The following is a 72,089-nucleotide window of genomic DNA, read 5'->3' as shown; positions in this document are numbered from 1 at the left end:
AAGTGAAAAGTTGTGATGATTGTAACATATATCATGATAATCCTATAAAGATACAAAAACCATGGGTTTCGGCAACCAAACCGTTTGAAAGGATACACATAGATTATGCGGGTCCGTTCTTTACAAAAAATTGGTTGATAATAGTCGATGCCTACAGTAAATTTCCAATTATTATTCCTGTTAAAAATATTACGACTGATGTGACTTTAAAAGAAATCTTTAAAACTATTTCGCTATATGGAATACCTGAAACTATAGTTACTGATAATGGTACTAATTTTACGAGTAACGATTTTGAAAAATTTTGCAACAATTTCGGTATCAAACATGTGCTCACATCTGCGTATCACCAGCAATCCAATGGCCAGGTACAACGTATGGTGAGAACGTTTAAAACACATATGAAAAGGAATATTAAAATGGACCTAGATATTGCACTTGGCAAATTTTTATTTAATTACAGAAATACGCGTAATCCTACTACAGGAGTTACACCATCTTAGAGAATGTTTAATCGAGATATTAGAATTAAAGACTTATTAAAACCGTTGGAGGAGAAGGAGAATAAAATAAACGTTACTTTGCCACGTAATAGAACCTTTAACGTAGGAGATTTTGTTTGGTACAAAGTACAAGGTGATGATAAATGGTGCAAAGGTATGATCACATATAAAGAAAGTGATATGATGTTCCAAATTAAGACTGAGAAAGGTATTTTGAGAAGATATTTAGATCAAATAAGAATTAGAAACTGTTTTAAAATTGTTAACTATGACTCTAAGGATTCTTTTAAGGAGGGAAGTGTGGACAAAAATATAAAAATTACTGATAATAACGATATAACACCTATTTCTAGACCTGTGCGAATTAAACAAAAACCTGTTTATCTAAAAGACTACATAACTTAAAATATAAAATAAATACTAAAATGCATAAAGTAAATTAAATATCAAAACGCTTACACTAAAACGCAAAAAATTAAAACGCTGAAAATATTATATAACAATTTTATTGATTTATCATTCTTCGTTTATTCTTATATCCAATATGATGAACTATTATTTCTTATTACTTACTGATGATAATAACAATTTTGAAAATGATAATAATAACAACTGAGTACTACCAAGCAAGCTATATGACAAAATCACGATTTATGAAGACAATATTCGATATGAATATCAAGCTCACGATTTCAAAAAAGAACAAACCAACAATTTGGGCCAACGATTAGTGACTTATGCAACATTGAAAAACCAAAACGATAAACTACTTGAACAACAAACTATCCATTAGATGAAATTATGGGAAGGCCTTTTAGAAGAAGGAAAATGTTACATTTTCAAAATTGATAACTTATTACTTTTTTTTTGTTACATTAAAATGCTCTATCAACAGTCCAACAATCAATTTCTTCCAACGAATGTAAAAAAAATTGTTTATTTGAAGTCTTATTAGTTAAATTGCAATAAGCGAATCATTAAGGTTTCCCGGATTTTAATATGTGATAACACATGAAACCACGAGACCGAGAGGCTAATTCTTTTAAACAATGCCCGGGTATGAACATTGGATATAATAGTGAAGCGAGAAAAAATTAGTAACCTCTAATATTATTTTAGATTTGAGTTATATGAACGTCATCGTCCATTATAATGAGTTTTAGATAGTCCTTTTTAATATAGGGAGTTTATATTAAAATTAAATCTTCCTCCTTATAATTATTATTTCTTATGAGTAATTCCAGTATCTGATTGTAGTATTGAAGGGTTTGGCTTAGTTGTTTTGGGTCATTGACTAAACTTATTTTCAAATATTTTTTTTAGAACCTAACCAATTTTTCTACTCAATTCGTATTTTATAAAATGAGGATTTTATAAAATATAAGAATTTAATTTTTATTAAAAAATTTTTTTTTTACCTGCAGAACAATTATTTTCTAACTTGTCGAACATTCAATTATTTTTTATCTCGATAGTAACAAAATAGTTAAAATTTATTTTGCAATGATAAAATTAAAAATTATATCCCATATCTTTTGACATAGGAAGCATTTATAACGCTTGATTAAATAAGGAATCTAAGTCTAGGACTTGAGTCGATAATATTAAACATATAACTGAATCTCAGGTTAAAATTGGCATAATTTATGTGGGTAAAAAATGTCCAAGGATTCATAGGAAAAAGGGAAAAAATAAAAAATAGAAAAAGGAAAACTTAAGTAAAAATGAAAATTACAAACAAAATAATTATCTTTTTCAAATTTTAATATATCATTTGAATAACTATAATACATTTGTAGGGAAAATCGATAATATTAATAAATATATATCATCGATATTAATTTTTGATTAAATAACATAAAGCATTTATTATAGTTATATATTTAAAATTCATGAAATATCAATGAATTAGAAAGCTTCATTATCATTTGAAATTGAATAATGAGAATCAGATTTATATCCTGAAGATTATTTATTTCACTTTTTTAGTATTTAGCTTTTATCAATTAGTTGGTAAACACTTTCATCACTATCCATTTTTTATTGTTTGGACAAAACATCTCATTTATTATAAGTTTATGTCTACCTCTGTGTAGTTGTTTCCGCGTTAATATTCTTGGCATAGCTGCTTATATAATTCTCATGCCTAAATTAAATATGCGTTTTGAGTAATCATTTAAGGCCTTCTCATTGTAATATTATAACACCTTAATCTATATGCCATGTTCTTTACTTTCATGGATAATACTTTTAGATCCTAATATTTTTATACTTTATATCTTGTCTTCCTATGATGACCGAGATATTATCCTTAACATTCTCTTTCTATCGTTAATACGTTTCTCTAATTCATATGTTTTTGCCGGGATACTGAACATAAATATTTCTTATAATTATTGGAATATTCTTTTATACAAAAATGATTCGTATTTTAATACTTGTATGGTAAAAGTATGTTTTTTTAGAGATTAAATTTCATGTATATAAATTAAAATATTTTCATAAATTTATTTAATTCATTTTAAATATTACAATATGCCTCATTCCAGTCAATTCATAGAAGTCTAACCTCGTGGAAATATTAACTTATATCACGCTTTCCCTATTTTAAACAAAATGGTAAATTTTATCTTAATTTTATTTAGTATTTTTTTTAGGCTTTATCTTTGCACCCTATTCAATTATTGAAAAACGAAGCTGAAGAAGATAGAGGAGAGAATGCACGATTGGTAAAATTTGAATAAGTTTTAATAAAGTTATATAATTCTAGTCAAGTTTTATTGGTGCCATTGCCATTGGGGATTTGGTTAAGAGTACTTTAGGACCAAAAGGAATGGTATGTATTTAAAATAATTTGATATATATTTTAACACTTAAGGACAAAATTATACAATCATCTGGTATGGATGGGCGTGGAATAGGAGATATTCAAATAACTAATGATGGTGCAACAATTTTAAAATCAATAGGGGTTGATAATCCTGCCGCCAAAGTGTTAGTTGGTAATACAAAACAATATTAAAATTTTAATCTTGTTAATTTTGTTTTAGACATAGCAAAAACTCAAGATAATGAAGTAGGAGATGGAACTACATCAGTATGTGTTTTGGCCTGTGAATTGTTAAAGGTATTATTCTCTTTTCCTTTAATTTCTTTGTAAATTTTGTTATAGTCACTTTGTGTTATTAATTATACAAAATATGACTAATGTGATTCATTTATAATAATTATTAATTGTACAATTGCATATATTATTAATGATAGAAGCAACAAAATTTTGATCTAAAAGCTTTCTATAATAAAATAATAGCATATATTTTTTTTTAAATCAAGCTTAATTTGTATTTTTTTATATATTTTTTCAAATTTCCAAAAAAATTTAATGGTAAAAATAAAATTTTACTAGGTTACTATACATTTTATATGTGCAATATCATTTTCTATACTTTCACTTATCTCTTACTAAACAGTCTTGAATCTTGATTTAGCTAATTTAAAAAAAAGTTATATAAAGATTTTATCCAAAGGTAATTTAAAGATTTTGCTCATAGATGACAGAAAAGGCTTGGACATCTATTTGCTAAATTTTTAGGCTTAGGTTATAATATTTTGGCTAAAATCTTTACCATCTTTTAAAATTTCTTATATTTGTAACAATATCTAGATATTCTTTAGAAGGTCTTCTACAACATTTTTGTTCGATTGTTTGTAATTTAAACTGAAAAATCTGAAATACCTGAACATATTTTTAATATTAATTTTAGGATTTTTTTATAGAATTTTAAATAAAATAAATTTTTTAATGAAAATTTGGCTGTTATTTTTGTTTAAAATAAAAATTGTGATATATTTATTGGAAAACAAGTTATTATAGAAATAATATGAAAAAATATATCAATTAGCATTAATTTTTTGATCAAAAGATCAAATTTTTAGCTCCACATTTTACTTATGCTTCAGCATTTTCAATTCCTTTTTTGCCATTCCTTCATTTATTTTAAAAAGAGAATTTATTAAAATATTTAATTTTTATTGATGAATTTTCTCATTATTATATAAGAAAATATGTTTATTACTTTAATTAAATATGCACATTGAGAAATAATTTACAAATATTTTAGGAAAATTTTGATAAAATTAAACCTGAGATAAGTTTATAGGTGACTGATATATGCCAACTAATTACTTGCAAAATCTCAACTTATTCCTAGATTTCTCAAACAATGAGTAAAAAAATTTCTATATAGGACCATATTTTTTATGCTAGCATTATTGTTATAAAACACTTAATTACTTATCATTTGCTGCTTACAAATTAATTTAATTTAAATTTATTAATTACATTCAATTAAAATTAACATTTTGATATGTGCATTGGGTGTGGGCCATGAAATTATGAGTGACACGAAAGAAAGAAGAAGGGGGTCACTGCTCGAATGGGTATAAATTTTAAATTATTAAGCCTGATTGATGGGCCTTCCCAAAATTTTGGTTAGGCCTGAACATAAATTGCCCGTTAATCATGGAAATTTTAATTTTTAAAATTGTTTTTGAATATAATTTACGATTTTATAATTATAATATATATTTTTTTCTAATATTATTTAGTTCTTTTTTATAAACAACATTTATTTTCTGTCTGCTAAAATTTCAATTGAATGAAAAATAATAAATCTATCATTTCTCGTAGAGCAATGGAAATTTGGTTATAAGTTTAATTTAAATGTTTTATTTTCATTTATCTTTATACTAATCATTTGCACTCAAATTATAATCAATCAGAATTTATAGGAAGATTAAATAACTTATTGTTTAAATTTTCCCATATTTACCAACAAATCTAAAATACTCTCATATGTACATATATATAAATATAAATAACAATAATTTTAATATAGTACATTTAAATATTAATTTTCCTTTTCTGTTCCTGTGAATTTTTTAAACTTTTCCATTGCCTCTCTATTGTTCATTAAAGGGTCTTAATATAAAAAAATTTTTTGAATAATTTACTATGTAATGATCATAATAAATATATTTAGTACAATGATTGTAGAGTCTATGCACTTACTTAAATTTTTATCAATATTCAAAGAATGTTCGGATAATCTGAGCACAGATTCTCATCCTCACAATAAAGGAAATTTATCTATGGATACAAAAATTAGTAAAAATTTTGTCAACCTCCTTAAGGTGATACAATAATAATCAAAATCTTAAAAATCATGACAACATTTCTCAATATATGAAAGATTTAGAGCCACTCCATAAGGTGCTTATTCTAGATTCGAAAAAACTGCTAAATTTTTAATAGACGAATAAAAGTAGGATATATATATATATGAAATAATCTAGATGCTAATTGATATAGAATTATATGATATGAAAGTCAATGTCAACTATCATTTATAACTTTTCTTTTTCATCCTATATATTTTAAATGAAACATTTAGAGAATTTTGATAAAGCATTGTTAAAGATGCAAGAAGATTCATCGCTCATAAAACAAATTACAGACAATATTTTGGAATTTTGGAAGTGGGAAAATTCATTTTGATAAAATTAGCTAATAAAATTTTGCCAGCCCTGGCATTTGGCTTCTAGTAAAGGGATATTTTTTATAGCCAATTGCTTATTAGAGGAAAGTTGAATACAATTAAAATAAAATAAAATGTATTTTTTTCTTTTTCTAAATAAACATTTCATTTATATATTGTAATTATTTTGTTAAAAACTTAGTGACTAAATTGGTCTACTAAGTCAATCCATTTATTCGTCTTAGTTGACCAATTTAGTCTATTAAATCAAATTTTTGAGTCGAACTTGCACAACTGTATAGCCAGAGTACGGGTAAAAATATAAATTTTATTGTTTAAAGTAAACAACATGTTAAACTAAATTATAAATGAAACGAGGATGAACCATAGAAATAATTTACAGAATACGTTAAATTCTATTATAGGGACCTATAAATCACGCCTATGTTTTTAGGTCCAACCCAATACAAGAAAAAAAAGAAGTTTTTTTATTAGGAATAAAGGTCTATTTTTATTTATTGAATTGGTTTGCAAAAGTAGGCTCTTTCAACGACAGTTCAAATGATGAAAGTGATGAAGAAAAATATAAAGAAATTATGGTATAAAAAAATTTATGTAAACATTAGGGGAAACAAAATAATTTAATATTTTGTCGGGCTCCGAGTCATGTCATAATTGAAATGTTAAAACCAGGGTCCGGTATATCCCAGAAAATGTGTGGGATCATCACCTCACTTTAGCATGCTTATCTTCCCATGTAACTTCGAATTCTTAAAATAAGTTCCAAACTTTGAAAATGTTAAAAAAAATTTTGTCTTTTAAAAACTTTCCCTTTTTAAGCAGCTAAATTGGTGTCAAACAAGCAAACGAAATATAAGATTTAATTTTGGAGGATATTTTATTTTTCCTAATAAATTTAAACAATATAAGGGGAAAATTGGATAATTTATATTTTTAATTTATATTATTTTAATTTTGAATGATTTTAATGCCCAGCTGGCACCATTAATTTTTTATCATAAAATAAATAACCAATCCCTCCCAAAATAAATTGACCTTTTTTCGTATAAATTTTACAATTATCAATTTAGTTTTTCTCTTTCTCCGTCCCCAATTAATTATATATAATATAGATAGAACCTTATGCTTATATAAGTGATTTATCACTGATTTTAGAAATGTTTACATCTATGAGGCTGAGTATTTCAAACATATTTAAGATGATTCCAACGAGATCTCGTCGGAAATATATCCACTGCAATACACATTATAATGTACTACCTACAGTTTCAACTACATACTTATAATATACGATTATTGTATATATATTTTTAGCAAATTTAAACAGGCATATTACAAAATCACATTTGAGACTGGAAAATATTGACAAAACAACAAATTCGTTATTAGGAGTAAGAAAATTGGTTTCACATGAAAATACTCAACTAAATAAATTGATAATGAGGTTCGTATTAAAAAAATAACATTCCCATTTAACAAAATAGAAATTCCATATTTCGGAGATATCTTCTCCTTCATATTTAAATATGAGAAGATAGGGTGTCGACAAACGGTTGCCCACTATGTAAATGATTTATATCAGAAATCTAGGAATCAACATTATGGAATTTAAACAGGTGAATAGCAAAATCAGTCTGATATCGGACATTATGCTGGGATTAATTCCCTATCTTATTGTTCATTGGTAATATATTACATTGATAAAGTTTGGAAAATCCTAAATATCCTTCTTGATCTCATAGAATTACCTCATCCACATACGGGTGAGGAAATATCAATTAACCTATTATTATCCTCTTCTGAATCTTGCAGGATTCAAGATAAAATAATATCGATGACAATCGATAATGACAAAAAATTTCTTGTCATCTGTGTCTTTTACGAAAAAAATTTTATATCGATAAATAGGGTTCTTGCCTATATGGCAATAGATGTTTGGCACATATACTATATATAACAGTAGGCTCAGGAATGAATGTTTTGAATGAAAAATTGGAAAAATTAAATAAATTTGTTAAAAAGTTCCACGATTCTCCTAAATTTATAATTAAAGACAAAGTTGGATATATCGAGCTGTTTTTAAGTCACCAATCGATTACATTGGTAGTCGCGCTAGCTACTTCCTCTTTTAAATATATACCTATTTCAATCTGCTACATGATGTTGAAACTCGTAAATAGCCCTAATATCTATGTAATCCTATTCGCCTTCTTAGTTTATTATGTGTGTACGCACGGAATAAGACATGGCTTCATTACCGGGCTCATTGGTCGTACATTGACGACCCTGACATTGTACTCATTTCGTGTATAACGTTTAGAGATTTTTAAAAAAATTCAGGATTATTTGTAAATTTAGGCAAAATCTTTTTCCTTGTTTTTCGGTCTAACAAACAACGATATACAGTTTGAAAGAGTATTAATGTGCTCCGTATATATCTCTGACTTTTTAGGAATTTCATCTATAAATAAAACTGCCGACCCAACTGTAGAGTTTGTAGTATCTGAGGAAATTTCTCGGGTAATATTAAATATTCTTCATGATTATAATAATTTGATTATCGGGAAGATAGCCTTTCTTGCCTAAATTATTTACTACATCGATATTCTATAAGATAATACTAAAAAGGGGGTTCTTTGTTAATTGTGGAAATCATTAAAAATTTGGAATTCCATCTTGTGATGACATCTAGTGGTATACGAGTCTCACTTGACAAATCCATCCATTTCTTCATAAATTTGTGAGAATTATGTAACTTTTTAACAAATTTATTTAATTTTTCCAATTTTTCATTCAAAACATTAATTCCTGAGCCCACTATCATATTTAATATATGAGCCAGGCATCTAATGCTAAATAGACAATAACCGTTTTATCCATATATAATTTTGTCATGATAGACACAGAGGAGAGGAAATTCTTTGCATTATCGATTGTAATGGACATTATTTTTTCTTGTATGCCAAAAGATTGGAGAGAGGATAATAGGTTTATTTCATATTTTCTCACTCGTATGTGGATGAGGTAAGTCTACGAGATCAAGGTAGGATATTCACAAATTTCCAATCTTTGTCAATATAATGAATTGTTATTGAACAATAAGATAAGGAATTTATTCCAGTCCAAATGTCCATTGTTAGGCTGATTTTGCCATTTACCTGTTTTAAGGTCTTCAATAATTTTATTTCTAGATTTTTGATATAAATCTTTAACATAGCAGGCCGCCGTTTGTCTGCACCATATCTTCTCATTTTTAAATATAAATGAGAAAATATCTGAAATAAGTAGATATTATTTTGTTAAATGAGACGTTACATTTTATAATATATCTCATAATCAATTTATTTAATTTGAGTGTTTTCATGAGGGACTAATTTTCTTATCCCTACTAATGAATGTGTTTTTTTGTTTTTATTTTCCACTCTCAGGTGTGAATGTGATTTAGTAATGTATCTTTCTAAATTTGCTAAAAATATATACTTGAGGATGTATACTATAATGTGTATTTAGTGAATACATTTCTGACGAAATTTTGCTGGAATCATCTTAAATATCCTAGAAATACTCAACTTCCTAGATGTAGATATTGACGAAATTTGTGACAAATCACTTATATTAGCATCTTGGGTAGTCAAAGGCTTTATTTATATATTATTTATATAATAAAAAATGTATTTTATCTCCTAAAATTGATTCTTTGTTATAATATAAAAAGGTTAATATTTAATTGTTGAGTTTTCAAATTATGGATATAATTACATAGGAATCTGTGTCAAATCAAAGCCTATGATTTCATTCTTCTACATTGTAAAGTCTATCACATTAGGCATATTGATTTTATAGAGCGTTGGGAAAAACTGGATAAGCATTAATTTAAAATTAATATAAATTCCATTATCCTTTTTCTTAACTCGCGAATCTAATTGTACTGCTACTTGATCTTGAGGACGAAGAAAGTGAAAAACTATACTCATTGATAATTGTAAAATTTATTTTTAAAAAGGTAGTTTTTATTTTTAATAGGAGATATTTCAATTTCATTTTAATAATATTGATTGCATCTATTGATCTGGATGCTGCGATGATGTTATTTAAAATCGCTGTCGGTATTTATATTTTCTAGACTTTTTTTTTAAACTTAATGGCATTGATCAAAAAATATAGTGCTTTCCGCCTCGATATTTTGAAATTAAGTTATCCGGGCCAAAAATTTTGGCACATTTATTTTAAAATAGAACGCTTAGATTCTTTGAAATTGAGCACTTATACGTTATATTTTTACGAAAAAAATTAGTTAATTGGTAGGCAGGTGTAATTGCATGAAAACTGGCTTTTATCCTTCAAAAATTAATTATTATGTCTTCTTGCAGGAGATATCGGAATAGTGACTATCTATCTAGCAAATTGAACATTTATTATAAAAACATTAATTTTTACAAATTATCAATAGTTTATAATGATAATAATAAATAAGCCTGCCACCTAAATAATATTTTTCATGATATTAATGCTAATATCTTATAATTACTTATGTTTAAAAATGAAAAATAATTCGAAAAAATTTTTTAAACAAAATGCCTTATTTTATATAAGAGCGCCATCTATTTTTTTAAAAATATCGTGATAACCAAAAATTTCGTGGCTGTCTCCAGTTTAAAATTGTTCTATTATTTCTATTATAAAAATGATTTTTTTTTTCTATAAAAGCAATTTGTTTGAATTGAAAAGAACTGGAAAAATAGGGACAATTGTATATTTTTGTATGATGTTAGAATTGAAAGGGTGTAAAATCGATGATATATAATAATACCTAGATTGACGATACATTCATAATAATGTATCTGAAAGCGTATAATACATATCAGTTGGACCAGCCATTTTGGTAAGCCATATGGTAAATATTCCCTAGTTAAAAACTACTATTAAATCGTTAACTCGCTTCCTTATTATCTCGATGATAAGGCAATTCTTTAATAACGATTCAAAATGGCGACCCCAGCTGTTTTCATTGATGTACACTTTTAATGAATGCATCGTCAGTCTAGGTATTATTGTAAGTTGAATAAAATATGAAAAATGTTATTGCACATTTTATCCTGTCATAAAGTTTGATTTTCTATTCGAAAACAATGGCAAATAAACTTGTATGTAAGTATTTGGATTTGAAGATTTGTAAAATGAGTTCTTTAGCTCACTTCACCTTGGATATTTATTTAATTACAAATACATTATTAATAATTATTAGGAAGGCGAAAAATTGATTCACCAAAAAATACATCCGCAAATTATTGTATCTGGTTGGAGAAAAGCTACAGATGAAGCCCGCCGGGTTTTGAAAGAATCGGCTATCGATAATAGGTTAATACAATATTTTTGAATCTTATTCAACTTTAGAACCCTAAAATCTCACGAAATAGATGTGTTATTAAATGGCAACTCAATATTTTATCCTGAATAATATTGCGCCAGCCTGATGATTTTGCTCGCTCATAGATGGCACAAAGGTCGAGGTATCGATTAGTCAAATCTCGAGAATTAGCCATCATTCTTTTGGCTGAAATATTGAGTTGGCCCTTTTTAAGAATCGGCTCAAAACGAACGAAATAGATGTGTTTTAAATATATACCTATAAGAAAAAAATAATAAATCTATCTCGTGATCTCAATTCTCGTAACATTTATCTAGAATTTTTGAACGTGCTCTTGCCATTCATTTAGTGTTGTTAGATTACCTAACAACGACCATCTCTACTGTGGTTTAATCAAGCTGTTAGCCTAAAAAATTGAATTAAGCTTCTAAGTTGCGTCTCAACTCGAAGATTGATTATAATATTTTGGGATAAAAATATGGCTACGCTGTTTTATAGTTGACTAAAGTTAGGTAGTTTGACAACATTACATTCATTAGCTCGTCAAGGATTACTAACTTTTGGAGAGCTTAATTATTATCATGCGTCCTAAAATTACCTCATTATAAGGTTTATTCCACAACATACAACTACGATAATTGAATAATAAATAACCCTTTGTAAAAATTGAACCAATTTTTATCATCCATTCTTTTAAATGGATTGAATAAATTTATCATTCATAATTTTATATACCGAACCGAATAAGGTAGTAAATTATTTAATTTATTTGAACGATAATTCGTTATTTGATTCATTTATGAAATGAAATACAATTAAGTAATGATTTTTATAGATTTAATTTTTGTTTAAAAAAACAATGTTTCACTACCAAACTCCCATTAAATATCTATCAAAATATTTAATGTTTTTTTTAAAAAAAAACCATAGTTATTGCATTCATACTTTAATATCATTATTTATTTATTTTTTGCATTTAGAAATGACAAAACCAAATTTAATAAGGATTTGATGAACATTGCCAGAACAACTCTTAGTTCCAAAAATTTGGCCCAGCACAAAGATTTTTTTGCCAAATTAGCGGTCTCAGCTGCCATGAGATTGAAAGTTTTTATATATATAATATATATTTATAAGTATATTTTTTTTGGTTATGGTTAAACATATGTGCCCTATGCAAAATTTATTGGCAGCAACGTTTTACCTTAAAAATATGGGCGATTTTTACGCCGCTGTTTATGTCGGTGGCACGTCTAATTTTTCATTACCTCAATAAACTATTTTCGATAAATTTAATCATTCATTTGATTCTTATTTTTGAAAGAAAGTTTATTTTTCCATTACCGATATGAGACGTTTAATTAAATTCATAAAATTATAAGGTCTTGTTTCTCCGATCTATTTAACATAATTGATTGGGGCTTTGTTAGTGCCACTTACACTTTCGAGTATCGTCTGTCATTTATTATACCATTATTATTAATAAATCTGCTTTAAACTGCTCTTGGGTGAAAGGAATTTCATTTGTTAAGATCTATCACCTCAAAACATTTTCTGTTCTTCAAATTATTTAAATTATCCAGATTATAGGTCTTGTATATGATTGTAAATATATTTTCTCTTAGTTTAAATAAGATTTTCAACACTTTCTTAACTCCATCCACTGTTACAAGATCATATAATTCAGTACCAAACATAGGCGATGTCCATATTTACCTAACCGGACACGCCTACATCCATGATCATTGAAATTTTTAGACCTTAAATTGAACACGTATTCAACTTTATCTATTCTTGATGTAATTGTTTCCTCAGTATGTTTTTGGGTTACATGATGGGTTGCCAATGTATAATATCCATTAAACATATCCTCTATTTGGTGCAATGTATTTTTAATAAAACAGATACTTTCTTAATTGCTTAATACATTAAATTAATAAAATAACATTTTTATAAAATTTAATATTAAATTTATAAAGAAATACCTAAATTTATATTGTCTAATAACGATAACATAATTACTTTGCGCTACACTGCCACGTATTTATAAAGTTGGCAATGTTGGTGCGTTGGATATCTTTTTCATCGGCGGCATGGCCCACAGGTCTAGTTATGGCTAGTAGAGATCTGCAAAGTTAGACTCAATCGGGTTTGGGATGGGCCTAATATTTTTAAAAAAAATTCTATATTTTCTAATTTTTATTATGTATTGGGGAAACATTTGTAAGTTCAAATCATTGGATTCAATATTTTCCCACTCGAAAAACACTAATTTTATCTCATAGACATAAATCCCTGTAAAATGTACAAATATAGGAACTATTCTCATAAATTTTATATGTTAATTGTTTAAAATATTATATGATTTCTTTTCTGAAGACTTATAAATTCAGGGAATTCAAAAAACGAATATTATTTATATAATAAGCTTGTGTTTGAACCAGGTTATGATGTAAAATGGAAATAATTTTTATAAAAATAACATTTAATTTGATGGGAAACAAACTCAATTTTTTATATAAGTTAAAAATGGGTTTAAATTAATAAGGTTGATTCTATTTATGTTTCTAATTCATGAAAATTGACAAGAAATCAAAATAAACTTATTTAGCTTGTGGTCTGCATGTACAACAACACTTATTTTTATTTATAAATTGTAAAATTCGAAATTATTATGGATATCTTATTAATAAATGAATTTAGAGATGAATAATTCAAGTATAATTTAACTATATTAAATTATTTATGATTATTTTTTCTTCAGGGCAAGGAAGATTTAAAAGCTATACAAATCATCAAAAAATTGGGAGGCAATCTTATTGATTCTTATCTAGACGATGGTAAAATTTTCTAATACTTTTAGATCATTGTTGATTAACATAGTTGACATACCTTATAATTTGTCATATATTTTTTCAATTAAATTTTTTTTGGCCCATAAAATATTTAAGGGATAATTTTTTTTTCCCTTAAATATCTAACTTAAAGCACATAAAATATTTGTGAATTAAAGTTAATTTATGTATTAAAATTAAATATCATTTTTTGGCTAATCTGCCAAAATTCAAATTTATCAGGCACAGTTTAAAAAAATCGTCGACATAACTACAAAAACATAAGAGAGGTCAATTCTTGGTGTAAATATTCAATTTACATCAAAGTCCATTATAATTTTGAGAACTCCTGAAATTATAGACCTGAAAGAAAGAAAGTACAGGAGAGTATACTAAAAACTTTACAAAAATTTAAAATTAATATTGAACAAATAGACACGATTACTTCTGATCAGGGATGCCAACTAGGAAAAATTTTTGCCCGGGTTACGTTCGGGTTCAGTTTAAGGTAATAAAAAGTTTAGGGTTCGGTTCAGGAGAAAAATTTTTAACCAGGGTTTGGTTACGTACGGGTTTAGCTCGGGTATCTTTGAATTGATAAAAAAAATATTTAAATTTTTAATTTAAAAACTAGACATACATTTGGTGTAACCATTCTGCATATAAATCTATCCAGTGTCTGTTCAAATTGGAATCGTTTGGTTGCGATTTTTAGTGGTTTTAACATTTCAACAATCGTTATTATCCCTTTCCAGTCTTCAGTCGATAAATAATGAGATTGTTCTGAAAAAAATCTTCGATATTGGGTTTGAGTAAAATCAGCCTTTCTAACATATCATGTGTTGAATGCCATCGGTGACAATATAACACGTGCTTAGGGATTTTCTTTTAAATTTAAGCACCTAGCTTTTTCAATAATATCTACAATGGGTGATAATTTTATTGGATCTTGAAGTGTATGAGCCGCACAACGTGCACTATAAATCGGATAAGATAAAATAGTTGATAAAAAAAAGTATTCAGATCGATATCATGTTTATATGCATTCACATCCATATTTTCATCATCTGCTGATTCACTCCTCATATCATAATCAATTTCAGGCTGCTGCAAGAGCTTTTAAGCTTTGATAAAATTTGCACCATTATCAGAAGTAATTGTGTATATTTGTTCAATATTAATTTTAAATTTTTGTGAAGTTTTTAGTGTTTCTCCTGTACTTCTTTCTTTCAGCTCTACAATTCCAAGATGTGATGTGAGGCCATTAGTTATGTTAATTTTATTATTGTCGCAATTTTAGTTATTAATTTATTTACTTTTAAAATGATAGAAAAATAATTGTTTATTATAATTTTTTATTATAAATATCGAAGAATAAATTATTTTATTTTTTTTGTTTTGTGTTTAAATTTTTCAAGAAAAAAAAGTCAAGAATTGAATAGCCGATTTCCTGTTTTCTATCTTGAATAATAACTAGCGATCCCTGTTAAAACTTTATACAAGCTCAAAATTATAATGGACTTTGGTATTGCAAGTTTTGTCCCTAGTTTGCTGTTGCTTTTTTTTTGCATAGAAAATATTGATTTTTTATTTCATCGATTGAAAGATAGATCAAATAAAAGTTTTTCTAAATATCAGGTCGGTATTGGTTATTGGACACGTTTAGTATGAATATCGCAAGATATCAGTTTAGATTGCCCAAAATTTTTTGCTCTTTTTTAAAAAAAAATCGGTTATTTGAATTCCCGGACCGAAATTTTTAAAAAAGTTTTGCCGGCCCGTTAATTTTAATAATTACTCAAAATAGAAGACCTATGTTATATGGGCTTTCTATAAATAAAATAAAATATTTTTATTTTACATGAAAAATTCAATCTAAATTGATAAATTTAGATATATTTAAAAATATTTTCAATACCTAAACCCGGCCCAATTTATTTTTAAATATTAGACCTGGCCCGCACGCGATTTTTTTTAAAAAATTAGGGCCCTAAGACCATACGGGCCGGGCTTATTTTTGCAGATCTCTGATTTGAATAGACCAGATTTATATTTAGAGGATTGATACAATCTTTGTTTTGTTTTTGGTTTATTTCTTGTCACATTGATTATGACTTAACATAGAAATTTTTATTAATCCATGAGCCCTATAAGATTCAATCAAAATGATAAGTTATGGTAGAAAATCTTTCAAAGTTGTATATTATGAATGCTAAAATTGGTAAGTAATTTTAAAATGCTGCTAACAGCTACTCGTGAAAATTAGTTACATTATTTCAAAAGTAAATAGTTACATTGCAAATTCATTTATAAATAATTTTTATGGTCCCTCATTTTTAATATAATTTTTGTCACACAATTTCAATCAAAGCAAGTTTATATAAATAATACAACTTGATTAATGAAATAATTAAACTGAAAAAAAAAATATACCACATGAATATATGCACCAAAAAAATATAATAAAATTTAATACACATTATAAATGTAAATATTTTATTGTGCTCTCTACAACAGGTTTTATCCTAGACAAGAAAATAGGCCTTAACCAACCCAAAAAGATAACGAAAGCCAAAATTCTTTTAGCCAACACCCCCATGGATACAGATAAGGTTAAAGTGTTTGGTTCTCGCATCAGGGTGGACAGTATGGCAAAGGTTGCCGAATTGGAAGGTGCCGAGAAGCTCAAAATGAAGGAGAAAGTTCAAAATATCCTCCAATATGGCGAAAACGTTTTTATTAATCGGTATATTTTATAACTTTCTTTTTAACATAGAAAAGGCTGTATAAACGGTAGAGGTAACAGGCGAGTAGTGTCTGTCAAATCTCCTAACTTTAGCTAACTTCAAGACGGCTTAATCACACTTTTAACCAAAAAAAAAATTGGCTTAAACCATAAAATCAACATCAACTTTAAGCGTTTTACGTTTTTTTGAAGGATAAAAACTTGGTCCTGAAGATAAAAAAATGTTATCGAAAGATATTATAGTGATTATAAGAAATTGTTTCTTACATAGTGCTTTATACCTGAATTTTTATTTGATATTGTGATATCGGTTTCAAAATTACAAAAAAGAAATGAAATCTACGAAAATATTTTGATATAAATTTTTTTTTATAAACCTTAATTGATGTTGACACTTAGACACAGTAATCATGTTAATTGTTTTTATTAATCGTGTAAAATAAGTTTACTATACTTATATCCAATTTATTAATAAACCAGGCAACTGATTTACAATTATCCTGAACAACTCTTTGCTGACGCTGGTGTCATGGCTATTGAGCACGCTGATTTTGATGGCATTGAAAGACTGGCACTTGTCACCGGTTTATATTTATGTTTTAATTGGTACATCGATACTAAGCTAAAAATTATAATTAGTTTTTTTTTTAGCTAAACCTTCTCCTCATAATCAATAAAAATTAAGATTAATTAATGTTTCCTCCCATATTCTCTATTCCAGGTGGTGAAATACTTTCAACATTTAATGCTGAACCAGGACAAGTTAAGCTGGGCCACTGTGAATTGATTGAGGAGATCATGATTGGTGAAGATAAAATGATTAAATTTTCAGGTAAATAATTAAATACTATGACAAATATTATATGTCATCACAAAATTCATACCCCTATGGTTGATGATTAATTATTGTTTTTGTAACTAAAAAACGCAATAATTTCAAATATTAATATTCTTCTTTATTTAACCTCCTTTTTTTAATTTAAGGGACCCCCAATGCTGAAGCATGCACGATAGTTCTCAGGGCCGCTACTACTCACATTTTGGACGAAGCAGAAAGAGCCCTTCATGACGCTCTTTGTGTGCTAAGCCAAGCGCTCTCCACCATCAACCCCACCAATCTGGACAAGGGGGGCAAAAAAGGTGCTCAATCTACCCATGGAGTGGTGTGCGGAGGAGGTAATTAAATTTTTCAAAATTATTTGCTAAGGTAGCTTTTCTGTGTTATATTTATTCACATAACTGGAAAAAATTAATCACTCACAAGCCATAGCAAATATAGTCTTGAATAGAATATCATTTAATTTTTTTTGTCCCCAAAATTTAAATAGGTGCCTCAGAAATGTTGATGGCGGTTGCTGTTAATAAACTAGCCCAAAGTACCCCTGGAAAAGAAGCCTTGGCTATGGAATCATTTGCTAATGCTTTAATTCAAGTTTTTATTAAACGCTATTATACATATTTTTAATTTGATGGTAAAATTTATTTTATTTGATATATATATTTAATTCTATATGGGGTCATGGTCATCTCTAGTGAGATCTTCTGACCTTTTAATTTCGATAAAAATTTGTGGCACAAAAACGTTTTTGGATCTTAGGTTGAGAATTCAAAATAATGAGATACAATTTTTCAAATAATATTTATTATTCGTTTACTATTTTTATAATAATTTCTTTAATAAATAGCGTGACTGGTAAATTATTTTAATCAATCACGCGGATTATGTATAATTATATTTAAACGTTTCAATACAATAAAGCAGTTATCCAAACCGAACCGTTAAACCGCTAAAAACCGGTATTTTTATCGAACCTAAACCTCTAAAAACCGTTCTAGCCGAACCTGAACCGACCGCTAAAATGCCTCTGAACCGGTTCGAGTCTCATAATTTTATGCTTATAAAATAATGCGCAAGTTATTACTAGTAGTATAGCAAAAATTTTAATTATATTCAAATTGTTTTAAAATTATTTTCAATCACATTTGATTGATAAACATCAGTCATAATTTTTATAAACTTTAGTATATTGCCATTTTACAACATTTTTTAAATATTTTAAGTTTATGAATTATAATGCCTAGAAAAAAATTAAATCTAATATATAAATTATTTACATATAGTATATTATAAATGACACATCAAATCTGATATCATACTGGCAATCCCAGCTGCCCAAGTATGTGTGGAAAGATATTTTTCAACAATTAAATTTATATTTTCTCCTTATAGATATAATTTGAGCAAGACGAATTTTGAAAATATATTAATTGTGCGGCTTAATAAAAAAATTTTAAGTAATTGTTCATATTAAAATTAATCATTGGTATATTTATTTGTTATATTTATATATTAAATATTATTTTATAATGTGCAATTAATAAAAATAAAGGTTTTTATTTAAAATTAATCATTGGTATATTTATTTGTTATATTTATATATTAAATATTATTTTATAATGTGCAATTAATAAAAATAAAGGTTTTTATTTTAATTATGAAATAAAAATAAAGGTTTTTATTTTAATTATGAAATTAAAATTTTTTTTTCCTTATACATAATTCTAATTTAGGTTTGAATACAAAAGTGTTAAAACCGGTTTTTAGAGGTTCGAACTGAACCGTTATTTTTAACTTAACCGAACCGATATTCGTTTCGGTTTGGGTCTCTGCAATAAAGGCCTTTTTTTATTGTTTAAAATTATTCAAGCATTATAGATATATTATTGAGGGAAATGGATATTAATTAAAAAATATATTTAATAATCATATTTTAAGGAAAATGTATTTTATAAAATTTTTAGTTTAATTAGAATGGATTTAATTTGGATAGGGTTAAAAAACAAAGTTTTATACCTAGAATCCCATTTATAACTATAGGACATGTATTAGCTTACAAGATTTTATCGAAATTGTAAGATGGGAATGATTTGACATGGAATGAGCCTGTAATTAAAGAAATCGTTAGAAATGTTTCTCATTTTATGATGTTAATTTTTTTTTCTCCAAAGTTGCCCACTATCATATCCGATAATGCTGGATTAGACACCGCCGATCTGATACCAAAACTGAGAGCTTGCCACTTTAAGGGTCAACACAAAATGGGACTTAGTAATTTTTTTATTACTTTAATAAAATTATGTGATAGCTGTGATTGGCTTTTCGTCAAAATAAGTTTAGCGAAAACTTTAAAAAAAAGACTGTTTAATTTAATTATAAATATTGTGATTTGGAAAATCAATGGCGTGTCACCAGCTGATTTGTATTCAACGACGCTTCAATGCCATTAATCAATGAAGCTCCTCAGTTTGGGCTAATATTTTAAGAATTAATTATTATTTTTTTAAATAGACGTTCTAACTGGCGACCTAGGCGACATGAATTCCTTGGGAGTAACGGAACCGTTCATCGTCAAACTTCAAATCTTGCTCAGCGCTTCCGAAGCTGCGGAAATGATAATGAGAGTAGACGACGTAATAAAACAAGCACCCAGAAAGAGGGTTCCTGATAGACATCCTTGTTGAAAATGATATTTTAGAAATTGATCATTCTCTTTATTTTCTCTTTTAAATAATTTTTTTTTGTAATATTCTTTGATTCTGTAAAACAATGATTGTTAAAACGTTCGCTTTATCCAAAATATTATTATATTGCTTTTACTTTCGTTCCTGTATTCTTATGTAATAAATTAGTATTTTGAAATTTTGCCTGTGCTCCCGTCATAGATTCTGAAAAATATGAGAGATTTTTTTTAAAAACAGATGTAGCAGAATAGCTCAACTGGTCATAATATTTCAAAAAGAACCACAAATATGCTCAAATTAAATTTAAAGTCTTTTGTGTAAAAAAGTTTAGCATTTTGAAATTCTTAATTTTAAGGTCCGACTCAAACCTTACCAAATAGTTTGAGCAAGGCCTAAATAATGTCTAATTTTTTTTAAAATGGTCATTTATGTTAGTCAGTTTATCTTTTTCTAAATAACCTCGATAGGATGAGTTTTTAAACAATATTTGTCACATGATTGAAATCAAAATTACTGGTCAAAATCGAGATAATTTTGAAAATGTGACAAACAATTTTCGTAAACAACCACCATTTTTTGGAAAAAAAGATATATTTTTATTACAGCAGGTAGAGGTCTGCATTAGGCTGGGTTTTCTCCTTCCATACTTTGAATGGGCAAGGTCGGATTTTTTAAAAATATTTTTAACATTGGGGGGGGGGGTGAAGGGCTGGTTGAAATTTTTTTAAAGTAATGGGTGGGTAAATAAATAAAGAGCCAACCCAGCCATTAAAATATTTTTTAAACATTAGGCCGGTTAAACAAAATTTATAGATAAATGAGCCGGCATGCGAGTAATTCTTTTTAAAAAAATTATAAGTGGGCGGGCTTTTTGGCTAAAAATTTGCCCATTGCAGACCTCTATTAGCAGGTTTCATACCCGATAGCAAAAATTCTCTTAGTATCTTCAAAATAAAAAAACTCGATCCTTGAGGAACAGTTTAAGTAATTATAGTGATATCTTTATATCCTTAAATTTAATCAATATTGATTTAAATATTTTTTTACAAGTGTTTATTCTATTAAAAAATTAATTCAAGATTAAGTCACTAAAAACGATAGTAAAATAATATTCAAAGATTTCCTTAATTCTAAAAATTAATATTTCTAGATAAATATATTAGATTTATTATCAAATTTATTGGAGATCTTTTTTATGTATTTAAAGGAAATTTATTAGAATTCATGCACAGTTGAAATAAATTAATTTTTTGAATTACCCAGACAGAAAAAGTCTAAAAAATAATATTAAAAAATGTAAGTTATAATATATTATATATTGCGGTCTATATCCATGTAAGATGTATAAATTTTATAAATAGCTAAATTTAGGACAATTCTGACAAATAGAAAGATAAACCTATTTATTTTTCTTAGTATGAAATTTCTATTTGTGAAAGATGCTTGATGGTAGGGTATATATTTTTATTGAAAATTTCACAGTTAAAGTATCTAGATACATTTTTGTAATCTGTATCACATTATTTTAGAGATACTTGTTTTTAGACACTTTATGAAACATTTTGATATGATATACTTTATTTAACGCTTTTTTTATCTAAAAAATATTTGGATTCAAATTATTTAAAAGTCAAATACTAAATACTTTAAATGTCAAAATTATACTATTTATGATTTAAATAATAAATATTAATACAAAAATTATACTGTTTATAATTAATGTTTTTCAAAGTCAAATATGTTCTTACTTGTCGCGAGTTCAATATATTTTCCCTTATTTTTACAATAAAACAGAAATGTATGACTGAATTTTTTTTACAAAAAAATATAAAAAACGCAATAATAATTTTTTTTTCTCTATATATATCCATTTAATTAATGCATAATAATAATTTTTTCTAGGCGGGACACTTTGACCTATTATTTAATAAAAACAAGTCAAAAATTATGACGTTCTACTATTCTTCTCCACTGATTAATTTACCTATAGATGGATGTACGATGAATGAAGTAACTACTTTAAAATATCTAGGTGTTTTATTGGACAAGAAAGGTTGTACAAAAAAAGATCAACAGTCTAAACTAAATAAGACCAGAATAAAGTACCTGGCTCTGATGAAGATTTGGTCCTCACAGCAAATTTCGATTCCATTGAAGATTAGACTATTTAAAGTCTTAATTATGGCGTCTCTTTACTACGGTGTAGAAACATGGAACAATACTAAGTCGGATAATAACAAGATGCAAATATTTATTAATAAATGTCTAAGATACATAACTATAACCTTCTATCCCTATCTAGAATATTATAGGCTTTGGGCATACAAATTATAGGCTTTGGGCTAGATGTGATATTCTTCCTATTCTTAGAATGATAGAATATAGGAAAATCGAGTTGGTGGGTCACATAATAAGACATCCTTCGAACAACTTAATACATCAAGCCCTTATAAATCAATCTCAGGAAGACATTGCTCTTAAGCCTTTTCTATCCTTTAAGGGCAGTTGGTTTGGAAGAATGGTAAGGTCTTTGGTAGAACTCGATTTATCTTGGGATTTTTTAAAGACGGCTTCATCAGACAGGAAAATATTCAAATATATTCTGAGACTCATATATGAGCATATGACAAATAACTGCTAAATGAGGTTAAAATTGATAAACTTTGTTCATAATATGTATTTTAAGTTATTATTTTCTAGAAATGGGGTTTTTCTAATATTTATTAGGACTTAAGGTTTCTTTCATAATCGTCTTAATAACAGTTTATTATTAGATATTTATTTAAAGATGGCCAAACTTCTTCTCTAAATTTATTGTGATTTTAGTTTTATTTTATTCTATTCCTAATTGTATCCCAATTGTATTTTAATCATACGTTACTGTTTGATATTTGTTTCATTTAAAGTTGAGTCTCTTCTTTAATTTATTACTAAGTTATTTATTTATTCAGTTCTCCTTAAAGTTAATTCCAGTTGTCTCTATACTTTAAGTGATTATTATATATTTAAGTTTCTTTGTCCTTTTTTCCTTAAGCCTATCGGCATAAATGATAATGGCTTTTCCTTCCTTTATTGTATTTAATTATCTCTTAAAGTATATAATTAGACGGTTGTATTTGGAAGACTTTAGACAGTTTCCTATATCTATTCAGTTCTCCTTATAATATAATTTCTATTTATCTCCTCCTGCTATACACTTCATTTAAAGGGATTAGTTCCACTCATATATTAGTTTCCTGGGTACAAGGTTTGTCGGTATTCTGAGAAAAAACTCGGCATAATCATATAAAGGATTGGGCCTTCATATAATTCACGTTCGCTCATCTTGGGCAAGTCTATGACCTACGTGCAAGATAAGATAAGATTTTAAAAATAGCATTTTTTCAATATTATATCACAAGAATGAAGCGCAAAAAATAAATCAAAAAATATTAAGCACAAATAACCAGGGATGTCCCTTCGCAAAAAAAAGGGTCCGGGTTTAGGTCCTGTAATAAATTTAAAAAGGACCTGGGTCTAGGGTTCGGGTTCACATCCCTGCAAATAACCCATTTATTATACAAAATGACTCCTCGCTAACACGATACACATAACACAAATTTCATCTCAAATGAGCATATAATTTAAATAAATATATATATTAAAAAATTAAGACTAATATAATAAATATATAATATTAAAACTTGTATATAAAAAAGTTATAAATATTCATTAAATAAGATTTTGTGAAGAATATTTTTATTTGTGTAAAGGAATATACAAATCCTTGCTTAGCCATGAGACACATTAATTATTAAAAACAATACCTTTGATGCAAATTATTTTAAGCAAATAAATTTATTTAGAATTTTTTTAAAATAATTTTATAGATATTCTAACTTTTAATGAATAAATTTAAATATAAAAAAATGAAAATTTGTTTGAAAGAACGATAAAAATAGGGGAGTTGACATATTATTATATTATCGTGTTTACATATTTTGTGTGTTTATGATCGACAGCAACGGTGAATCCTGTATAAAATAAGTATGATAAAAATTGTATCTGTATCTAGATACTTTAAAATGTATCTTTTAACAACTCTGATAAACTAAATTGGTCATAGTATAAGTAAAAAATTAAGCTTAATCTTCTTAGATTAGATTATTATAAGATATTTAGAAATTAGAGAGGGTTAAAATATAGATTGTGCCCTTTGAATGATCATAACTGATAAAACGAAATACTTATATAATTTAAGAATTCTTACTGTTTTCAACCCAAATAATAAAACTATGGGGAGAGAATATATATCTAACACTGTTTATAGGGTGACAGACTGGATTTTTTATAAAATCCAATAACTTTCTTGCGACAAAAATAATTTTTACCTTCTCCAAGAACAACATTTTGGAAATATATAGATCAATTTTTTTATGAATCCATGGTTGATGTAGTCAATTTTTTTATTGGGTAAATTTAAATTTTAATATTTCTGTTTCCTTATATGAAAATTCATAGTGTGAACAGAAAAAAATTAAAGATTTATTTCCCAAAATTTTTTGAATATCATAAAATTAATAAAAATATTTCCCTCGCTCTTCTTTCAATAAATAATATAATGATATGTCAATATAAAACATCGAGTCTTCCCTTCCAATCAATACTTTTTATTTTATTAAAACAAAAAATAAATTCTTATTTTTTATCAAAATATAAATAAAATTTAGATCTTTTTTTATAATCAGTTTTACATGTTTTTTTTTGTTTTATCTATAATTTAATTATTTTAAAAATTTTATTAAAAGCCATCTCGGTTTCCTCTAGGTTATATCTATTATTTTTTATTGTTATTAATAAAATATTTCATCTACTTAAATTATATGATAAATAAAAATAGCAACAATTTTATAATAACGGATATTGGCTATTGGATTGGCACAATTTTGATCTCTCAAGGCATAGGTAATTATCTTATGGCTAAAATTGATTAAGCCATTTTTAAAACAGTATAAATGCAGATTTTTAAAAACACTAGGGGCAGACAATAAAAATAATAATGTTTAATCATATTTTTATAATTTAATACATTAACAAATTTTATGATTAAAAAATAATAAATATCTTCTTGATTATTTATTTATAACAATATTAACTAGAGTAAATTTTGATGCAAAATATATAAAAAATTATAGAACAATTTAGAGACCTTGACGAAGCTTGCAAAACTTATGTCCAATACTAATATAATATTACAATATATATATATATATATATATATATCATACTTTTGGGGGATATTGATCGGTTATAATGACTTTATACAAATATTTAACATAAATTCATGAATCTTAATAATTTTATTAATAATAGTTATATAGTTGAGCAAACACATTGGCATTAATTAATTTTAATTTTTTTCCAGGGATCCGTAATTTTTTGGAACCAGAGAATGTCAATTTAGAGAAGGGAAATTGGAATAGTAAAATCTGAAATTTTTTCTAAAGCTTTCAGAAGGTCTTGGAAAGTTCCATATATTATGATTATAGTGATTGAATAAAATAACATATCAGGAAAAACTGCAAACGCGAATGGAACGAGACATTTTTGATTTCAAACCTAAAAAATAGAACAAAAAAATACCCTTCTTCCTGGACATGATATTAAATCGAAAAATATTTTTAGATATTTATTTCACATTTTTTATAATTATGATTATAAATTATTTATTATTGTTTTTGACAAATTAGCGGTCTACATTCATTCAGAGTATATGTAATTATAATATTATCAATATTTTAAAACAAAAATGATTGAATATAGCAACTCCTAAATTTCCTGATTTAAATTTACGGAAGCTAAAAATATTAGCTGTAAAAAAAATAATTTTATAATTCCGACTGAAATTTAATTTAATTATGAAAAAGAATTAAATGATTTTGCCTTTTATTACTATATTTTCTATATAAATCGTAAATATAATAATTTTTCAATTATATGTGACAAAAAAAATTTGTATCGTTACAGAGGATTATATAATATATAATACATTCTTAGAAAAAGTATTTTACATCACGAAAAATAAATGCGTAAATAAATGTATTTTATATCATGAAAAATTATTATTTTCCTTCCTTTTATAAATTTTTCTCAAAGGCGGAAATGAACTTTGAGATAGAAAGCATTTGCGATCTTCTATCCATGTAAAAATAATTACATAAAATAAAAAATGCACTAAAAATAAGATACAAATTTTGCAAAATATCCGTTACTCATCAAAATCGAAATTGTCAAAAATATCGAATCAATTAATGATCGTCAAATCATTTTTACACTAAATTTAAGATAATATGCCACGAATTAAGTAAAATTTGTCAATAATATTAAAGGAAGAAGCTTCTATCTCTGTTTAGTTAATTTCAGGATAAAATTTTTGACTATTGTAACTTTCGTATTATAAATTAAATTTTTAAAAAACCTTAGAAATATGCCTTAGGATACACACTCTATGGTCATAAGACTTCTAAATTATTTATAGTTAATTAATTAATATATCCCATTAACAATTTAACGACGATCAAAAATAAATACATTTGTAAATTAAACATCCTCTTTAATATAAAAATAGCATATAAAAATAAAATGATTGGATTTGGAATGTTATAGAATGAGTGAACATTTTCTCTATAAATTGAAATAGATATGAATTATGTTTATAGGCGATTATCAACCTTGCAGAATTGATTATTTTTGATTGTTCACGATTATATAATATAATTATATTATCTAAAAAAAACAAGTAGGCTTTAATAATTATTCCTCTAAATTTCGTTAGAAAATAAAAATGATAGGATTCAAGATATATACAGTAAAAAATACATGCATTATATGTTTTATTTAAAGTAGTTTTATATCATATAGTATGTTGTTTTATTAAATACATATAATCATTCATTAAGAATATTTCCTAAATCAATATGTGTAATATTATAAAATCATCTCCAGGATTTACATTAATCAGATTTCTAAATTCTGCCTGCTAAATAAATGATAAAATAGCTCAATCATTTGTTGACGGTTATTCCATAAAAAATTAATTTCACCGAAAATGTATCCCAGTATGTGTGCAAAATACATATTCGGGCATGATTTTAATTCGTTATTTTTATTTTATATCCTGGCCAAAATAGACATTAAATGAATTAAAGATAACCTGTATTTTTATAAATATCGCTAAAAATAATGATCTAATAGAGATAAACATTCAAAAATTATGCCATTTAAAGTGTTAGTTCCCATTATTGGCCAATAATGCATTTTGGCAATATTCATTAAAAGTGAGTACATGAAATATGAAATATTCATAAAATAGCATTGAGTTCTTGATAAATTGCATTTTAAACAGTTATTTTATAGATTCCCCCCCCCCATAAGAAAATCCTGGATACGCCACTGGGAACTATGTATTAAAATAAAAATATGAGCAGTCATATTGTTTGTAAAAATGTAATTAACTAGAAGTTTAAGTCCTTATCTTAATTAGTGAAAAGTATTGTTAAAGTTATTCATAAATATACACACAAAAAAATACGCAAAGATTTTAGCCTTATTGATGACCATATGCTTTCTGGCACAACATTCAATGTATACATGCAACGCCATGTCTCTAGCTGAAGCTCCTGAATCAAATTCTTTGTATATGAATGATAATATTATCTCACGGAAAACCAGAGCGGCGGCGAGAGTTACACACACCAAGACTGCCGCTGCAGGTCCAGTTTTAGGAGTCAGAGGAAGCAGTTCAACTCATATCCATCATCATTATTATTAGAATTAGTAATTACCTTTCAAAAAATCAACAATGATTAAAATAGCTATTTTTATAATTTTATAGGATATAAAATTTTGAATTAGATGTATAAATAAATTTATATTATAATTATAATTATAATGAATATGGATTACCTAAAATTTTTATGTATATCTTAGAGCATTTTCATAATAAATATTTAAATCGAATTCTGCTATATATATGTATATTTCATAAATTTTATAAAGAAATGAATTAAAATATAATTTCAACAAATCCATGTAACTTTGTAAAAGAAAATATTATGTCCTTTTTCAAAGAAAATTTTATTAAATGAAGACACTCGTTTTTTAATAAAAGTAAATATGTTTTTTAAGAAAGGACACTATATTACTCAAGGTTGGTCAATAATATGTAACTGATCCCACAAATTAAAATTTCGTTTTTTGTTATTAAACTGCAATCAATTCTTAATTTAATTAATTATATTATTTAAGCCTGTAATTAGTAATTAGCAGTTATAATCTTAATTAATTACATTAGAATTTCTTTTCCTAAATATTATTTTTATGAAAAATGCTTAATAATTGAAATTTCTTTTATATTTTTAAAAATTGATATTTGCAATCTTGTGGATGGGCTTTGTTGTTTGCCCAGCCCCCCCCCCCCCAATTTTTTAAAAATTTGTCCACAGATGTTTAAGTAATATCCCTAGTATTATTACGCGTACAATTTTGTGTATTTCCCACAAACCTGTGATTTAAAAATTTTAAAAATTATGATTATAAATTATTTATTACTATTGTTCTTGACAAATTAGCTATCTACATTAATTCAGAGCATAATATAACTATAATATGATAAATTTTTTAAAACAAAAATGAATGAATATAAGCGATTCATTTGAAATGTCTTGATTTAAATTTTCGGAAACCAAAAATATTAGCTGTAAAAAATTTTTTCTATAATTCCCACTGAAATTTAAAATAATTATCACAAAGAATATTATGCAACCGTTTATATATACCAAATCTATAAATGACTTTACTGCCTTTTATTAATATATTTTCTATATGAATCATAAATATAATAATTAATAATTTTTCATATATGTGACAAAAATTTTTTTTATATAGTTACAGAATACACCCCCTAAAAAAATTAATTTATATCGCGAAAAATTAATGCCTAATTAATGCCTAAATAATTGTAAATTTTTTACATTACGATTAAATTAATTTAATTATTATCATTTTCCGCCCTATTATTACTTTTTCTCGAGGACGGAAAGGAACTTTGAGCATTTGTGATGTTTAAAACTTTAAAAAAAAATAATTTTATAACAAGGGTTTCCATCGCGTTTTCTTTAAAATAGCTATAAAGTTTGCAGTTACTCATTAAAATCGAAACTGTAATAACGAAATAATAAGTAATTATCAAATCATTTTTACACTTGTAACTTCCATATTATAAATTATATTTAAAAAAAACTCTTAAATTTGCCGATGGGGAATTAAAATCCACATTTATCCAAATAATTTTAGTGTGGGGGGGGGGGGGATTATTTGATTTTTAAAAACGACTCTTTTTTTATGTTGAACTTTAGTATACACGGTCATAAGTCTCCTAAATTATTTTAGTTAAATAATATTTCCATCCCTTACATTTATATAATAAGGGATTAACAACATCACAACAATTTAACAACGATCATAAATAAATATATTTGTAAATTAAAGCATTTTTTATTTTTATAAAAATAACGTAAAAAAAATAAATAAGATGATCGGATTTGGAATGGTATAAGAATGAGTGAATGAGTTATAACTTTATTTTCTCTATAAATTGAAATATAAATGAATGATGTTTATAGGCTATTATTAACCTTGCAGAATTTAATTTTTTTGTTGGATCAGGATTAATTGTTAAGGTTATATCATAAAATTATATATATCTTCTAAAAAAACAAGTAGGCTTTAATAATTATCCCTCTAAATTTCGTTAGAAAATAAAAATGATAGGATTCAAGATATATACAGTAAAAAAAATGAACATTTTGATACATACATTATATGTTTTTTATTTTTTAAAGTAGATTTATATTATATAGTAAGTAGTTAAATTCAATACATGTAATCATTCAATAAGAATATTTCCTCAGTCAATATGTGTGATATGATAAAATCATCTGAAATTTGAACCTGGATTTACATTTAAGGCGAAAATCAGATTTATAAGTGCTAAATTAATAACAAAAATAGCACAATCATTTGTTGAGGGTTTTTTTTATATTTAAAAAATTAATTTTACATAACAAATGTATGCAAAATACATATAATCTTAGACATTTTGGACATGATTTTAATTCTTTATTTTTATTTTATAAACTGGCCAAAATTGACATTAATTGAATTGAAGATAATATAGGGAAGACCAAGGCATACCGATAATAATAGAATTAATCTATCCGCACCAATTTTTTAAAAAGGCCAAAATCAAGATTTTAGCCCAAATTACCTAAGCCTCGTGATTTCTTATATGGTTTGCTATAGTGTTTGCAACGGTCCTGTCCCATCCGGCCCCATCCTTTATTTCTAAAATGAGACCGAACCACTTTGGGATCATCGGTCCAACGCGAAAAATGTTTTTTTTTATAAAGCTATAAAAGTTTTATTCTGCATTAAATTTGTTAAAAATGAAAAAGTTAAATTACCAAATATTTTAATCATATGCATCAAATCATTTTTATCATATTTTGTTCATGTACAAGTACATTAACTGAAAAGCCATGCATAGTAAACTTTTATCTTCTTTAGTCGGTCTTCGGTCAAACCGGACCAGATCATCGGATCGTCTCGCCGGACCCAAGAATCAGATGAGACCAAAATGGACCTGAACGAACCACCGTCGGTCCGACCGGTTTCTTACGAATAAAATTTGGTTAGTCGCTTTATAAATTAGTTAAATCATGATTTTCAGCAATATACTAATTACAAATAAGAGATTTTATACAAAATTAGAGATATAAAGGGGTAGAGACGACTTGCATTACCTGTCACATCGCATTTTGATCGACTAGACTAGGATCAAATACTTTTTATACACTTTTCTCTAAACAATTTTTCTTTATTTTTGGGGGCTTTCGATTAGAATTCACGAACAACTAGTCAGATCGGTAAGATAAAACAAAAATTAGGTGTAGCAATATAATCTCAATACGACAAGAGAAAATAAGATATACACATTTTTTTTAAACCAGTTGATTGCATATTTATAATTTTTTTCTAAAATGTATAAACATAATCAAAAATTCAATAAAAAAATCAAACATTAATAAGTAAAAGAATTAAATTTTAGTAAAATAATTTTAAATCGTTTCATAAAATAATATATAAATTTATTGCATAAATAGTTTAATAACTTGCACCATTTGCGACAAAACTGAATATATTTATTTTTACATCTCAAATTGAATCTATCGGGTAAAATCTTTAATGCCATCCCAATCATAAAAAGGTAGAATATATAATATACACCAGGTTGAAATATGTATTCTCGTAATTACACGAAGTTATAAATATTAAATTATAAAAACTGGTAAATATGCACCCCCTTTTTCTGCGAAATTAGGAACGATAAAACTCAAACCTATTCCATTAAATCTCTTCCCATAATTTGATTATAGGAGACGATTAAGCATTATCAAGTGATATTTTTTTAAAAAAATAAACCTATAAATGTCCTGATAAAATTTGTGTCATATATGTAACCGCCGCATCGCACACCCAGAATTAAAATGGGAATGAATGAGCTTAAAGATTATATACCATCTTAATTAAACTGAAAGGCAAAGTTTCTGTATGACTTAATGAGTATTTTTTTTAAAAAAATTGGAACAACCGTTAATGAGAATAATTTATTTCCTCCATTTCTAATAATAGCTCACTTTACCGAGTTTAAAAAAATTCCTTATCTTAATTGGTGAAAAGTATTGTAAAAATTATTCTTAAATACACAAAAAAAAATTACACAAAGGTTTTCTCCATTTTGGTGACCATATGCTTTCTGGCTCAACTTTCAATATATTCATGCAAAGCCATGTCTCTAGCTGAATCAGAATCAAATTCTTTGGATATGAACGCAAATAGTATTTCAAGGATTATTAGGGCAGTGAAAGCTACACAGAAAAAAGCTGTCGCGGCAGGTCCAGTTTTAGGTGTCAGAGGAGCCAGCTCAACTAATGTCCGTCGTACTTATTATTAGTTACCTTTCGAAAAATTAATAACGATTAAAATAGCACTTTATTTTTATAATATCATAAGGTATAAAATTTTGAATTAGATGTATAAATAACTTTAGAATTAAATTTAATTATTATAATGAATATGTATTACCTAAAAAATTTATATATATCTTAGAACATTTTCATAATAAATATTTTAATCATTCTGCTATAGTATATTTCATAAATTTTATAAAAGAAAAGAATTAAAATATAATTTCAACAAATCGAGGTAACTTTATAAAAGAAAATTATTATTTTTCAAAGCAATTTTAGAGACACTAATTTTTTTAATTAGAGTAAATATGTTTCTAAGAAAGCAAACTATATTACTCAAGATTGGTCAATAATAAGTAATTGATTCCAGTGATTACACTAAAATTTCGTTTTGCTATTAAATTCTAATTAATTCTTATTTTTTATTAAGGGAATTAGTAACTATAATTAACGATATTTTTCGAGCCTATAATTAGTAATTAGCAGTTATAATCTTTTCTTAAATAAGGTTGGTCAATAATATGTAATTGATTCCACTGATTACACTAAAATTTCGTTTTGCTATTAAATTCTAATTAATTCTTATTTTTTATTAAGGGAATTAGTAACTATAATTAATTATATTTTTCGAGCCTATAATTAGTAATTAGCAGTTATAATCTTTTCTTAAATATTTTTAAAAATGCTTAATAATCGAAATCTTTTTTGAATTTCCAAAGATTGATAATTGCAATCTTGGGTGTAGACTGTTTTATATGCCCAGCCCCTTTTAAATTTGTCAACAGACGTTTAAGTAATATATCTAGGACTATTATGCGTACAATTATGTGCGGCTTTCCCATAAAAGTGTGAAATGTGATTGGCTCCTCAATTTTTTTTCTTTCCATATAAATTGAAAAATCTAGTTCGTTCGATGGATTATGAGGGAAACTTAACGTAGCTCTATTCCTTTTCAACACTGACTTAGCGCTGAAATCATGTATCACGATAATTACAATCCTTAATTTATATTTATAAAGAGGACAATATGTGATTCTTAATCTATAAATTTTACTTTGGACTGAAAATCACAAATTTGTGTAAAAAATATTTTTGATTTCACTCCTTTAAAAAAATCTATTATATCATTGATCTTCAAAATAAAAGTTTCTCATTATTTTTCATAAATTTTAATATTACTAATTATGATAAAATTTATAAAAACAATTGGTAATTATAATTAATTGCAAAAATTTCTATGTAATTATGGTTAGGAATTAACTTTTATGCCCATCACTAATATTTCTACATAAGTTATTCATACAAACAGGCACACGTACGCAGGAATTTGGTACTCAAATTTATAAAAATTATTATAGAAGTCATTCAAGAATAATTATCATAAATTAAGATTTGCTTGGGTTACATTTTAAAAACAAATTGAACATTATTTATCCAAAGAAATTATCGGGAGGCAAATATTTTTATCTTTCAATACCTCAATTATTCCTAAATTATTTATAAATGTATCCCATAAATTTATAGGAATGACAACATCATATCATAACGACATTCAAAAAATAATATAAAAATAGAATAATTGGATTTGAAATGTATAGAATGAGTTATAACTTTATAGAAAAATATTATAAATTATTTAAAGGTTATTATTAACCCCTACAGAATTTATTAATTTTTGTTGGTTCACGATTAATCGTAAGGTTATATTATCATATATCATATATTATATATCTTCTAAATTATCACTATAAATTTCTTCAGAAAATTAAAAATGATAGGATCCAAGATATATACAGTAAAAAAAAAATTAACATCTTATTACATATACTATTTTTTATTTTTTTTTAAGTTTTATATTCATGATATTATAATAGCATGTTATTTTAAAAAGCAATCAATAAATGCTTATTGCCGTAGTCAATATACGTAATACAAAATTGTATGAAATGTAGCACAAGCTTTATTACGATTAAGGCTAAATCCTATTTTTATTAGTGGCCACTATTGCTTTTTTATATTACTGTTCTTCGAGGGCTGGCCCGACCCCCCTCCCTGGGGTATCAATTTACTTTGGTCTTAGGTGTGCCTAATTTTTGAAAATATTTTTAAAAAAATTTCAGACCGGGTTTTTTCGAGCCTGGATTAATGATATTTAAATCAGATGAAGATCTCCAGTTTTAACGATATAGACATTGTTTATCACATCCTAGGCAAATTTAGAAAAAAAGGGTTGATGCAAAACCTTGATTTTTATAGCCAATTTAAAGAAATATTAAGATTTTAGCCAAAAAATATTATCTCAACCTCACCATTTCTCATATTTTGTTCAAATTTCACGAGGGTAGATTATTTTATTTGAATAAAATCTTGGGTATAAGTTATTTTTAAAAAATTGAACGAATCGAGGAATAGAATTTTGATTATAAAAATCAGAATAAACAGTTGAGCGATGACTGCGTGCACAAAAGATCCCGCTTTCCCTGATAAATCATACACTTCCCTCAGTCTTAACAATTTTCATTTAATAAATTTTTATGGGTCCGACTAGAATTCTCGAAAAAATGGTTAGTAAAATGAAATATTGGAGAGTAGAAGACCTAATCTTTGTAAAATGAGATCGATTTATAGAGATTAATACACAAGATCGAGATCTATAAATAATGTCTAACAATCTTTTATAGGATAAAAACAATGAAGGATGGATTTATTTTGATTTGGTTTTAATTATTAACCAAGGGAATAGCTTGAGGATACTCGTGACCATAGTAATTTAGCAGTGAAGATTGACGGTCATATAATTGCATCCTGAAAAGGAGTGCTTCAACACAGCTTGCAATTCTAGGCGTATCCTTCTTTCTGCATATTGGTTTCTGGGTTGAGGGTTTATAGATTCATAATCACTCCATTTGAGCTGATAATTAACTCAATATTTTAAGAATATTGATTGACTTCTCGAGATTTTGTTTAAGATGTACAAAAGCATGAATGAATTGCCAAAATTTAACCAGGAAGAGCCAAATATGAACTCTTTTTAGTGTACCAAATAAGGCGCAAATAGATAAAAATAATTTTAATACGATAATAAAGGTAGAATGAAAAGCGAACGCGAAATATAAGAGAGTGATAATAAAAACTGAGGGAAAAACGAATAAACAATACAATCAATAAGAATCAAATTAAAAAAAATGAGAAAATAGCTCTGATTAATGTATATTAATGAAAAACAAGGCACAAGAAAGGTATTGAAATACATTTTTAATGGTATTTATACCCGAAAAAAATGTAAAAATTACAAATATATAAAGATTATAAGTATAAGTTAAAAATTTTATTTTTCAATATTTTCTGAATAAATATGTGACTAGACAGGCTATATTTTTTTTTAAAAATTATAAATCAGAAAAATAAATAATTATCATTGGTCAAAGTTTATTTTTGAAAATTCAAACATTGCTTAGGAATGGATTTATTTCCTTGTTGTGTTGTTGTGTGACTTTTACAAATCTTTTCCAAAAAAAAAAGACCTTATCATAAAATTATTTTTTAATAAAACTGTATTGAAAATAAATAAAGTTCCTTGTCCAATAATGGACTAAAAAGTACAAGAAAACACGTCTATAAATAAGATACTTTACAAACCATGCTATATCATCAATATATGTGGAAATATATTGTTATTTTGTAGTATATCTATCTAAAAATAAATATATGAACCAGCAATATTGTTGGTACGATGAGATTTAACCAAAAAACATGGATAAAATAAAAAGAAATAGCTTAAGCCTAGCTGAAAAAAAATATATTCTGCACAAACATTAATTAAAAAGGGTTGGGCTTAATAGCAGGGATTATATATGACTTCTCCTAAATTTTATTAATTTATATAGTTTATACTTTTTTCCCATAGTATAAAACATATCTTAATTGGTGAAAAACAACTTTGTATAATTATTTTAAATATTGACGATATACAGACTTTAGTCATATTCGTAGCCTTATGCTTTCTGGTCCAACTTTCAATATCTCCATGCAACGCTATATCTCTAGCTGAACCTTGCCAATCAAATTCTTTGGATATGAACGAAAATGTTATCTCCAGGAAAACCAGAAGGGCTAGAGTTACGCACACCAGAACTGTCGCAGCTGGTCCAGTTTTAGGAGTCCGAGGGGGCAGTTCCACTACTATACACCATCATCATTATTATTAGAATTAGTAGTAGTCATTCAACAAATCAATATTGATTAAAATAGCACTATATATTTTTTTAATATTAAGGAATATATACTTTTGTATATTTAGATGAATAAATAAATTTTGATTTAAATTTTAATTTATATGCATTACCCATAACTTAATTTGTTTGAAAATTTGATACAAGTTATATATATATATAAAATTTCCCTGAGACCAATTTCAAACAGAACGTTTTTTTCAAAGCGGTTTATACTATGCATTTTCTCCAATATTTTTTGAAAGTGAGTAGATTGGCAGAAAGAACATGTTTTATCCTAGGCGCTGCTGAATATATTTTAGAATTTTTCCTCAGATGTGATTGTATATTTTGGCCCCACAAAACCGTTAACCATATTTGGAAATGATAATAATTTATCATATTAATGTTAATAAGAACTTATCTTAAATGTACCTCAATTATAAAAGTGATTAAATTGGTTATCTCTTGTAAATATTGCACAGAAATTTGATCCCTAATACAGCGCAAAAAAAGAAGATTATTCAATATGTATGATGGACATTGTTTATTTATATTTATTAGTGCAAGATTCTTTTCCCTCAGATTCTTTTCCCATCATTATAAGTAGTGTTGCTTAAGGCGGGAGCCATTTTTTTCGACATTTTGAGACAAAACTCCGTTTCGTTATTTTTGACCTTTTTCTCTTAAACAAAATGCAAACTTTCACTTTATAATATAAAACTCATGAATTTGTACTGAAAGAATATAAAAAATTAAATTAAAATCAGATGTATCGATCTCGATCTATTTTTAGATCCTTATTGAAGAGAAAACTCATTATAAATACAAAATCGATTTTGTAATTTTATAATTATCATTTTATAAAAATAAATTTATTTAAATTTTTCGGACATATTGATGATTTCCTTGAATTCAAATAGAGAAAACACTTTCACAAAGTATGCTAATTGCCGGAACATAAATAAGTTTTTTTTTAGTTAGCTTGGAAATATTAGGAAGTTTGATCCTTTTTCCTCTCTAGAAATCCTGGATATCCATATCTCGTGAATAATGTTTTCCTAGATGAATATGGCACTATTGTTCTAATAATCACTTAAAGTGGAATCAGAATTCGTACTTATTGTTGAATAAGTTACTAATTTCGTCAAATTTAATATTTTTTCTTGCTCAATCTCTATATTTACTACCCTAATATAATTATACTCTGGTAGTTTAATTTATAATGAATTCTGACACTGAGCCTAGATTATTTTTGAAATTAAAAATAAATTAAATTAAAAGAAAAATATTTATATATAATATTATTTGCAAATCGGAAATCGTAACACAAGTTTGTTTAGATATATTTTTATTTAGGGAAATAATTTCTGAGCTATTACGATTTACTATTAAATTTGTTTTGTTTCAATTTCACTTATAAAAAGTAATGTCAAGTTTAAGGAACTGGTTAATAGTTCTTCTACTAGATCTGATTCACAGTTTAGTTTGAGATAGGTTACCCATTCTTTTCAAAATGCTATTTATTAAATTTTTATTTTCTCCAGATATGCTCTTTAGTACATAATTAACTACTATTCCATCTGGTTGGGATAACATTTAATTTTAACATTTTCATATGAGTGGCATTACTGTTATTATCATCAATGGAATCGTCAATTTTAAAAAGGGGTATCGGGGTATGATCAATGCTAATAATATCTAGTATATCTATTAGATCTATTGTACTTAGGCATTTTCTTTGAAATTCAATCTCTGCAGTTTTATATCTTAAGAATTTTCTACGATAGAATTTAATATCATCCACTAATCTGACTATGTAAACCATGACTCAAGCATAAGTAGTGTTCATCATATTCACCTAATCAAACACCCTTTCTAAAATAGGGTCTCGATTTTAAAAAAAATGTAAAATTGTGGTGTAACTTTTGGAAATTTAAATTTTTGATTGTAAAATTAAAATAAGAATTCATGATATGATTTACATAATAAAATTTGCGAATAAAAATGCATAAAATATGGAAATTATTATTTTTTTACCTCGGCCATGGGCCAGGCGAGATTTACATATGACGGCGTATTCGGTGTAGCCATAGATATTCCGCCAGCCGCGCAGTTCTAAATATATAATTTTTTTAAACACAATGTAGGTTAAAAAAATAGCCTACAATTAATTTTTAATCGAAAGAAAAATATCTATGATTCACCAATACATACCTTCCATAAGTCAAAATATCATCAGAAATATAAGTTATTGTAAATATGAATGACTATTTCATTTTTAATATCTGTTTTTTTGTGATTGATAATCTGTTTTTAAGTTATAAGTCAGAACTACTAGATTGTTTGAAACAAGATAACTAGCCCTTAATTTTTTTAAAAAATAATATTTTTTTAAAAAACAATATTTTTTTGTATAGGAATTATAAATTTATTCAGTTCATTAAGTTAGGATAAGATGATTTATCTGATATAACGTTTAAAATATTATTCAACTACTTAAAAAATATAAAATGATTCAGTTGAGTTTTATTCTATTTTAAGAACAATCGTTGATTTTAATAAAAGTCCAAAACCATACACATTCTTTTTATTTAAGACCTTTTATAAATGTGACACAAATTCACTGATTCCCATCGAATATTTCTAAAAATAAAATTAAACTCAATTTCTAAAGTCAATTTATTTTACATGTATTATAAATAAAAAAATCATAATTACTTAGAGACTTTAGTTCTTGAAAATCTGGGAAATCATAAATATACTTTATAATTTATAACAATTTTAATAATACTTGTTAATTTTCTTTGAGATGAGATCGAAATGGTATAACTTCCAGATATCTTTTAAAAATAAAGATACATTTTTGGGGTGGAGTTGATTGATGCCGCTCTTCTTCTGGCCAATAATTTCCCAAGGATCAAAAAAATAGTCTTATACGATAGCCATCATAATTCATAACTTAAAATTGGGATAGAGATTATTTAATATAAATGATTCGACATTTAGCTTATTTTGTTTAAATGCCTATATACCTGAATGCGAGCAGAAACCCATGAACTTTCATATTCTTGCCAGAGTGGAATTGCACTGATATTGATTGCGACTAATTTGATTTTGATGTTTTTTTAAAGCGAAAGAATTGAAATATTAAAATTGTATTTTCTATTTAAAAAAAGCTAAATAAATGGTTAGGCAAAGTTATTTATATTTTTATAATCTTTTGTTAGTCTATTTAGTTTTTTTCCGATAAAAATTAAATGGATTGAAATATTATTATAATAATAACATTACATTATTTTATAATCCTTCCATAATTCCATAAATATGTATTGTCGAGGATTGAGTTGAATCACATTCTCTAGCAATTATGTTCGTAAGGTTATCTTCCTATATTACAAAGTTGAAATGTTAAATTTGTCATTGCATTTTGTAGAAAAATAAACATATATTTCATAATGGTTTCCTAATTTTTTATATACATTTTCATTATCATATTTTGCATTGTTTATTTACTGCTTTGCATATAATATTATAATCAAGACACTAATTTATGAAATTTTATTCAAACTCAATCGATGTCGATGTTAGATGTAGCTAGAGGATCTATGGGAGAGTATTAATCATAATTCTTGTTGGGATTAATTATATAATACCAGTAGTTAGATACATATACCCAAAGAAGCAATAAATTATAGAATAAAATAATAAAGTCATAAAACGTAACTTTAAAAAAAGATAATAAATTTACAGCAAAAAATATATTATTCAATATCTAAATTGCAGGCGCGTTATGCAGGAATTTGCTGGGGGAATGGGGGTGGGGAGGAGGAGGGTTAAAAATAAATAATATTCTTGTCATTTAAAAATATCTGAAGTTTCATGAATTTATTAGGATTATTGACGATTTTCTTTATTGAGGGAGGTCTTTTTTTTTGTAAGATGAATTCCTTATATACATAATTTAAGAGTAAAAAAAATTGAAATCATTTTACGAAAAATTTAAAAATAGTTGAATAAATATTGTGCCAAAGAAAATTTGAAATCGTAATTAATTTCATAGAATAAATTAGTAAACGAATGTGGATAAATAAATGATATCAAAAATATATTTAATAAGAGATAGGGATGCGGCATCTGCATCTTTTGTTAGGGGAGGGAAGTCGTCCTTCTGCCTCCCACCTTTCTGCTGCAAACGAATGCTAAATTGTTATATCATTATTGTATCTTCATACATATGAAACCACAACACTTTAGTATATATGTTTTTTTTTAAATTCCTAATAATAGTAGTGATGAAATCTGTACCGCTTACTTAGGATATAAATGAAACTAGTGAATACTTTGTATTGTAATGGTCGCCTAGAAATTAAAAATACTATATCTAAAACAATCCTCAAAAAAAAAGATAAAATTATTCTCACCCATCAGTATAAGCATGAGAATATCCAGGATCTTCCTATATGGTTCCCCATAAAATCTTTAAGAGAATTTTTATCCCCAATTTATTTAATTTGGCCTGGTTATATAATTTTAATAAAAAAATATATTGGTTTTCGACCTTTTTTTCTTATAAATGCTATTTTTTCTAAAAACATTACAATTATAAATCAAATTGTCTTATTTTTTTTGTAAACTTTGTAATACAAACTGTCTCGATTAGTTTGCATATAATATGGATGAGAAAAAAAGGAAAAATAACCGGAAACAATTAAATTGTTAACAGGACACCTTTCTGATAATTTCCCTTGTATGAATTCATATAATGCCTTTTCATATTTACAAATTGAATTAGTTGGTATTTAAAAAAAATATTTATATGTTTTCCTCCCATAAGTAAGAGCATAAGGATGGTAACCAAGAGAGTTTAAGGCCTTCCCCTTCAAAAATATTACCTGTTTTCATGCGAATATTTAATAATACAAATTATTCTCTTGCACCCTCCTGCCCCCCCCCTCCCCATTTCCCCCAAAAATATACTCAAATAACGTGAGATACAAACAATAATTTTGAATATATTTGAATGACAAATTTAAATAATATATCTTTTTCATTAAATCATTTTTTTTAATATCATCTTATTATAATTAATATGTAAATTAATACAATGAGATAATTAAAGTTATAAACGTAATTTGATTTTATCATATTCTGTGATTATATTTAAGTTATAAAAGTTATTTTCATAAAATTCTTACTTTAAAACCTTTTATTTAGGTTGCAACTTTCACGATTTTCATCAATTGCAATTTTCCCCGAGGGATAAATACCGTAAAAATATCTTCCTTTTTTTTTTATAAAATAGAGTTCAATTTATTTTTATTAAATTTTTATTTATCGATTTTGGTAAAAATGTCAACGAATATTTAAAAACTATTGGAAAATAAAGGGAGTGATTTTTAATAGAATAAACTTATTATTTTCTTAAAAATTATAGATATGTTATTAATGACTCAAGAAAACTAGATCGGTAATGAATCCTGGGCTAATTTTATTTAGGCTAGACTAGATATATAGGCCAATTTTAAAATATTTTATTACCATAATCCATATTGTTTTTTTTTAGTGAAAAGCCAATGAGATAAAAATACATTTCTTTAAATGAATTTTAAAAAAATTTATAGGAAAATCCCATCTGCATTATCCCCACTTGTCCATGTCAGGCCTTGGGGTCAAATGTGATTTTTTAAATATTTTAATCAAATATAAATATTTATTTTTAAATATGGGGACTATTAGATACTAAGTAGCTGTATAATAATTAAGCACGATTGTATTTATATCAGAGGAGTTTTTTTTAGATTTTTAAATATTATCAGTTATGAATATATTTCCATAATATTATAATTAGCGCATTCCACTGGCCTTGGTTTCAAATTTTATCATCTTAATTTTTTTTATTTTATACACTTAAGAAAAAAAAAATCAATAAAATGTTATGGCCAAATTTTAATCCAATGATCATTAAATTTTATTTTATAAAAGACAAAAAAAAGTATAATTTCACTATTTACACCAAATTATTTTGTGAGATAATGTATGAGGACATATGGACACTAAAAAAAATATATAATTAAATAAATTAAGAGATTTCGAGATATCCCCATCATATGCCAGTATTGTGAGGTAAACCACTTTTAACGAAAGACTTCAGAAATTCAAAAATAAGAAATATACCGACAATGATCAAACTTCCATAAAATCTAAAAATTCTTTTCTAATCTTCCCCAAATTCTACTATAAAATCTCCTTTTAAAATATTGTGTTGTAATTATTTACCTTTCAGAGTTACGAATAGAAATATTGATAGTTGTTATTTTTTTAGATCAGTAAGTTGTTATTTTTTTAGATCAGTAAGTTCTTTTTTTTTTCCAGATTTTAAAATTTTATTTATTGATTCGTCTTCATTCAAAATTTAACAAAAATAACCACTTTCAATTGATATTTTTAGATCTTTTCAATATATTTTAGATAAAAATAAGTATATAAATAAAAGGTGACCACCGGATGGACCTAGTCGAAACCTAGCAAAAGCGGAAAGCTCAGGTTATAAGGGCATAGCTCCACATATATATATAAAATTCTCTCATAATTCAATTTTTGTTTTCCTGGTAATAACCGTGAAATGACATAATTCGTCTGTCACTAACCATTTGGATTCAATAAATTAATATTTTATAAAGGATCTTATTATTTTAAAAAAATATCTATTGGGATAATTATATAAAAATAATAATTTTAATTTAAATGCATAAAATTGAATGCCCATTTTTCAAAGGTATCTCTAATAATTTAATAATTAATATGTTCAAGTTATTTAAACAGGTCATTAATTATTATTTTTGTTTGTCTATATCGCTTAATCGTTGTGTTTTTTTTTTAAATTAAATTTTTGAAATTATTCCAAGGTTAAATCGAAATATAATACAATTTTATATTGTATCATCGTATAGAATTATCCAACTTCATTGTAAAGTTTGACTCTCTTTTATATCCATTATTATTTAAGTGGTGTATATTACAAAATTGTGTATATGTTTAAAACAAAAATGAGAAAATAAATGATGCATTAAATAATTTATATAAAATCTATTTACTATGATATGATAATGTGTATGTATAGAGTCTAATCTATTCAATTTGTCAAAATATAATCAATATAAAGTAGGTGAGACCAAGACTAATCGGGTAGACCGGGCTTGTATGGGAGACTGGGGCTATCCGGTAGGTGTTGCATATTTGCGAAAGAATTTTAATTTTATATTAGAAGATGAAAACTAAATATATCATTAGACTACAAAATAAAATAACTCTAGCATCTACCTTTTATAGTAGGCACTGAGGTTTAAGTAAACGTTGTGCTTTTTACTATTTACCGACGACCCTGGGTTAACTTTGATGGCAAGGCATAAGATGGCAAATATAGAAGTTTAACAAACAAAACACAAAATTTTCAATTTTTATTGTTATAAACATATTATTTACAAATTTTAAATATTATAAAATTAAATCTTCACAATATGGGCACACATATAAAATGAATCATACTATGTCGCTTTATCAAATCTTCGCGTTTTCTATGCTCGTAACTTTTACCGCCAATACACAATTCCAATCTTTTTTTTAATTTGTTTTTATTTTCACCGTTTTTACAATTTTTATATATTTTTTTCCTATGCAATTGAATACTCTTTTATTTGTCATTTAATCCCTTGCCGTTTAGCCCCTGGTGTAGTGATTTAGCATAAAAAGCTCTAGTAAATTATCCAAATAAACAGAAAGCTTTGACATCGTGGTATGTCTCATATAAATTTCATAAAATTTGAAAAAGTACAATTTACCGTCTCAAAGCAAAAACCATTTTAAACAAAAGATGGCGAGAATGGGCTAAATAATGTTTTTGATAGATGAATATGGAGTTCTATACTAAATATATCTTTTGACTTAATTTAAAACAATTTGCCCTAAAGATGAGGAAGTTATAGACATTTGCCTTCCTACCCACCTATATATGTATATATGATGATTCATATAAAATAACAAAATATGATATTCTGAATTTCAAAAAATGTATAAATTTAATATTTTTCCTAATTCTACTGCATTTTCGTATATAATTTATTTAATACATAATTTTTGGCGCGATTATCTATTAGCCCTTTGAATATGAATATCCCCAATACCTTCTAAAAATATATTTAAACATGATATATGATCTTAAAACTTTCTGAATTATTAGAAGCATAATGTCAATTGCATTATGTTTAAACTGTTCATATTTCAATGCCACCCAATTTCAAGGTGTTAAACATTCCCATTTTGATCTCAAAAACACTGGAATAAAAAAAAATTGAATAACCGAGGGATATATAATATTTTTTATCCCAAATAATATAAAATGTCATTATTGTTGTAGCTGTTAAAAAAAAGACGAAATAAATTTAATTTAATACAGAAAATGTCAGTTATTTCCTGACAGGGGCTTTGAGTTTTCCTGGGGGATGGAAAAGAAACGTGATCATCACATGGTTGATTGTCAATAAAAAGTCCTTTGTTGGATATTTGGGGTGAAGATATTGGATTAATTGCAGAAGATGTCAGCTGGGAGGAACAAAGAATGGACCTGTGGGAATGAAGAATATATGAAGCTGGATAATTATTATTTATAATCTTTATATTTTTTTTAATGGATAGATAAATATAATTATAAATAAATATGGATCTTCTTTAATTATATATTTAAATTTCCAAATATTTCTGATTATAATAATTCGTTAAACTGACAAGTCCCTTAAACCACTAATCCTGGTAGTAGAGTAATTGGCAAAAGTAAAAAAACATTAGCATTCTCGTGTTTATGTTACGTTTTTTACTACAGTCAGGAATTAATCGGTGTTAGTATGTATATAAAGTTCAATAAATGACTGCAAATCTTTCTTTAAATTTTTAGGTGTAGATTCTTCATATGTGTGCGGTTATGTCTTTTATTTATGCTTGGTTTTCAAACTGTCAACATTTAAATTAATTTTATCTCTAGATAAACTAAATCTTAGTTTAACTTAAGGTTTAAGTCGTGTTCTGCTTAATTATTTTCTCAAATAATGGATAGGTTATTTAATAATAAAACAAATCTAGTAAATAAAAAGGCCAAAAGGGGGTATTACCTGTTTTTTTTTGATTCGCCATTTAATTTCAAGTCAAATATTCACGGGCTTAGAAAATCTATACAAATTAGGAGGTATATAATTATCCACCATTTTTACTTACTAATGGCCCATTTGCGTCAATGTTAATTGCTAATTGTTTATTGTTTATTTATTTAAATAACATCCTCTTAACATCCATTGAATTAAAATAAAATAAATTTAACGATAATTTTCACAACAATTTTATTTCGAGTCCTTTTTTTTCATCTTATTTTTAAATTTTTTTTTATATATATCCATCTTATTCCCCCTCCTCTAAGAAAAACAATAACACAAAAATTTTAAATCCCTTTCCCACCTTGCCCCTCCCCCTAATGCCCCATTCTACACATATCCCAATTAGAAAAAAATGTCCAAACTGTGGGCTACATACCTTAATCAACAAAAACGGAACCCTAAGGAAGCACAGTAAAAGTGGTAACTGGTGCCATTTATCACATCAGTCACCTTTAACAGATCATATCCCCCCCCCTCCATTTTCTCTTTGCATTTAACATTAACATCCCCTTCACCCAGCTCTCACCATAATTAATAATTTATCTGTTAATGTGTACTTCCAATGAGTTACCAATACCCTCCTTCTCCGATGAATTTACAAATTTACCTAAATCTCATATTATCTCAAGAATCCTCACGGGGAGCCAGGCTTCTTGATGCTAAATCATATAGTAAAACTATTAATAACCTTCTAACCAATTTTAACTCCCTACAGCACTGGAAAGAGTTTCTCTTATTTGGCTTCCATGCCTTTCAGGTTCCAACTGACAAAAGCAAGTAGTCCCTCACTCAACAAATTAAGAACAGGTTAAATTATCTAGACAACATTTCAATGGACATAACTTCCACACCTAAGTTATCCATAAATCCTTTTAAGATAAAAGTAAATTTAGTGGGAAAGAAAATCGATAATTTAGATATAAAAGGGGCACTCCGTCTGGCCTCTTTATCAGACAAGCCCCCATTAATTTTCAAACTTATACCCGATTGGCTATGAAGCACCCCACACAACAGGTATCTACAACTGAATTACCTGGTGTAAATCCCACATCTTATCCATTAGAATTTACACCAGAGGAAGTGAGGAAAGCAATCTCAACCTTTCAAAAAGATTCTGCACATGGTTTTGAAGGCATGGGACCGATATATCTTCAATACCTAACAATCCATCTTATAAATTCTCAAACTATCCTACTCAACAGTAAAACCTCCTTTGTAACAGGATCTTACTTGATGACGTTCCTATCTTCGCCCAGCCAATTATGTTTGGAGCAAAACTAATAGCTCTTACAAAACCCAATAAAGACTTACGCCTAATTGCCATAGGCACCCTCTTTACGAGATTAGTATCAAAATTAATTTCGGCTCGAATCAATGGGAAAGTCTCTACAATTCTCACTTCAACTCAACTAGGGGTTGGTGTCAAAGGCGGCTGCGAGTCTGCCGCTCATATAGCCCGAATCTATCTTCAAAATAATCCTCTAAATAAACACCTAATTAAAATTGACTTTAACAATGCATACAACACAATAAAACGATCTGTCTTCCTAAAATCCTTTATCAATAGCTTCCCATGCTACTCCAGCTACATTTTAGGCTGCTATGCGAATACCTCCATCTTACAATATGGTGAATATAGGCTTTCTTCTTCAGAAGGAATTCAACAGGGTGATCCCCTAGGGTCGATATTATTTTGTCTAAGAATAGACAATCTAGTTAAAAAAATTAAAAGCAGTTGCCTGTTAGATCTTCATATCTGGTACATAGATGACGGGATTATAAGCGGAAGCCCAGAAGAGGTAGACAAATCCCTAGAAATTTTGCAAAAGGATGGGCCAGACATAGGCCTTCTCTTAAACGTCGACAAAACAGAGTTCTGTCAGCTCACCTCTCAATCTCCTAACTGTCACGCCTTTAAAGAGGTTATGGCCGATGAACTAACACATTTTGGCTCACCAGTTGGGGGTTGCTTAGCAGTTGAAGCCTTTTTCCAGGCTACTTCAAAACTTATGCAACTTCCCACGCATAAATCTTTATTCTTAATAAAAAATTTCTTCAATATACCAAAGATCCTATATGCTCTACGGTCAACTGCTGTTTTTAAACATCCCAAACCCTTAAGAGCATATGAATCCATAATTAAAAATATCATGGAAAAAATAACTAACCTCAAATTTAACTCCAATTCGTGGCATCAATCCACTCTCCCCTGCAATACAGGAGGCTTAGGGTTACGATCACCCATAGCCTTATCAATTAGTGGTTTCATCTCTTCCAGATAGCAAGCTCCAAAATAATAACTGATCACCTGACCTTGCCAGATGCACTGCTTGACGAAGCTTATGTCATATGGAAAGCCTCAGTTGGAGATGAATGTTTACACCAGCATCCCATAAACCAAAGGATTGGGATAATCCGATGATTGCAAGGTCCGTTGATTACCTCTTTTCGACACGATCATGCCCTATTAACTTCCCTCAACCAAGGTTCAGCATATGAATACTTGGATGCCTTCCCCTCTAAAAATCTTGATCTCGAACTTTCAAATCAAGAATTCAGTTTTGCATAGTCATTCGATTAAATGTAACAACCTCAGTTTCATATAAGTGCGCCAAGTGCAAAAGGCCAGTAAGTCAAACTGGTCGTCATTGCCTCCAATGCATCTTTAGCAGTGGACGCTTAATCCGGCATAACAGGTGTAATGCTCTCGTAAAACGAGCTTTACAGTCAGCAGCAGGCTTTCCTGCCACTTTAGAACCCTCAGGTCTCTTTACGGATGGGAGACGACCCAATGGAATTACATAAATTCCTTGGGAGAATGGCCAATTTCTAGCACGGGATTTCTCCTGCGTTGACTCCCTCTCACCCTCCAACATCAATAAAGACATTTTAAAATACACCAAAGATTTTAAAACAAATAAATATCTGGATATTCCAGATGAGTATAATTTCGTACCAGTTGTCACGACAACCTTAACATCTCTTGAAAGTCAGGCTTCTAGCCTAATTAAAAAGATTGGCAGAACCTTAAGAACAAAATCAGGAGACCCAAAAGAAGGCGTCTACTTACGTCAACGCATAGGAATTCAGATTATAAAATCTAATTTCACATGCTTCATAGGTTCATTCCCCGAGGAGCCCGATAATCTAGATTTTCTTCTTCTTCCCTAAATTATTTAAAATCCCCCCTTCTTCCTCATATAATCATTTGCACTAATTATATTTCCATTATTATATTTTGTATTATGAAGTTGGTTGTTTCTTAAAATTTCTAGAATTGTTAAATTATATATTTTTCTTAAATTCCGTTATGTACAACAAAAAACTTATATTTTATTGTAATTATATATATTTATTATTTTTATAAATAAAGTTAAAGTAAGTAAAAAAAAAATCTTTATAAAACAAATGCATAATATAACAATGCAGTACTTTTATTCTTGTAAAAATAGTAAAATGCCTCAAAACTATATTTTGAAGATTTTTAAATAATCTAAAATATTCGCAATAAAATATAAAAAAAAAATATTTATGAATTTTAAAAGAATAACGAAAATAGAGATATATTAAATATTATATAGTACTACGACATATATTTTTTGTATAATAAAACATTCACGCCTACTCATTCAAAGAATGATGCGTAATTTAGTAAGTAAGTGCTAAATAATTTATAATTCCATGTAATGATAATTATTTCTTTTTCGTAAAAATTTTTGAATTACCTAAATATTAATATGTTAATTATAATTATTTATTAATATATTTTTATATTATCGGCAATGTGACTAATCAAGAAATACAATCAATCCATCCTGCCATATTACCAGTATTAACGTCATATCATAAGTATATCAAAGTGGGTGGGAGGAGGAAAATTTCCTGCTTCTGAAATTAGCTGGGACCAAGATTCCCAACTTAGACAGTTACCTAATTTGTCAAGATTTTTTATTTTCAAATATTAGTTAATAGGAGTTTGATTGGGACTCGAAATTTTGATCAGAATACAATTTTTACTTTATTATACAATTTTTAATTAATTATTTGATGGTTTTTTTTTTTAAATTTCAAAGAAATCTGATTTCTCCCGAAATATATTACAGCATGAGTAAGAATTATCTAACATAAAAATTTTGGTATTTTGTAAAATATTATATATAGTAAAGCCATACATAAAATGAAAATAAATTGTCAAATAAACTAAATTTGCCATCACATTGTCACGTGTGGTCCTAGACAAACTAGTTGCTTATAAATGTTCTTATAAATTTGGTTGAATTTTTCTTTTTCTGTAAAATAATCTCTCCTTAAAAATGGCTAATACGTACCCCGCTAAAATCTGTCTCATTCATAATTATATAAAATTTAATTTGAAGATATAAAGTTACCACAAATATTGTCAGGCCCAGCCCGATTTCAAAAAAAAAAAAAATTTTTCATAGAATTTATTTAGAAGCTACTACTGTTTAAATCCTTTGTATTCTTTTCCTTCCATTCCTAAATCTTTTACCCTTGACCCTGAATTTTTAAATGTTTAACTTTCTACAACGAAAACATTGTCACATCCGCTTTATATCAAATCGATTCGACAAAATACATTCTTCTTCCTTTTCATCCTCCATCAGTTTCTCCCACGTTATCCTTGTGTTTCCATTCATTTGTTGCCTCCATTTATCCTCCCACTTTATCTACAATGGATAATAATTAATTGGTAATACCACATTTTTCATGATATGTGACTTAAAATGAATGTATGATACGTTTGCCATCAAATCTTTAAAAAAATGCAAAAATAAATATATATATCTCCTCACCCTCCTAGCTCTATGTATAATTCTACTCTAATTTTTGTTTGATCATGGTGACGAATACCCTCCGTCCCATTTTCAAATTTTATACGATTTAATTTTTTTCCTAAATTTTCTACTACTATCCCTCTTTCCCATAATTTATCCTTATTATTATAACATATAGCCCATACCATTTGACCCATATGATATAATGTACTATTGATTTTCTTTGATAAAACCTCTATATCACATCTTGGTTTTATAAGATCCAATAATACTTTCGTCCTTCTTCCCAAAAATTCTTCAGTTGGAGTAAAACCTCCACTGTTTTTGGAATTATTATAATATAATTGTGCAATCCACACTTCACCCCTTTCATATTTGGCTTTCTTTAACCAATTTTTAACAATGGCCACCATCCTTTCAGCTTGTCCATGAGAACTAGGATGATATGGTGGTGCCAAAATTGTGTGTTAGCACAAAATTGTTTAAAATTCTCGCTAATGAAAGCTGGACCGCCATCAGAAACAATGACTTCGGGAATCCCGAATTTTGCCCATAAATTTTGTAATTTTTTAATTGCAATATTAGTAGTTAAACCATGTACTTCCTCATTTTCAATCCATTGTCAATATGAGTCTACTACTAAAAAATACCATCTTTTATTTAAATCAAAAAAATCGACTTGTATTCGTTCCCACGGTCGACTTGTTTTTGGCCGAAGATTACCTACTTCTTTATGTGGCATGTTGGAAAAAGTATTGCAAGGCACACATTTTTTTGTAATATATTCAATTTCCTCATTCATACCCGGCCACCATATATATTCCCTAGCCCATTGCTTCATTCTTTCAATGCCTTGATGACCAGCATTATAAACTAAAATATGCACAAATATATATGTCAAAAATTGTCTGAAATATATCGTTTAGGTAGTCTAGACACGCTGAAATAAATTTTAGGCAAAATTAATTTAAAATTCAAAAATCTTCCAGTGTAGATGATATAAAATTGAGAGATTCAATGTATTAATACTACATAAAAATATATAATAAGCTGATTACCTGTAAATTTTTAAAAATGACGAACTTAATATTATCAACGTATAGGAAAAAAAGTGACATAAAAATTATGATAGAAATTTGAAATTTATAAAACGTGAGTTCAAGCAAAAAGGTTTAATTACAAGTACAATTTATGAAATGAGGGGGATGGGAAAGCAACCTGAAACATATGCATATAGAAAGGAATTAATTTTAACTAAGTTATAATATATTATATAATTATATAGTTTTATTCTTATGCATTTTTTTGTGAAAATAGAACAAATCGAATTCATTAATATAAATGAATTTTTTTTTAAGATTTTTATAAGATATAAATTTTACGATTTTTAAATAATCATGTAATTATATGGGGGAAAAGGGAATAATTAAATCTTCCTTTGACGCAGAGAGAATTTTATTTATTTTTAAAATGAGTAACAAAATGTATGGTATAATTTAAAAATATCATCATAGTATATCCAAAAAACGAATCTAATTTAACAAACATGAACCTATATTATTACGTAAGTAAGTGTATACCAGAAAGGACGTCTATCATGTTCGATAACCATAATAGTAGAGACTGCAATTTATAAAGTTTAAAAAAAAAATTGATTTAATTTTTAAAATAATCAAATGGTCTTAGTAATTGCTTTTATAATTTACTTGGGAATAAATACATTTCATATATATAGTAAATATGTATCGATTTATAGCAAATATTAGACAATCAATAGGTTAGGGAACTATCCGAAAATTTTTCAGCGACCTCTATCTTAAGCTATTAAGTCCTCCTCTAAAGACAGTAAATATGTGAATAACTCAGCTAAAATTGTAATTGTTTTTCAACAAATCATCACTTTTTTTAAAAAAAATATGAATTTTGACAAAACCATTAATTGTTTTCTTTTATGCACTTATATAATGATTCTTGATTAATATCGATTTCTAATATTTATACGAATTTTACAATAAACTATAATATATAGTCATTTCCCTTCACAAAAAAAACATTTCGCGAAATATAACGAAAGTTGAATAAATTGGATTTTGAAGATGAAAAGAGATTTATTTTTAAATACTGATATTTTTTTTTTCATTTTTATATTATATATTTAGATTGTCATTTTAAGGTATACTTTCAAAAAAATTTTTGAATATTATTAATAACTTCTTATATTATATATTATTTTATAAGAAAAACCCCAATAATTTAATCAATATTTAAAACTGAATTTTAAGATAATTGTGAATTGTTTTTTAAAGTAATTTTTTCCTAAAACCTCGGAAACTTTGAACACGAATCACTATCCAACCCGTAGGAGATAGGAAGAAAAACTACCGATCTCACGGGCAATCCTACATCGTTTATAAAGTGTTTTTATTAGTCATGGTCTTTTTTTAAAAAATATATTTTCATATTTTTGTTTTAATATATATATATGTTTAATGCATATATATTGTATAATGAGCATAATATATTAGAAAATGAATAAGTTAAAAAAAATTCTCGCCTGTCATGCGAGCCCATCATACACTACATTCATAAAACATCCTGGCCTCTTGCTTCTGCAGGCGATCTCTGGAAGACCATTCTCTACTCATCTTGGCAGCTAGCGGTTACAAATTTCTCGAAGATTTCCTATCGAGAAATCTTGATTAACTACTAAACAACGATTACCTATGTCACGGGTCTTAGGCTCCACTGCGAAATGGTGATACCCTATTACTTTATTCTCTGTTAAGGCCTTATTACATTTTTTTTAATTGGTCGTTGTTTACCAATTGGTGTATGTTGATTATGCGATATTTAACATAAGCCAAGGATCCCAACATGGGTTACTACCTTCAGAGATTGGCTCTAAACATAATAAAGAGAAATTATATAAGCTTTATACTTTCTATGAAGGGGATCCCTTGAATGAATATCCTATGCTTAAGATACGCTTAGACTACTCAGCTCACAATTAACAAATATTATAAACATTGCCCCACCAAAGCATGTCCAATCTGCCCATCGAATTTTTGATAACGAGTTTAACGTAAAAAACTATAAATATGATCTTATAAATTTGCCATCATTGAGGAGAAGCAGAAAATAAATAAATGTGCTGCAGATTATTTATTACAACTTATATACAATTATTATGTATTGGGACACATTTCTAATTTACTACTAATTTTTATTATATAATCCTAAATTAATGAATATGATTCCAAAAATAATATCATAAACATGTATTATAAATATTTAGTTTTATATTCAATAATTATATATAAAAAATGTTTACTTATATTAAAAACCTTGCCAAAATAATTATATATTTGGATACATTACAAATTATTAAAAAATTTAATATTATATTTATTTTTCCTAAAAATTTGAACTAAATAAATTTTAATTTGACTTTAACAATAACTATTATCAAAATTTATGTCTAAAGGTGTAATAGTTTTTCAACCAAAAAAAAAGTTCCCTCAACTAAACAAAGGTTCTACAAGAGAGTTTTATGTAAATGAGACATTATATTTGATAAACAGAATTTTAAATTTGGGAAATTTTTATATATAAAGATTATAAATAATTTGGGAAATTATCATATAAAGATGATAAGTTATTTTTTCGTAATTAACTAATGTGTTATTTTTATGTCAACTAGTTATAATAAAGATTTAAATAATTATTCTAGATTATTTTGGAATAAAAAAATACTGTTTAAAGAGAAAAGTATCCTTAATTTTAATGAGTGGAGTCTGCATTCAATATTAGTATCCAATAAAATTTTTTAAAGTGGTTGCCTTAATATTCATAGTTTAATAAAGAAAAACAAATTTGCATTATAGGGGTTATTAACATAGGTAAAAAAAACAAGTTTAAAGCCAATTTTTTTAAGAATGGTTGCTTTAATAATATAGTTTAATAAATAGAGACAAATTTGCATTATAGGGGTTATTAACATACTACCCTCTAGTCAGCTTTTTTGTCCTGAGTGAATTAATCCCATTCTGCTCTTAAATTTGATTATTTTTTTTTTAAAAAAAAACATTTTTCTTTCTGGGGGAAATATTTTTCAGATAATAAATTTTAATAATTTTATTCTTTACTTTTTATTTTGGAGGGTATTAGTGAAGGAGGATTTAATTATTATTTATAATTATCCTTTACTTCAGTGAATCAGGACGATTATACAGTAAAAGTAAGTTATTGACTTGGCTATAATAATTTTGTTGCTTTAAGTAACTGAATGATATTGTTTAGATAAGTTTTGACTTGAAATTCAACAATCCATGATTTCTCAATGATGATAAAAGGTGAGTCACACAAATTGGGTCTCAGTAAAAATTAAAAATAAGGGGTAATTTTGATTGAAAATATTACATCAAGGACTCACTGAGGACGACAAACATATTCACTATCACATGTTTTATCACAAATAACTAACAAATGATAATCAATATTAATTAATTTAATTCTTGTAAAATTTATTGGCAAAATATATTCATAACACCATAACAAACCTTAAAGAGATATATAAAAAATACTAATTTTTATAGTGAATTTTTAATGATAAAAAATACTAAATTTTTATGGTGAATTTCCAAATGATAAAAAAAATAATCAATAATTATAAAAATAATTCACAATTTTAATACAAAATAAATAAAAAAAATTGCAGAACTTGTCTAATTTTATCTCTAATTAATCTGGGCAAAAATAGCTCCCTGCGTCAGACAAACATCCAATCCAAAACAACCCAATATGACGTATATATCTAAACATGGAATTTTTTTAATATTGATTGCGAGGGGTTTCTAAAATAGTGACGTTACTTTTACTATATAATAATTATTTACCACGTATATAAGAGCTATATTTATAAATATTTATCGATCTGGTTAGAAAATTATCATTATCAGAGTTTATTTCTAAAAAAAAAACTTATTATGTCATTTTGTTATTTCAAATAATTTTTCATTTAAAAAACCATTTTGATAAATAATATCTTTCTTCCTTTTTTTATTTCATAAATCCGAATGAAGTCATTTTTATGCATCAAATAATATTGATCCAAAGTCGGCAAGAAAATAAGTATGAATATCATTCTGAATTTTGGAAATAAAATATTCAATTAAAATTAAAAATTATTTATAAAATATTATGGACAAAAAATCTCTCCTATCACATAAAAGGAAACGTGGAAAGATTTATAAAGTACCGGAGGAATCACGAGAACAAGGGCTCTTAAGCTCTAATCACTTCGAAGAAGAGCTGGCAGAGGGAATGGGAAAAGACAATTCTATCGACAAAGAAGGGGTAATATCAGAACCAGACACATCTCTGCTACTGAGCGAAAATTTACTCGAGACAGACGGTAGACCTTCTAGTTCTTTGCTTGACATGTACATGTACCCATCGGAAACTCGAGACAGTTACACTCGGAAATTAACTAAGGATCATCGCAAATCAGGCAATAAAAAGCAGGATGAATCAAAATTGTATCATGCGAAAGGAATGAGATCATTTATTTCTAATTCAGACCATCATAGATCTTACTTGATTCCTGCTAACAGAAACTACAACTATTATCATAGATCGGGGCCTTTGATAAAGAATTATCATCTTAGAGATGATGGACCTCAACCTTATTGGGCCTCTATTCGTAACTCCGGCCAAAAATATTTCACGATCGAGTCATATTACGATGACAACATTAAAACTACTCACCCTAATAGTCCTATCATTTCCACAACTCCCACCTCTAAAACGCATCATAGGGTTAAAGTTTTAAGGCGCAAAAAGATAACCACGACTCCGACTCAAAATCTGCTAATATCTACCGTGGTGGTTAGGAGAAGAAAGAAAATACGAAAGAAAAAACCTCTCGTTCTCAATGAAAATATTACTGATGTAGCGCTTGGAATCTCAACCTTGGCAACCAACGTTAAATTTTCTATTGACGAACTGACCCATCCCGCAGTGAAAGCTAATGCTAAAGAGAGTGATTCTAAAACAGCTAATAGTATGGACGAAAATGTAGGCCTTAAAAAGGACAAAATAAGCATTGAAGATGAAGATGGGAACGACGAGGAACAAGAGGAAACGGGGGAAGTCGGAACAAATGAAGGAGTAAAATATGGTCGTAATAATAACGAAAATGTAGAATTCAATAAGAAATTAAGCACAGAAAGACCCGTATTAATAGAGGAAGAGATATTGATCACCAGAGTCTCACCCGACGAATTATATAAAAAACACAGAAGCAAAACTGTTAAAAGTGGAAAAACTAAGATGATTACGCCCATCGAAGTACAGGAGAGACAGGGTCCTGACATAACTCAGGAACCAGTCCCACAAAATCACCCCAAAAAACATATATCAAGAGAAGATATCACCAAAAAGCTACTAAACGTTACGAAAAAGATTCCACGTAAAAACATCTAATATATTTCTAATTTAACTTAGAATTAAAGGTTGAGGACTTGAGCATATGATAATTTAGTTAAATGAGCCCTGGCGTTTAAAATAAAATAAAAATGAATGACTTAAAGATCTAAGATGCATAAAAAACAAAAAATTGAATAAATGAAAAAAAAGGCGCAGTAAATAATTTTTAATTAGTGACAGAGAGGACAAATAGGGATTAAAAAAATGTAATTTAAAAGTAGACTTGCAATGAACTTTGAATTTAAATTGTAGATGAGAAGAAAAGATATTTTTTATTGATTTTCAATTAGATAAAGAAAGAAATCTAATGAACGATATAAAATTATATATATAATTCCTTATCATAAAAATATTATTATGTAAGGAAGGATACAGTTAATATAACTACTATAATATTATTATACAATATTAATCCAAATTTAAATGAACATAAAATTTTAAAAAAAAATATTGAACATTAGAAGAAGGAAAAAATTATATGAGAAGGATAATTCTAATCATCTAGCCATCTAGGACTATCGTGTTAATAAAACAGACATAATTTGCCTTTAGAGTAGATATTCATATTCCTTGCCATAATTAAAAGCCTTAGCAAATCAACCACAATTTTTTACTTTGAATCACCATTTGTTGCTATAGTGGAACTGATTTTTGTAAAAATATATAACCTGATGCATAGACGTATCCAGGAATTTGCTAAGTGAGTGTGTGGGGGGGGGGGAACATTATTAAATGGGTAATTTTATTGGATGTCTTTAGGTCCATTACAAGCCTTTGGCTATATTATATTCTTATATAAATTATAAATAATTAAGGGTTTTCATTTTTTTTTAATATAGTATATGATTGTTTTCTTCTAAATATTTTGAATTAGAGTCGTTGTTTTAAAAATTATCAACTTTTACTAATTTTTCTTTGAAAGCATTCTTTATAGTTGTAGTGATTTATTAATAAAGATTTTTGATGGAGAGTAGGGTGGGGGGCATATAAGGAGAAATTTTTTATTAGCTAAAAATGATATTTACGAGGACAGACAAATTTGCGTTGGGGGGGGCATGGTCACGCGCTTGCTGATGATCTTCAGAATATTTGGAGAAATTATTTTGATCAAATTTGCCTGACCTAATGATGATTTCCTTGAATTGAACATCAATTCAGCAGAGAAAAAACTCTTTTGCCAAGTGAGCAAGTTAATGAGAATTTTTCGAGCCACCATTAAAAGTTGTTAAAGATCGCTCCTCTTTCTTTTCCAGAAATTCAGAAAATCGCTATCTTGTTGATGATGTCTTCCATTAATAAGATGGCCTTCTTATTTCTTCGAATGTTCACAGTTAATTTACTCAGAAAACTTGTATTTTACACATTTTTAGCTTTCATATTCTACAATTAATAAGAGGAAATGTTCTATTTTTGAAATCCTGTTTAACATAAAATCTTATAGCTACTTTTTTTAAAAATATTTTTCTCAAGTGAAATAACCTGAGCTATCATTATCATATACTAATAAATAAATCTTTATCTCACTTCTGAAAAATTATTGCGTATATCAGTGGGTGTATTGCTTAAAAATTTGGCAGGGGGTCGGGTGGGGGGGGGATAGAGCTATAGTTTTTGAATTGAATAATTTTCTATAAATCTTTAAATTTTTTTGTTTCTTTTGGGCTGTATTTTTTTTGGAGCGATTTCCTAGCCATAATTCCTTTAGAGTGTTAGGATATATGGATATGAAATTCACTCCGCTATCGAAGGTCCACTAATATTCAAGAACATTAAATTTGACAAATTATTTACTTTTAGCTGGATTATATACCTTGATCAAATTCATAACATAAAATTTCACATTTGACAGTAGTGCAGGATATAAAGTATGACATTTCTTGCCTACATTGTTAAATCGGCTCAATCATAACAATCGTAAAATTTCGCACCATCTTTATTTTAAAAAATTAAATAAGTGTATCTTTAAAATCATAATTACTTCCTACTTTTTAGGTCTATTTAGTAATTCAGTAAAAAAACTTTTTATAAGAAAAAATCCCCCTTATAACTTATTAAATGTTGGAAAAATAAATTCGTAATTAGTACATTCTTTTTTGGCCTTGGGATGAATTGGAAGGCAGGTTTGAGGGAAATGCCTCCCCTCCATTTTACCACAATCGAAAAAAAATAATGTTTATAAAATGTTTTTTATTTCAAATTTTTAAACCTGTAACTTTAAAATAAATAACCACTTACCGATTTTAGTTTAAAATAAAATATTAGAAAACGAAAAATTTCTATATACGTTTTTTATTTGGGTTTTTTTTTTTCAGAGAAAATTGAGAAATTTAATTGAGAATTTTTCTATTTCCAAGGAAATATTGTATTTTTTTTCTTTTACAAATGGATTTTTCTTCTCTCTTCCCCCCCCTCTCTCTTATAATTTAATCTATTTATATAAAAACACTTCCTTTTTTTAATTGATGAGTAAACTCTGAAAGTGTTAATAAACAAAACATATAAAATATTATCCAAATCTTATTGGAAAAACGATTGACGTAAGTAAATTTAAAAATATATTTCATTTCGGAAATGAAATGTTTTTATAATAAAAAAACATCATATTGGTTTTTTTTTTATAAACGTCATTACATTATATTTCACAAGCCATAATTAATGAAAATAAAACCAAATTTTTACCATTTTGTTTATTTACAAATGGAAATTATAATTGAAATTATTTAACAAAAAAAAATTGGCAAATGATGAATATCTCTCATTAAATTTATAATTATAAAAAATACGTTTAAAAATAATTATTATTATCATCCAATATTATCTCTAAAAATGGTTATAATAATATATTATAACGTTTTTAGCAAATTATATTACACAATAATATATATTTATTTTCAAAAATTATTAATTAAAATGGAGATTTGGGGTAAGGGGGGGGGGCTGGGGTATAAAAAGAAATTAAATTTTCCTATGGATTAAGCTTTAAAAATAATTTAAGGAATTGTAAGACCGCATATATCATAGTCTAATAGATAATCTCCTTCCTCTAATTTTCCAATCTTTTTAATGTTCATTTTATTTTATCTGGGATACTATATAACCTAAAGTTAAAAATTAATTCTCCCCCCCCCTGGCCAATACAGCCTGATCAAATCGAGTTCGAATGCGGTTTCAGGTTGAGATCTGAGTTCTACAAAGAAAATAAATTTTTAAGCATATGGCCAGTTCTAACCCACCTCTCCCTCCCCCCACTTCTGAGGTAAAGGCTCTCCTTATGCAATCTGACTCATATTATCAGCGTCTACATGACAGTATATTCACTGGATGCAAACCTCCCCTCAAAAATATATATCTACCCCCCTAAAAATACCAAAATGTTATCCATAGATAATTTAAAAATGTAATGAAAAATTTTCTAGATTATTATAGCCTACCCCCCAAAATGCCTACCCCCTACCCTCTACCATCTACCCCCTACCACCTACCCCTTTATAGATATTAGGATGCAAACTGTTCCTACCCCCCCCCCCCGTTCATGTAGACACTGCATATTATAAATATTTATTATTGTAATAATTGGATTACTTTTTTGTTGGTTTTGTTTTCCTTCCAGATCATTGGATTATTTTTTTAGCCAATAATATATCCGCTTTCATTATATGATACAATATTTTAATTGGGTTAATTTTCTTTCAATTATATTGGAGACTTTTTTTTTAACAGTGATATTATTTAATTACACCTTTTAATTTATTTCATTTATATTAAAAATATTTCTCGATGCCATAATTCTTAATTTAACATTTAAACTATATAGAGTTTTTTCAAGTTAAATTATAATTTAATTCCTTTAGAAATTTTACATAAATTTTGCTATAGAAATTTCTTTAATTCAATGATTGAATTTTCTATCTGAAAGAACTTCTGTTGCATTATGAAATATTTATTAATTATTAGTTTATCATGATAATTATATCATTTGTGTAAATAAATTTTCTTATGCAAAAATTTTGTTCATCTAGCCCCAATAGCGGGGTTAGGCAAACCACTTCAGGGTACAACCTAAACCATTGGATTGTTTTTATGCTAAAATAAATTGAAATGCATTTTTATTTATTAATGATAGGTATTAAATAATTTTGTTGCTCAATCATAATATTTATAAATTGTAGCTAATTATATATAAAAATTAACACTTAATTTTGGTTATAATAAACATTTTGAATTTATAAAACATTTAACGAAGTTTGCACACCATATGCCCATCCTTGGCATGCATTGGTACCACTTTCTTTTATGAGTATTTATATAATCAACAAATGCAATATCTTTGTCAATAATTTTTTTTACTATTCCTTTCTTGCAAATATTTCACCTTCTAATAAAGTTTAATCTAAGAATACGTAAAAGATATTAGATTATATTAATTATAACTTAAATACTTATACAATAATATTATACTTCATCATAATTTTAATCCATCATACATTAAAATATAAGAACTTAAAATTTATAAATAACATTTAAAAACAATATATAAAAATATTTTAATCTCTTTATCATTACCATTTAGATTTTTATTTACATAATCTCTATTATTAAATATTACTAAAATTTGATTATATGGTTTAAAAATTACATGAAATAATTGTGATATCTATCTTAAAAATAAGATAGATAATGTATATAAATTAGTGTTCCTTGTTGATTTACAATTTTCTTATAAGCCTCCTAATTACATTATAATATTGATTCTTCAAATTTTTGTATGCTTATAAATAATCATTAATACACTTTGTAATTTTATTGGATTTGTATTTTCGCACCATATCAAATATGTATTAAATACTAAAAAAAACCATTAAATGGGTTGATGTGTTTGGTTTTGCAAGATGCGCTAGCTCTAACTAATCATGATTAAAATAATATCTAGATATAATAAATACTCATAAAACTTTTAAAAATTATAAAAAGGTGTTAAAACTTTGCTATAAAGTTTAATTTATATGAAAATGAATCATATATTTTAATAAAAATTAAAATTCTTTCATGTAAAAATCATTTTAATTTTTCATTAAAATTTTATTTTTTAATAATTTATTATTTCAAAAGATTTTTTCTATAAATATAAACTAATGAGCTAAATTAGGATAAAATTTTAACCTTCTGGTATATTTTTAAAATAAGAAATAAGTGGTTTGCCAAGCCTCGGGGTTTACCTAACCCCAGTCTCCTCTACTTATGCGAAAATGGAATGGGGTTGTATAACCGGAAATGACTTGCTCATGTGTAAAGGATTTGATAAGGGATAGTAGATCAACTGAAGGATTAGGCATCGTAAAGACTTTTAAATTGGATAAAATCTAATATATAATATATATTAACAAATTTAATTATTAGCCTTGTAAACTGTTAGATAAGAATAAAACAATATTATATGAAATTTGAACTGAAGAGCAAAACAATATTTACATGTAATTTATTAATAATAAAATCAATAAATTTATATGAAGATGAACAATATTTTTATCTAATCTAATTTATATAATAGAAACAATAAAATTATGTTTAGTATTAAAATAACTAAATTTAATGTTTATGGAAAATAATATAAATATATATATAAAAAAACAATATAGATATGTATAATTTATTTATAATAGAATCAATAAATTTATGTAAAGAATAAGAATCAATAAATTTATATTATTCAATGTCCTTGAGTTGGACTAGCAGGATAGGGATAAGGGGTAATTTTTTTTCATCAATAATCTAAATATTTCATATTGGTTTGCATCTTAGCAGACAAAATAAGTAAGAAATTAAATTAAAAAACTGTTTTGAAATGATAGTAGTGAGAAATAACTCATTATTTGCTTATTACCTATTTTATTCGTATGCCTATTTACTAATCCCATTTTGAAATAGACGAATTTCGTTTTTTTAATGATTATCACTTAGTCTCAACACATATCGGACCATATAAATTTTAATATCTTATTAAAAAAAATTAAAAACTAACCATTTATTATAACCTAATCAAAAGTACATATCAATCTTACAATGCAATGCAACAAGTTAATTCAAATAGCTAAAGTCATCCTTCTTGTCACCAATTCATAAATGTATCATTCCCAGTTATACCTATTTTATTAATGGCTCTCAAAACCAAGACTACCTGACCACTATTTTAGAGCCTTCATCTATAAACATAATATCGGTTTCAATATACTCTATGATGCATCTATAGATATTGCGCCGACCTATAGTCATTTTTCATTGCAGCTAACCCTCGCATTTATCTCTTATATCCAAAGGTGCAGGGCTTCAAATAGTAAGATCTTATTTCAAGAATCTAACATCTTTGCTTAACAATTTCCCTTCATCAGCCATTCACTGGCTTTTTATCGTACTCTTTGTTTATATTACAAACATATGATATATTTAGCAAAAAAAATTTTGCTCAATAGATAAAAGAAACTCTACCATCCTCCCTTCTAGTTTAAGGGCCCACATCTTTCATCAATGGCAAATAGTGCAACAAAAGGGAGAGCCAAAACTCAAGAATTGGGTATTTTTCAAAATCCTGTTGTTGCAACACATGACATGAGGTAAAAATTTTGAAGAGCACATATTCAATCATAAATTCTGGAAATTGTCTTGGCTGCAGGCTACACTATCCACTAAAGCAGATGAAATTGGTGTGCTATCACCCATACTACTCTTAGTCAGGTTTTCATAACTTATGCTTATTATGTAAATCAATTATCAGTAAGTTAAAGACTCAACCGTATCTTCTTCAACTCCATCAGACCATCTCTATATTTGAAGGTCATCTATCCTTTTTGACAACTCTTCAATCTTATTATAAGGAGACTGAAATTTATCCTTAGGTGGCGACACCTTCTCATTTCTTAAATCGAGAAGCCAACCTGTGGAACAATCTCTACCTTTTGACTTCTTTTGGAAATGTTTATGAATTCCTTGAAGGCACCCCTTCAAATATCTTACTTATTACTTATAAACGATGAGCTTAGCCATGCCATAGGACTCACACTTGACTGTGATATGGCCCTACCATACTAATGTTAACTATGTCAAATTCCAGTTAACTCAAAAGGTTGTCTCTCTACATTTCATTCGATACTGATAGATATCTAAGATTACCATTTGCAATGACATTGCCTTAAAATCCGGCATTCCTTCCGAATAGACTGGACTTTGTAATACAGGTGGAAACTTTCCCGTTATATCATTATAAATTCCTTAAATGAGTGTTGAGTTTAACCTCTCTTTCACGCGTAGATTTACTCATAAACTTCAATCTATACCACAATGTTATATTCATTAGCTCCCTTAGCACAAATATCCTAGCCTTCTTCAAGGATCTAGGTTAGAGATCTGTAATTTCCAGCCCATGGGCAATCAGATAAAGTCTGGAATTTTGTGTTGGGCCTTGTAAAAAAAGTAAACGGCACAGGGCTAAATTTATATATATTTGATAAATTCTGATATTTCTAAGAAGTGATAATCCTTAAAATATAGTGTTTTTAAAACCACTACCCAAGATTATAAATAGTTGATTATTTTGGGATTGTTCAACTTAAATTTTGATTTAGGCCTTGTATCTAAAAATTAAAACTGGGCAAGACAGAAACGGCTAACATATGTAAAAAATTGAAACTGGACCGGCCCAGTCGAATTCGCCTAGAGAAATTTGAAATATTTATTTTTAAAAAATTAATTATGCTTATTTTTCTTTTACATCATTGTTTATGATGATATACAACATTTAGTGTTGAAGTGGGTGTAGTGAAGGGGGAAAAATAATATTCGCCAAAACCATAAAGAATTCTTTGAGGTGCTAGCTACGACTATTGATATAATCATAAATTTGTAATATTTCTCAATTAATATAACTAACAGTTATAAGTTTAACACTGTCTTAAAAACAATTTATCTGAATTTGACTATATTTGGCCAAATTCGACAATAAGCCAACTATTTATCAATTAACCGAATCATATTTGATGAATGGTTAATGCAAAACCTTTGCATTTACACAGCCCTGACACATAGAAAACATAACTTTTATTTGGGAATGTATAAAAATTCTGATAATTTAACGGAAATTCTAGTCATAGCAAGTTCGAATTAATATAGATAATAAAGCTGCCATAATTATATCAACCCATGATTTTATATTTGTTCAAATTTTACACTCACTAAACGCTACACTAAAGTTTCAACTATACCATTAAAAATTATAGTATATGTATAATTATTAAAATTTATTTATATAGTACCACCGTGGGCCTTGGTAGCAATCGCTTGCCTTGGGATATTGCTCCTGCTTTGTTGCTTGTACTATTCTATGAGGAAATTATGGAGGAAAAAGAAGAAAGAAGGTAAAAAGGGTTTAAAAGGCATCGTAGATTTAAAACAAGTCCAGGTCTTGGGGACAGGCTTGAAAGAAAAGGTTTTTCCGATAAATTGATTTACAACATTTATATATATAATTTCTAAATATGTCCAAACCTTTGTGCTATATATGAGTAGAATCTTGAGGCTTGCATAATATTTTTCTAGATAAAATATTGAGTTAGCCTTTTTAAAAATAGTGTTTGAACAGAGTTTCGGTAAATAACGAAGTTCGTTTAATGAAAAGTAACTATGTTTATTTCTATAAAACTATTAATAAAGGTCAGGTTAGGATTATTGATTCAAGCACTAAACGCGCTAAAGAGATATCTTTGTTTTAGATATATTCTCTATATTAAACTCTACGAAAATTAGGGCCCAATTAAAAGAAATATATATTATTTACTATATATTATTAATAATATTATTAACAAACAAACAAAAAATTAAGGTGCAACCGGAAATGGAAGAATTAGAAGTGAATATGGAACACAATGAAGATGCTCAGTCAAACAAATCTGAGAAGCATTTAGGGAGATTGAAATATAAATTAGATTACGATTTCCAACAAAATCAGGTGTTGGATTGTTAAAAAAATTATATAACTCTTTACTAAACTTTTTCGAAATATCCTATATTATTATACAAAATTTAAAGTTAAAACCTAAGTTAATCTAATTTTGTAAATAAGATGGAAAATATATACCACGTGGAAATTTAAACAATATAATCCAGAGTTATGAGTGGATAAATTTCTTTAAAAAGAGTTCAAGCCATCTAAAAAGCTATTTTCTAAAAATCTATTTAATCTTTTTATAGTTGGCAGTATCGGTGATAGAAGCCCAGGAATTACCGGGGATGGATATATCTGGAACATCTGATCCATACGTGAAGGTTTATCTCATGCCCGATAAAAAGAAGAAATTCGAAACGAAAGTTCATAGAAAAACTTTGAACCCCGTTTTCGACGAAACATTCATTTTTAAAGTAAGATTTATTTACGAAAAAAATATTAACAATTTTTCAAAATTTAAGGCTTTCATTTTTTATTGACTAACATTCTATTTTAGTAATATTATTCCTTAAATTTACATGATCCCCACAGGAAGGCCAAAAAAAATTCCGTTTTGAAATATTTATAACCCTAAAATGTTTTTTTTTTTTTTTTTGACGGGTAAATTCTCTCTTTATTTCAATAGTTGCTGATATAATAAGTTATCAAAAGTTTATAGCAAATAATAAATTTTTTTTATATGGTAAAATTAATAAAGGTAAAAAAAATATAAAACGTATCACTCGATTATTATTTTATGAAATTTCCTATTTAATCAAAAAGATATACCGAACTTAGTAACCACAATTTTTTTAGAATTAAATAAACTCCTTTTTATATAAAAAAATACATCAAAATTATATTAAAATATTGAAACGTAATAAATAACCCATCAAAATCATTTGTTTCTCAGAACGCAATAGATGGATTCCAATTGTGTTAGACAATAAAGATCGTTTTCTTCAAATTATCATAAATTTTAACGTTATTCCTAACAAAATTAGACGATTATTTATTAAATTGAAAAATGTTGAAATGAAGATCTTGTACTGATCATACACATCTTTTCATAGAATAAAAATTTTAAAAAGAGTTATAAATATTTCAAAACAGAGCGTTTTTTTGCTCCACTCGATATATAGATTCTTTTAAATCATGTTATCAGTTTAATGATGAAAAAAAATGGCGAAGCAACCAGTCTATATTGACCCTTTAACAATCCCCCCCCCCCACAATATTTTTTAATCCTTCAATTCTACTTTCACTCCATAGGCGTAATCAGATTTAGCTAATTCCCATAAATTTTATTGTAGATTTTTAGGTGCACTTATTGAAGGCCTTTGGCTATGTTATACAAAATAATTATGATTATTACTTATTTTTTTTATTAAAATACTTTTTTTCTGAAAATTTTGAAATATAGTTATTATTTCAAAAAATTAACTTCTACTCATTAATATATTTAAATGATTGTTTATAGAGATATTTTGCATATATTATTTGTGGAAGGGGAGGGGGGTTGAATGTGTGTAGGGAAGAATATTTTTAACTTGAAATGATATTTTGAAAACAGGCAAATTTCCATGGTGGCTCTACGTCCTCCCTCCGCTATGTCTATCCTACCTCCTAAAGATATATGAAAGCTAATAAGCTAGACTCCTCTTTTTATACATACTATGTATATAGATATACCATTATAAAGTGACCAATCTGCCTATCCAGAATTTTACTATGGGGGGGGGGGGGGGGTAAAAAACTATTAGGTGATTTTCCCCATAAATTTTGTTGGAGATTTTTAGGTACACTTATTAGGCCTTTGACTATATTAGATTTTTACAAAAATATTTGGGTTTTCATTTTTATTTTTGTTAAAATTGCTTTTTTTCTAAAATTTTGAATAATAATCGTAATTTTAAAAGGTTTTTAATTTTTACTAATTTTTCTTTAAAATTCTTAATTATAATTATATATTATATTTATCTTTGGGGAAAGAGGGGTGGAATTATTATGAGCTTGAAATGATATTTACGAAAACAGGAAAATTCACCATGTGGGGGAATCCCCTTCCCACCATTGGTTAAACGCCTGAGTTGACACCTTAAGTGTGAAGGATACCTTATTATTAGTATGTTTAACCTACCTTTATATAATTGAAGATGCCATATTCAGAACTTGGAGCCAAGACGCTCATATTCGCTATTTACGATTTTGATCGATTTTCTAAACATGATCAAATAGGGGAAGTAAGACTTCCGTTGAAGCATATAGATCTTGGTCAAGTGGTTGAAGATTGGAAAGATATAACTTCGGCACAAGTGGAAGACGGAAAAGTTTATAATTAACCTTAATAATGTGTATCGAAAAATATTATTCTGTTTTTAGGTTTTGTTTATAGTTTTTAAAACAAAAATTTAACTATTTAGAAACACTTACAATCAACTTTTAATTAACTACATAAAGATGACTACAATATTATTTATTATAAACGTTAAATTTCATTAATTATGTAGGGAAGCCACTTGGGGGATATTTGCTTTTCATTGAGGTACGTTCCGACTGCTGGAAAATTAACAATCGTTGTATTAGAAGCCAAAAATCTCAAAAAAATGGATGTGGGTGGTTTGTCAGGTTAAAAATATTTCGTTTTATTTTTATGAGATAAAAAAAACAATATATAATTCTGGAAAAAGTTGGGAATATTATAAATTCCTTGATAATGATGATAATATAGTCACGTTATTAAGATACACCTTTTGGGATGGTGTAATGTAAAAACCATAATCTAAAAATTTTTCCTCCATTTAAAAAAAAATATTACGCTTCAACAGATCCTTACGTAAAAATAGCTCTGATGCAGAACGGAAAGCGGATAAAAAAGAAAAAGACTAGTATCAAAAAATGTACCCTCAACCCTTATTATAACGAGTCCTTTACGTTTGAAGTGCCGTTCGAACAAATCCAAGTTATTTCATTTCATGTCAATCATCATTTCCTCAAATTTAATAGGGGTTTTAAATTATGATCATTCAGATCTGGTTGTATAAATAGCACAAGGCCAAGTTTGTCGATCAGAAACAGTGTTTTAAAAATCCTATAAGATTTTTTGGAGATTTTTATAATTCAGAGTGATCATAATCATTTGTTAATAATTTGTGATTTATGGAAGATTTTGTGCTTAAAAATCGCAAAAGATTTACTTATTAAAAAAGAATTTTTACAAATAAATTTTTGTAGGTAAAATAATTACATTCTTAAAAAAAATGTCAATATCTTTGAAGATTTTATATTTTGAAGAGCATTTCAAACTTTGAAAAGTGAGACAGACGCTTAAAAAATATATATAGAAATATAACCATAAAATTCTTTTACAAAAATATTTTCCAAATTTATCCCAAAAGAAAGTGTCTTTAATAATAACGGTCATCGATTACGACAGAATAGGAAGTTCTGAAGCTATCGGGAAAGTTGTATTGGGTTGTAATGCGACAGGTGTCGAACTCAGACATTGGAGCGATATGTTAGCTCAGCCAAGAAGACCTATAGCTCTATGGCATACACTTCAAGAAATGGATGATTAATTAAGAGGTTAATAAAAACAATTAGTTTCTTTCTCTCCAACAATGTTTTTTATAAATTAGATAATATTAAGCCATAGAAATTTCTTATTAATCTTTTATATTTTTTTTTAAAATATTTTATTTTTATGTAAATTGATATAGGAATTTCCTGGTATAAGATATCCATATTCATGAAGTGGAATTTCGATTTATCAAAAAACCAACAACCGCCGAATCTTCACACAATCTCTCTCTAAATAAAATCGACCATTATTTTTCATATCGTAATAAGTCATTTAGAAATATTTTTATTTGTACAAAATACGGGAGTTTGTTATCTAAATTTATATTCGATTGAAGAAGATACTGGAACATGGCATCATCCTTATATCAATATTATTATATTTTATGCTCGAATTATTATAATTTTATGTAAACGTAAATATGTATATTTCCAGTCTTTTTTTTAAAAAATATAGAATAATTTTTTTTTGAAAGATTAGATAATATGGAGGTAATATTCATATTATAGGTGATTATAAAAGAAAGTGCAACAAGAATTAAATTTTAAGAATATTATTTTCATTTTATTAATATCTTGAGTTGCTAAAAATAAAGCAAAATTTCTAAGTAAAAATTAAAAAATAAAGTCAAGATATATATCATTTTTTTTTTACCATCCTCTAATTGTCTATTATTTATTTATTAACCTCTATTTCAATATAATGGAATTTATTGAAATTATTTTATACTTAGCGCAAAGTGTTCCCTTTATGAAGCAGGGTCTTATTCTTATTTTTTCATTTACTGGTTAAAAATAAATATAAATTGGGTGTGTTTTGAATGTAAACTAAAAAAGATAATAAGACTTATCTAAATTTCTATTGCATTAGTGGTGTTCACACTTTGTAAGAGGAGAAGAATTTACGTAATTATTAAAATTTTTATTTTATTGTAATAAATTTTTATTTTTGCATCTAAATGGCTATTGTTGATTCATTGATCACAAATTTATGACATTACAATACAATAATATAGTTTTTTTTTTCGTTTATATGTCGTTTTAAGGTAAATATATTTTTTAATTTGATTTATATATTAATACATGCCATTTTTTTTATATCATAACAAGGTTTGAATTTTTTTATATATTTTGTGATATATAGATTTAGATTTATAACTATATCTTATTTAACAGACAACTTATGAACTATATTTATTATACAATAAAACCTTTAAAATATAGAATATCATCTGAGATATATTCAAGTGTGGATAGTATCATTTAAAACTTGACAGGTCATAGGACATGCATGGGACGCATCCATCTCACGTATTTCCTCGATCTGACGGTTTCTTTATATATTTTAAATTCCAAAATTATTATTTTATATTTACCTCATTACAAATAAGAAAATATTGAATTATCGATTAAAATTATAATTTCATTATGGAAAAATAAAATTTTTAAAAAAATTTATAATAATTATAAAAACTCTAAACTATAAAATGTCTATAAATTATATATATTTTTTAATTCTGTTCCCAAAAAGATTTAGCGCCTATAAAAATTCGTATTTGTATTTTTTGCCTAATATAAAAAAAGTTCCTGGCCTTGTGTGAAATATTTTATTTTGTGGCCTGTTTTTAAATTTAAAAGTATTGATTTTTTTACAATGGGACAGGACAAAAAAAAATTGATTTTATTTTTATTCTCCGTTCGTTTGAGTGGATTATAAATATTATTAACCAGGAATGAAGATACATAAAGTGTATCGAGAAATATTGACTTTAGATCATCTGGCTTTAAAACATAATCTGAAGATAGGCCGGAAGGCTCTAGGTAATTTGGCATGTAGGCGGCTGGACAGGCTTGTATAATTAGGCGGGTGATAGAGACATGGCGCTAATTTGTTCCAGCACATAAAAGTGTTAAGGCTTTAAAAAGTTTTTTTTGAAGAGGGGAATTTAAGATTAATTTAGCCCTCCGTAAATTCATTGAGTCATTTTTGGAGCTATAAGGCCTAATATTTTAATTTTTTTAATCTGAAAGGGATGAAAGAACATTGTGCTAATGTAAACAGCTTATCTTGAATGGTAGTGGCGAAAGGGCTGAAATTATATTAGCTAAATTGCAACTTGCGCGTCTGTTTAAAGTATGAATCAATGCATGCCAAATATATGAAATAGATTTCTAAGATACCGATTCTATACGAATTCTATATAACGAGAGTAAAGAATTCACGAGCCACACTTCCCATGTATT

At 26.8% G+C, this 72,089-nt stretch overlaps 2 protein-coding genes and 2 long non-coding RNA genes across 4 annotated transcripts; 3 read left to right on the top strand and 1 right to left on the bottom strand.

Moving 5' to 3' along the window:
* Nucleotides 1–3,051: 3,051 nt before the first annotated feature.
* LOC135927367 (T-complex protein 1 subunit beta-like) lies at nucleotides 3,052–20,680 on the top strand. Its single transcript, XM_065463335.1, has 15 exons — nucleotides 3,052–3,122; nucleotides 3,161–3,232; nucleotides 3,274–3,339; nucleotides 3,382–3,505; nucleotides 3,554–3,630; nucleotides 11,307–11,419; nucleotides 12,410–12,536; nucleotides 14,194–14,269; nucleotides 16,781–17,009; nucleotides 17,490–17,593; nucleotides 17,731–17,841; nucleotides 17,994–18,185; nucleotides 18,338–18,441; nucleotides 20,019–20,118; nucleotides 20,359–20,680. Exons 1-15 carry the CDS (start codon nucleotides 3,120–3,122, stop codon nucleotides 20,529–20,531), a joined length of 1,671 nt encoding a protein of 556 aa, XP_065319407.1. The 5' UTR covers nucleotides 3,052–3,119; the 3' UTR covers nucleotides 20,532–20,680.
* Nucleotides 20,681–35,912: 15,232 nt separating this feature from the next.
* On the bottom strand, nucleotides 35,913–36,846 carry LOC135927610 (uncharacterized). The gene is made up of 2 exons (XR_010572122.1): nucleotides 36,576–36,846; nucleotides 35,913–36,103 (listed from the first exon to the last, which is right to left on the bottom strand). It is a non-coding gene; the product is annotated as an uncharacterized LOC135927610 (long non-coding RNA).
* A 12,624-nt stretch (nucleotides 36,847–49,470) lies between these two features.
* LOC135927235 (uncharacterized) lies at nucleotides 49,471–50,157 on the top strand. Its single transcript, XR_010572009.1, has 3 exons — nucleotides 49,471–49,668; nucleotides 49,811–49,938; nucleotides 49,986–50,157. It is a non-coding gene; the product is annotated as an uncharacterized LOC135927235 (long non-coding RNA).
* A 5,650-nt stretch (nucleotides 50,158–55,807) lies between these two features.
* LOC135927283 (synaptotagmin-B-like) lies at nucleotides 55,808–69,844 on the top strand. Its single transcript, XM_065463243.1, has 9 exons — nucleotides 55,808–55,939; nucleotides 56,041–57,278; nucleotides 65,596–65,771; nucleotides 66,165–66,290; nucleotides 66,533–66,700; nucleotides 68,423–68,596; nucleotides 68,777–68,894; nucleotides 69,095–69,228; nucleotides 69,665–69,844. Exons 1-9 carry the CDS (start codon nucleotides 55,899–55,901, stop codon nucleotides 69,842–69,844), a joined length of 2,355 nt encoding a protein of 784 aa, XP_065319315.1. The 5' UTR covers nucleotides 55,808–55,898.
* Nucleotides 69,845–72,089: the final 2,245 nt, after the last annotated feature.

This window comes from Gordionus sp. m RMFG-2023, chromosome 3, assembly GCF_954871325.1.
Source record: "Gordionus sp. m RMFG-2023 chromosome 3, tfGorSpeb1-WG-v2, whole genome shotgun sequence".
Taxonomy (NCBI): domain Eukaryota; kingdom Metazoa; phylum Nematomorpha; class Gordioida; order Chordodea; family Parachordodidae; genus Gordionus; species Gordionus sp. m RMFG-2023.
Note: the sequence above shows the minus strand (reverse complement) of the source record. Positions and strands in the feature narration are given on the sequence as shown.

Bases quoted from the DNA above. Each gene is read 5' to 3' on its own strand.
- LOC135927367 (XM_065463335.1), top strand. The intron at 12,537-14,193 runs GTTTTTATATAT...TTTTTTCTTCAG, and splicing joins CAGCTGCCATGAGATTGAAA to GGCAAGGAAGATTTAAAAGC. The intron at 17,010-17,489 runs GTATATTTTATA...TTAATAAACCAG, and splicing joins GAAAACGTTTTTATTAATCG to GCAACTGATTTACAATTATC.
- LOC135927283 (XM_065463243.1), top strand. From the start codon at position 55,899: ATGCATCAAATAATATTGATCCAAAGTCGGCAAGAAAATAA. The intron at 55,940-56,040 runs GTATGAATATCA...ATCACATAAAAG, and splicing joins CAAAGTCGGCAAGAAAATAA to GAAACGTGGAAAGATTTATA. The intron at 65,772-66,164 runs GTTTTTCCGATA...CAAAAAATTAAG, and splicing joins GGACAGGCTTGAAAGAAAAG to GTGCAACCGGAAATGGAAGA.